Here is a 72,089-nt window from a genome sequence, read left to right as displayed (position 1 = left end):
AACTAATGAATGACCAGTCACCAAGTATTCTGAGGTTTTCAGGCAGAAGGGGAATTGCACAAACTATGTGGACCAGAGCATGCAGCAAAGCTTTCTGGATTAATTAGGAAGCCTCAGACGGGCATGGAGAAGGAGGAATGCCATGCTGACAACAGGATTTGTGACAGGACAAAGAAAAAATTGCTTATTTATTAGATCTGTAGATCTTGAGGTGATGCAGTTGGATGGGAGGACCTGCTGGTAGGTCCATGAGAGAGTTAGATGTTAATGGCAAGGGGACAGCTCTGAATGCTTTTAAACATGAGTGGACATCAATAGGAGAAGGGAGGCTATTGGGAGATATGTTTATGTGTGCTGGTCATCACTCTGCCTCTTCAGATAAAATTTCCCTATTGAAGCACAAAGCACTTAATTCTCCTGGCTGTACACACAGCTGTTATTAATCATGACCACCACCACCCCATCAACAGATTGCTTCCAATATGTCAGGCATATAGGAAATACAGATGCTTTTTTCACATTGCTTCCATTCCTCAACACCATCTTTCAAGGTGGGTATCATTGCCCCATTTCACCAGTGAGGACGTTGAAGATCAGAAAGGCTGAGAATTTTTTCCAATATTACACACATTTATGGAGAATATGAATTCTGAAGTCATGATTCTCTCCTCATTAGATGGTGTTTCAGATCAGAATAAACGGGCTGGGATATCATCAAAAGAAAGATGTATATGATCACAGGAACCAGAGGTGACAAGGCAGTGCGTTTTGGTAGGAGTGACTATTAAATATCCATCCACAGAAAGAGCACACAGATTATTTCACAGTCCACCTCTATCAATAAGTGTCAATTGTATCGGGACAGCTCCTACAAGACTTGAAAGCATTTTCTTGTTCTTCAAAAAGAAAGTTGTTGACATCTGTCTGGCATGCTTAGCGATTCATCCATGGCAGAAATTGAAATAGTATTAAGGAAAAGAAATTAGGATCCCAGGCACAGGAGTTAGCTATCAAGGGCAAATTACAATTTATCAAGATATGCATACCAGATATAAAAATTGTATTGAAGAAGAAGAAGGGCAACTGTACTCCTTGGTTTTTACCAAAATGAGTTGAAAACTTATATCCACAAAAAACCCTACACACAAATATTTACTGCAGCCTTATTCATAATTTCCAAATTTTGGAAGATGTCCTTCAATAGGTGAATGGATAAACAAAATGTGGTACATCCATACAATGGAATATCATTCAGGAATAAAACAAAATGAACCATCAAGCCACTAAAGACATGAGGGAATCATAAACACATATCGCTAAGTGAAAGAAGTCAATTTGAAAGGCTACATACTGTAGGAATTCAACTATATGACATTCCGGAAAAGGCAAAACTATGGAGACAGTAAAACTATCAGTGATTGCCAGGGTTTGGGATGGAGGAGAGATGAATAGGGGGAGCACAAAGGATTTTTAGGGCAGTGAAACTATTCTGTATGATCTGATAATGGTGGATACAGGCCATTATACATTTATCACAACCCACAGAATGTACAACAACAGGAGTGAACCCTAATGTAAACTATGGACTTTAGTTGATAATAATGCATCACTATTGGCTCATCAATTATAGCAAATGGACCACATTAATGCAAGGTATTAATAGTAAGGGAAACTGGAGGGAGGGGGAGGGAGGGCAAGATATGGGAATTCTCTGTACTCTGCACAATTTTTTTTGTAAACCTAAATCTGTTTTTAAGAAAAATAGTTTATTATTTTTTTTAAAAAAGTAATACTATGCTTAATGCACAGATTAAGTAATACCATGCTTCTAATGAAAGAAATCAGATTTTGAAAAGTACTTGGTATAAAAGAAGGAAAAGAGAAGTCCTACCCATGCTCCGTCTTTCAGCTAAGTCCACCCCAATCACCTAGAAGGGTTCCTCTGACCAAGAGGAAGAAACAAGCCTTCAGAAACTGGGTATTTATTTTTAAAAGAGCATAATAATCCATAATATATAATTCCTAATTCTGTGAAGCAGCAACAAAATTTAAATTAAAAAAAAAAAAAAAAAGCTCGTTTTAGACTGCAATCCCAGCATGCCTATTGGTTTGCAACCTCAGGAGTTCCCTGGGTGAAAATCGAAACTGCCCTCTGAACACAGAGGGCAGAAGAGAACAAAGAAAGAGGCGGACCACTCCTGATTGGTACGTGGCAGGTTTAATAAGTAAGGGAACTCATTTACAAGACTTGACTTCGGCACCCACAAAATGAGTAAATCTTCACGCTAACCCCCTAAAATCTTAAAATTTTCTGTAGGGGCCTTAACTGAGTTCAGTCATGTATTCCATCCAGATAATCTCAACAACACATTGTTCTCTCAAGGCCGAGTCCTTGAAACGGCTCAGGCTATGAGAACGGTGGGTAGACCATACATTCCAAGGGCAGGGGAGGGGAGGGGGTGAAGAGCCTCAGGTCAACTGGTGGTCACGTCCTCTTGATGACCTCCTCCTACAATCCCTCCTTCATTGTTCCGTCAGGTATTTTAACTTCTAAATATATCCAAAGTTAATGGAAAGAACTCTGAGTTTTCTATCATCTGTTGTCCCTTGGTATCTGCAAGGGACTGGTTCCAGGACCCCCTCAGATACCAAAATCCAAGGATGTTCCAGCCCCTTATATAAAATGGCTTCATATTTGCATATGACGTACACACATCCTCTCCTATACTTTAAACCATATCTAGATTACTTATAATACTTAATGCAATGTAAATGCTATGTAAATAGCTGCCATCACATGGCAAGTTCAAGTTTGGCTTTTTGGAACTTTCTGGAATTTTTTTCCAAAAATTTTCCATGAACGGTTGGTTGAATATGCAGATGTGGAAGCCAGAGATATGGAGGGTCGACTGTACAATCTTTCCCCTGACCTTCAATTCTGCTAAATCTATAGAAAGCATAGTTCCATTAAGTATAGAACATTTGAAGGCTTGACAAGAGTACTACAGATGCTATAAGTTATATATAATTTCATATAATTAAAACTACTTGCTGGAAACTAATGAAAATGCAAACCATATTTTCAGCTCTTCCTTTGCTTTTATTGTATTTATTAAACTGTGAAGTAGTATCTTCTCTCCATTCCTCTACGTTCAGACAGAAATTGTGTGAAAATAATCACGGTTTACAACTTAAAATTGGAAATATGTATAAAATAGATGCTGGAGAGAAAATATTTGAGTAAATTATATATTTTTAAAGTTTCAAATACCAGACAAACATAATAAATTAAGTTGCTTTCATTTGGTTTCCCAGCCTGACTTCCAGTTGAGATGCATTCACGTTTTATTTTATTAAAGTAAAATTTATACAAAGTGAACAGATTTTAAGTATAAAATCTGATGAATTTTGGTAAATGTAGATATACATTAAGCCAACACCTCAACCAAGACAAAATGTTTCCATTACTGCTGAAATTTCCCTGTGCTCCCTCCAGTCAACCCCACCCACATCCACAGGCAACCATTGTTCTGATTTCTATCATCATAGGTTAGTTTTGTCTGTTCTTGAACTTTATAGAAATGCAGTCATACAGTAGGTTTGCTTTTGTGACTGACTTCTTTTGTTCACCATAATGCTTCTGCTATTTATCCATGTTGTTGTGTGTATCGGTACTTCATTCTTTTTTATCTCTGGGAAGTATTCTTTTGTATGAATAGATCAAAATTTGTTTATCCATTTGCCTGTTGATGGACATTTGGATTGTTTCCAGGTTTGGCTCAATGAATGTTTTCATTTCTTTTCATTTAATACCTAATTACTGGTTCATAGGGTAGGTATATGTTTAACTTCATAAGAAGCGGCCAAATATTTTTCCAAAGTGGCTGCTCCAGTTTCTATTCTCACAAGCAATGCGTGTGAGTTCCAGTTGTTCCACGTCCTCACCTACATTTGGTATTGGCAGTCTTTTTTTTTTTTTTAATTTATTCTCACTGCTGTGGCCTCTCCCGTTGCGGAGCACAGACTCCGGACGCGCAGGCTCCACGGCATGTGGGATCTTCCCGGACCGGGGCACGAACCCGTGTCCCCTGCATTAGCAGGCAGATTCTCAACCACTGCGCCACCAGGGAAGCCCGGCAGTCTTTTTAATTTTAAACATTTTAGTAGGTGTAACATAATACCACATTGCAATTTTAATTTGCCTTTCCCTGATACTGGTGTTGACCATCTTTTCAGATGTTAATTGATCATTCATGTACCTTCTTTTGTGAGATGTCTATTCACATCTTTTGCCCATTTCTTTATTGCGTTTTAAATATTTTTATTGATTTGTAGAAGTTCTTTGCATATATTCTGGATACAAATCTGCTCTCTGTAAATATGTACATCAGATCTATGTATTACAAATATTTTCTCCCAGTCTATGTCTTATCTATTCATTTTCTTAACAATATCTTTTGATGAGCAAAAAATTTTAGCTTTGATGAAGTCCGATTTATCATTTTTTTCCTTTACAGTTATATTGTTGTCTGTGTTATCTCTAATAAATTATTGCCCACTCCAAGCTTTCAATATATTCTCTTATTTTTTTCTAGGCACTTTTAGAGTTTAAGCTTTTATGTTGGGGTGTGTGATTCATCTTTATTAATATTTGTATATTATACGAGGTTGGAGTTGAAGTTTATTTTTCTCCACATATATATTCACTGAATATATAGCTAAATTGGGGAAGAACTGACATTTTTACAATATTAAGCCTCTGAATCTCAAATATTCTATATTTCTCCATTTATTTAGGTCTTCTTTAATTTCTCTCATCAATGTTTTTGACTTCTCAGTGTAGAGCTTTACACATCTTTTGTTAAATTTATTTGTATTTTACGTTTTTTGAATGCTTTTACAAGTGAATAGTCCTCTGATTTTATTTTCTAGCTGTTCATCGCTCTTTTATAGAGATAAAATTGAGTTTTATATATGGAATTTGTATCCTGCAACCTTGCTAAACATTTCCTATATGAGTGTTTTTTTCATTGAGCCTAAAGCCTAATGTTTTGCTTACAATACCAGATGTAAACTTAAAAATATGATACGAAGTCATGTGTTTTTTTTTTCTCAAACATCAGCTATCTTTACTTGCCATCAGTCAGGAGCCATCATCAGGAATAAGATGAAGAAGAAAAGCTTCCATTTAGTCCTTATGCAAAGTAGACATTAACTCCATTTTATGGAAGGTAACTATGAGGTTAGAGAAGTTAAGGATCTTGTCCAATGTGTCAGAGCTATTAAGTGATGGAGATGGACACAAACACCATGTCTGTCTGACTCTAGAGTATGTGCCTAAACCACTACTCTCTAGGGCCTCTTTCTTTTCACTAATAATGTGAAGATGTGTGCCCATCCCCCATGCCAGCTCCTGATACCAGGGCATCAACAGGAAAATATGGGTTACCAGAGCCACCTTCTGTTCTCTTTTTGTCAACTTCCTTGGTGTCTCCTCATGTTTAAAATTCTACCCAATGAAGTCACTCTGGCTGCTGCCATAATTTGTGTTGTTTGGAAAATGAAGTAGCCTTTTTCAGTGATCCATAAAGTTGTTCCTGGAGATAAGAAATAAGAAAAAGAGGCAGCCATTAAATTAAATAAATAGATGTCCGGATTTTCACCGAAGTTTGAAGCAGTGTTCAAGACAGGGAAGTGAAATGTGATTATAAGAAAACAACCCCAAGAATGAATGCAAGTGAGTATCTCGTTTGTGGAATAACCAATAAGGTGGTGTTATTCCAGTTTCTACACAAAGACTTTAAGTACATTGGAGAAAGAAGAGAGGAAGGAATTTAGCCAATTAAATTAGCTGGGGCAATTAAAACACTGAATCTTGGATCCTGTGACAGCTCACCTGAATTAAATCTATGTCAAGGAAAGGATCCATTCTCTCATAGGTCACCTGTGGTTCCAGTTTCCCTGGGTGCATTCATGTGTTCATTTTAACCCTTTCATGAAATGTATCTGCTAAACCAAGAATAACAAAATTATGCAACTCTGACATTGTGGAGATGAAACCTCTTATGTGCAGTATTTTAAAACTATACATCAGAATCTCACTGTCTTTTTTATTCAAAGGAAATTTATGTTGTTTCCACAGAGTTTGAGAACCAGCTATAATCTTCATTCTTCATTCCCTCAAACGAAGGCGATTACCATGTGTATATACAAGTAAACGTTACAGCCTCAGTTCTCCCATGTGTACTAAGGCAAAAAGAAGAATTGAGATCATCACATCTGGGTCTTAGGGCACAGCTTGTCCAAAATGTAACTTCCAGCAGGGGATCTACTCTACAGTTATGACCAAAATGAACAGAACTGAAGTTTTTAATAACCTAGCCCATTCACAGTATGACAGACTTTGGCATGATTCCTAGATTATACTCTTGGTTATGTTGAGAAATGATATGCTTAGTTTCCCCCCAGTTGGTAAATGGTCAGTTTAATATTACACATATGTTGATCTGGTAGTAAAATAAGTCTGACCTTTAGGAGCCGCCTCGCATTTGGTGCAACCTTGCTGGCAAGCCATCTGGCAACACATTTCAGAGCTGTAAAAATATTCATAGGCGTTGACCATGTAATCTCACTCCTGGCAATTTCTCTCTGAAGGAATAATCTCTCCACTAAAAAAAAAAAGAAGTTATAATCATACAAATAGGTATTGTTAGTCATGATAGCAAAAATTAGAAACAGTTTTCATTTACAACAGAAATAGTTAAGAAATTATTACGAGAATGTGATATAGTCATTAAAAGGGAAGTGTTTACCACAAAATTAATAGAAAAAAGACAAACTCTGATCTATCGTACAATTACAGTATTTATTATTTTGTATAACAGGTAAGAAACACAGAAAAATTGAAGAGTTTATTTGAATAGGCAGTGACATTACGCGGGTGGAACCCCCCATAATCTTAAAGTTAAGACTGTGTTGTTTAAAGCTGTAATTTTAAAGGCGACTTAAGTAAAACATCCACTGATTTCAGATGAAGAGCATTATGTTCAGTTCTTTTATAACCTAAAAATCCTGCCCTCAGGTCTGCAGCCTCTGACAGTGCTCTCCTTCTGACCGCCTTGTTTATTAAAAGGAAAACCACACTTAGAATGCAATTCCCTTAGAATGTTTCCCTCCCTCCAGCGGCGCCACACTTAAACTACTCCAAATTCCATCTGGAATTCAACACTTCTTAGGTAAGGATCATATATCTAGTCTTGATAGTTCATGTCAAGAATGTTTGGGAGTCCAAAACATACGCTCTGTTTAAAAATTGAGATTAAATTAAGATATAGTAATTCTCCAAAGGATGCTTAGTGTAAAATTTCAAATCTCCATATTGCCCATTGTTAGAAAATTAATTTCAATCCATCATATTATATATTTCCAGCTTTGGAAGAGAAACACAAATCCTCAATGCTACAGTTTTTCTCTGACAATTTTTAATAAACTAGATGTTTACTTGACAAAATTATCGAAACAGGCATATGTGGGTAGAAACGTGAGCTTCATCAGTACTGTTTTATATGATGTTTATATTTCTACCTTACTAACCTAGTTTTCCTTCAGTCTTTTTTTTTTTTTTTTTGCGGTACGCGGGCCTCTCACTGTTGCGGCCTCTCCCGTTGCGTAGCACAGGCCCCGGACGCGCAGGCTCAACGGCCATGGCGCACGGGCCCAGCCGCTTTGCGGCATGTGGGATCCTCCCGGACCGGGGCACAAACCCGCGTCCCCTACATCGGCAGGCGGACTCTCAACCACTGCGCCACCAGGGAAGCCCCTTCAGTCTATTTTTTGATGTAGATGTACAGATTTACTAAAGCATTTCCTTCAAGATTCCTTCTAAGGATATTTGGAGCTGGCCCTCCACTGTGTTTCTTCAAGATGAGACATTTCATTACTTTCTATCAAGCTTGTCTGTTTAATAGTGTTAAATGATTCTCTTTTCTTCAAATAAATGTTAAAGTAATAATGTAATGTGGTTATGAATTTTTAAAACAAGTTTCCATGTGGCATGTTTCATGTGCAGCAAGTATTACATATACAGTAATCTTTACCCACATCTGAGTCTTCAGTGAGGACCGTTGGCCTCATGATTCACCCTTCTTTGAGAAAAACATAAATACTTAGAATAAGAAGCATAGCCCACAGGAGGGCAGTCAAATATGGATTATTTGGGCCTAGGGATTAAAGGACAAAGGCAGGGCTGTGGGCTGTAAATTGAAGATTTTTTTCATTTGTGGGGAAGAGCATAGTTTTTTATTTCCCACATTTACTGAGAGGAGTACCAAAAGCATAGAGTCAAATCAAAATTTAGGAATCATTCTTAATGGATCAATGATAATTCATGTATAAAAAAGTGTATAGGGTCTTCTGGATTTTCAATATATTTATAATGGGCTTGGCATTTATCTGAAGGGATTAGTGTAGTTTGAGTTGTTCTTGCAGTAATACAGGAATCAGGTTCTACTTCCTAAGACAATGGACTCCTTTACTCTGAAGAAAACATCAGTGACATTAATTAAGTCATGATCACATAACTAAGAAAGCTTGAACTAGGAATAGTATCTGGATATTATAAATTTCCCATTTCCTTTTATGATTCTAAAATTATTACTGCTTGGTGACTGACTTATTTTTATTTAAAGTTATCTCAGAGGGAGCTACTCCAAGTCTCCTACCAGTCATATGACTGGTAGCTCCTCAGAGGGAGCTAATCCAAGTCTCCTACCAGTCATATGACCAGCCATACATCTTGTCAATACAGAGATAGTGCCCGGCACAGAGCAGGCACTCAGTATATCTTTGTCAAGTGAAGAAATAGATGACTAGCAGGTTAAAAGTAAAAAGAATAGGAAAACATCTTGCTCTGTGTGTCTTTTTTTGAGAGCCTCAAAAATCTACTCATAGGCAAATAGGTTCCAAAAACCCAATAATAGCAAAATCTTCCATGGGCCTGATAGTTTTGGCTTTCCCTCATGGAAGTCATTCCCAAAATATAGCATCAATCTAAGGTAAAAACCTGCCTGATCACTTGGAAAATTCTGAGGAACAATTAAGGGGAGTGGAGATGTATCACTTCTACCCTAGAAGGAAATGAGGCCAATGGGAAGGGGGAGCAATGCACCCATGTGAGAAGCCCTGTGACCCCGCGCAACCTCCCAGCTGCCCAGGGAGAAAAGCCAGCGTGTGGATCTCAACCTTAAATGCCACGATGAGAGAGAGAATCTAGCGTGTGGCATCTGAGTCCGATAGCCAGAGACACACCCTGTTTTCTATCACAGCTGTCCATGCTGTTCTTGGATGGTGACAAGGAGGAGGCTGACAGAGAGCAAAGTCGGAGGGCATAGGGGTGACTTTAGTGCCTGGATTCACTTATTATTTGAACAAGTTGATCTTTGGTAGAATTAATCCATTTAAAAGCGGAACTTCATTTGATGGCTCTGTTCCTATTTTTCCAGCATGCTACACAGCTTGGAGCAATTCACACTTATTGACTCTGTACCTAACATTCACCTGGAAGTTACTGATAAAAACAATAAACAAATCAAGAGTCAGAGCACGGAGCTCACCAAAAGTCAATAATAGGCCTTTTACTTAGTTTCCTGTAAACATGCTATTTATTCTAAAATGAATAAAGGAAAACGTTCAGCACCTAGCAATCTATTTCATGCTTTTTTAATGTTACTGAACACCCAGTTAATCGCATTCCAGAGGAGGGTGATATTTCTGGGGCACAGAAAGAATGGTATTCACAGCTATTTCCCCAATCACATTTACTACCTTGAGTCAAGAACATCCAGTTGATTGCTTAAGGGAATGTATCTCACCTGAAATCCCCTTGGGTTGCATGCATTTGTTTTATGCTGATTATGCTGAGTCAAATTCTATCGGACATTTAGTCCAGCAAGTCTTAACCAAATTCTGTTCTCCTAGTTTAATATCTGGCTTCGGGTAATTCACCTGCATGAAAGTGAGGAAACCTGGGTACCAATAGTGGCTCTGACCTTGGATAAAATGCTTATCCTTCTGGGTACTAGCTTCCTTCTCTGTAAATTAAGAGAGTTGTACCAGATGACTTCTAAGGTGTCTTTTGGCTCAAAGATAGTATGTGCTGTGATTGGCAGAGTAAGGGACTACCAGTTACTACCATTGTTCATCCCCTGAAAGGAAGAAATCACAGCATTTCATAAGGATCGTGGAGAGCCAACTCCAACATCCTCTGTTACCAAAATAAGGAAAATGAGGCCAATAGAAAAAAAAGGTGTCCCAGCTAGATAGTGGTAGAACAGGCTGAGACCCAAATCTCTTCAGACGTTGTTGGGTACTTCTTCTATAAGACGCTGCCAAGCACAGTTCTTAAATCTCATACTGAAAGTGGAAGTCTGACATCAGCTAAGGAATGGAATCAAATTCCTCTTCTCTGTTCTCATTGCTCTTTGCTAATAGCTCTTCCAGCATTTACCACATTGCACTGTAATTAGTTGGGCGTGGGTGTGAACAACAGACACATACATACGCTCACCCCCAAAGGCACTTATGCAAACTTTAGACTGTGAGCTCTTTGAGGACTTTGTCAACTCTAAAGTGTTTTACACATAGTGGGCACCCCATAAGTGTTTGCTGGATATCACTGCATGAAATGCTTCTAGAAGAATGTATGAGAGGCTGGGAATACCAATATTTACCCCTCCTCTGTTCCATCTTCTACGCTCCGTCCAGATTTTGCTCCAGTAGCTCATAAACACAAACCCCTGACACCTACGTGGAGATCACAGTGACAGCCTTATTATTGGAGGCTCAGTAAATCTCAGCATACATGATGTCCTGGTGAAGGTAGATTAGCAAACACCAGTTGCACTCAAGCCAAAAAGAGGCGTTATGCTTCCTCCCTTCTAGCCTTGGGAGCCACCCAGACAAAGAACTGGATCCACAAAGAAACTGAGCTTGCAGAAGACCACAACCTGCCTCAGCAGCCAGCCAGGCACCCACAGAGCAGACAAGGAGACCTGTCTTCTGTCCCAGCCTGGGTCTGAGCATCACATGAGACCAGACACCATGTAAGACATCTGGTCCCGACCAATCCACGAGGTGTGCTGGGCTGGGGGTTGGAGGTGCTCAGGTTTATAAGGCTGCTGTCTGGGTCCAGGACCAACTGATGCCTGACTTTCACCAGTCATGTTAGCAGCTCCTCTTCCTTTGAAGAAAAGGCTTGAAGAAGGGGGGAGAGAAAAAAATACAAAGAAAACAACAACAACAACAAAAGAGCTCACCAAAATACCTCCTTGCACAAAAATATCAAGATGGAAAAGTACATTCTCCCCCCTTGAGAAACCATTATTAAGAAGAAAAAGAATTTAAATCGAATAAAATGTTTAAAATAAAATCCTTTTTCAAAGAATGCTACTTAAATGGCTGTATTGCTTTTACAAAATGAAAGTTATTAAGAATATTTGGCTGATTTATATGAGCCTATTATGAATTTTTAATTAGTTTAAATATATATTATTTTTCCTTTATAGAAGTAATACATGATTATTGTAGAAAACTTGGAAAATAGAAAAAAACAGCAAGAGGGAAGAAATTAATTGCCCAAAGTCCCAACCATCATATAACCATACAACCATCTTATATAAGACAACAACTTATATAACAAATGCATTCTTTCTGAATATTTTTTTACAGTCATAATCATATGATATAAATGTAAATTTTATTTAAAAAATAACGTATGTTTTCTGATGATAAAAGTAGTATGTATTCATTGTAAAAACATTACTTACAAATACAGAAAATAAAAATCACTCTAAAATCCACAATTAGCATATTACTTTATAAAAAGGAAAATGAAAAATGACCACATCTGCGACTTCCCTGGTGGCACAGTGGATAAGACTCCAAGCTCCCAATGCAGGGGGCCGGGGTTCGATCCCTGGTCAGGGAACTAGATCCTACATGAATGCCACAACTAAAGGCCCACCTGCCACAACTAAGGAGCCCACCTGCCATAACTAATGCCCAACCAACACCCAGCGCAACCAAATAAATAAATATTTTTTAATGAACACATTTGTGCCAAAGTTTTGCTTTACAAAGCTCTCACAAATATCTCTGATTTTGAATCTGCAACGAAATCGTAGTAAAAAGTTATACTTCTAAGGTAAGCTTCTATAGTTACACTTCTAAGGTAAATTGATAATTTCTGAAGTAAATTCCCTCTCTTGTGGGAAATTATTCTGAAAACTTTTTAGCACATCACTTTTTCAGATTTCTAAAATCCATTGTCTACGTGATGCACCTAGAAGGAAATGAAGATTGTATCCAACCCAATGCCAAGTCCTAGTGATTCCTCTGGGCTGTAATCTAAACTGATTGTATAATCTGAACTGATTATAGCCCAGATACGTGAAGCCTTTAGAACTAAACTTTAGAGACATAACTTTACTTGAATCATGGCTAACCTTTTAGCAAATAATATCAGTTAGGCATCATTAAGAAGCTCTAACCGGGCTTCCGTGGTGGCGCAGTGGTTGAGAGTCCGCCTGCCGATTTAGGGAACGCCGGTTCGTGCCCCGGTCCGGGAAGATCCCACATCCCGCGGAGTGGCTGGGCCCGTGAGCCATGGCTGCTGAGACTGCGCGTCCGGAGCCTGTGCAACGCGAGAGGCCACAACAGCGAGAGGCCCACGTACCGCAAAAAAAAAAAAAAAAAAGCTCTAACCTCAGCTGTGCATTGTGTAATCACCTGGGGAGCTTTTAAAATCCCAAATATGTAGGCCCAGACCAGGGAAATCAAAATCTCTGGGGTCTGGTATCAGTGCATTTAAAAGCAGGTGATTCCAAAGTGCATTCAAGGTTGGGAACTCTGCTCTAGGGAAAAAGCATCACACGCCCCCCGCCCCCCACCTCCAATAGTGCTTAGAATGTATAGAATGTCTTTCACCTCAATGGCAAAACATCTCTGGTACACTTGTCCCCCAGTGTAGATTAGAGATAGCTAGAAACAAAGTGTATTTTTTGTTTTCCAATTATATTCTTTTTTCCTAATTTTTATTATAAATATATTTCAAATATATATATAATCTGATCTCTTATTGTAAAGTTTCAAGAAATATTCTTAAAATTTTCAAAACTAAGTTAATTTTAACTCATTGATAGTTTGTATCATATCTGCTCTCCACTTCACATCATACATACATTAAAATTGCATATAAGTTAAAAACCTCAAAGTAAAATACAATTGTAATAAGTGCATGAGAACATTTGGAGAATATATATGCAATTTGGGGATGGGAGGGCCTTTTTAAGCAATATGTAAGTGTGAACATGACTGATTTAACTATACAACAAAACTCTCTATGAAAACCACCATAAATAAAGCTAAAATACATATAAAAAGCAAGGGAAGAATATTTGTGATATATGTAGCAGAGATACAATTAATATCCTTAATATTTAAATATTCTTACAAATTAAAAAGGCAAAGACCACCAGTCCACATTAGAAAAATGTGAAAAGTCCAAAAATAGCTATTCACAAAAGAAACATAAACAACCAAAATATAAAAGCAGGTGTTCAATCTCAGCAAGGAAAAAATTAATTCAAATTGAAATAATAAAGAAAATATTTGACCACTTACAGGACTGTAAGGAGACCTTGATTCTCTTGGTGGGAAAATAACTCCAAAATATCCTTTATCCAGATTCACCAGTTGTTAACATTTTGTTATATGAGCATCATTAATTTCTTGCTCCCCTGAAACACATATTGAAGAATAGGTTGCATACATCACGCCCCTCCTCTCCTCAGCATTATTACATGTGCATATTTTATTATCCTTTCTAAGGATTTTGTTTACTGCCATTGAGTAAAGAGATAATAATCTAGCTCACACTTATTAAATATATTAGTGGATATCAAAATCATAAAACTATTCTCCAGAAGAATTTCCTTGATCATCATAACACATATTAAACACCTGGAAAATGGACTGACATAGTTGTTTCCTTCTCAGAGTCTGGCTCCTAAAACATGACCACAGTGAAGAAACTTGTAGCCATACATCAAGAACTTTATTTGAATTCCAAGACAGTACCAGAAGGCCAGTTTAGCCAGGAGTAGATTGTCATGCGCGCACATAAGCACAAACACACAGATGCACCCGCGTGTTTAAAGAAGCCAAGAAGCTGGGATACACCCCTTGAGCAATGCTTTGAAAACTAAAACCCTAGGTGTCCAATTTTACAAATGTGCAAATTGCTAAAGTGAAATAAGATTCTGCTAAGGGTAAAATGATATCAGGATTGGCAGGGGTGTGTGGGGAGGGAGGTGAAGGACTACTAAGGAAAGAGAATTCGATGAATGTTGAGTTTGTATTTCCCTGGGATAAGGAAACTACTCCATTTGTCCAGAAGAAAGAGAATCAGCTGCTGTGTTTGGACCCTGGCTTTAGATATGGTGTGTTTGGACATATGGCAAAGATCATGTTTAAACAAATACCAAAAATGCCTGCCCAAAGCAGTCATATTCTAATAATACACATGAACCGTTCGATTCTGTCTAGAGATGCATCTTAATTGCATTAATATCAGAGACAATTTTCTTTTTAAAAAATATTTATTTATTTTGGCTGCACTGGGTCTTAGTTGTGGCACACAGGATCTTCATTGCGGTATGCAGGATCTTTTAGTTGCGGCATGAGGGCTTCTTAGTTGCGGCATACTTGAGGGCTCTAGTTCCCCATCCAGGGATCGAACCCGGGCCCCCTGCATTGGGAGCACGGAGGAGTCTCACCCACTGGACCACCATGGAAGTCCCATCAGAGTCAATTTTCAATTTTCACTACTTCTCCTTAAATTAAAATTTAGTCTTTCCCTAACAAGCTGAGGAACCTGATCTAATCACTTATGTTCATTGAAGTTCTGGTGTTTTTTCCAATGCAGGTTGGACATATGAAAAAGGATGATAATCATAAACTCTGTCAAGCTGAAAAAAATAGTTTCATAACAGATTTCTATCTGTAATTCAGAGGTGGGTCTTTAGTTGGGTTTCTATTTCCTACCTTCATTCTAATCTTTGATCTACTGGCCTGTATTTTTTTTCTTTTTTTTACTTTGAAACAATGTCAAACTCACAAAAAGGTTGCAAATGAACTCCAAAATGTGCTTTATCCACATTCACCAGTTGCTGACATTTTGCCACATTTGCATTACCAATCTCTTGTTCTCTCCAAGTACATATTGAAGTTTGGGCTGCATGTATCATAATACATCACACCTCTTTACTCTTCAGTAGTATATATGCATCTTCTAAGAACACAAATATTGACTTTATTCTCTTATATAATCTCAGTACAGCTATTAAACTCAAAGAATTTAATATTATACTTTTACCTTATCAATCATCCTTATCCCAATTTCATCAATTATCTCAATAATGTCCTTTATACTTTTTTTCTCTTCAGAGTCCAGGATCCAGTCCAGGATAACATATTGCATTTAGTTGTTATTTAGTCTTTGTTCTCATTTAATCTGGAACAATTCTTACTCTATCTTTAATGACATACTTTTAAAGAATACAGGCCAGTTAGTTTTGAGAATGTTCCTCAGTTTGGGTTTATCTGCTGTTTCTCATGATTAGATTCATTCTATTGTATCCCCAGCCAGAACACTAAGTAAGGGATATTGTGTCCTTCTCAGGAAATGACATATTGAGGCAGGTTATGTCTCTTGTCTCCCATCAGTGATGTTCATTTTGCTATCCAGTCAAAGGATTGTTCTGCTCATCCACGGTACAGTAACCATTGTTTCCCATTGCAGCAGTGAGCAATCTGTGGGGAGACATTTAGAGATCATGCAAATATCCTGATCCTTCTCAAGTTTTTTACCTGGATTTATCATTTATTGATAATTCTCACCCAAACCAATCTTTAATGATTACAAAATGGTGACTCTTGATTTATCAATCAGCTTTCTGCTATAAGGAAGGGCTTTCATTTCATATCTGTCTGTCTACCTGTCTGTCTACCTATCTATCTATATATCTATCTACCTACTTACCTACCTACCTACCATCTACTATATATTATCAGTAATGACTCATGGATTTCTATTTTATTCAGTGAGTTATAAACTATTACTGTCTTTATTTTTGTTTAAATTTTCCCAGATTGAGCCAGAAGGAGAACCTTCAAGCTGGATTCATTGCCCTATCATTTTTTTTTTGAGCACTTCCTTATATTCTGGCACAAGAAAATGTTACCTTCCCTATCACAGTCTTAAAATCAGCTATTTCTCCAAGGAAACTTGGGTTCTTCTTAGTGTGGCATGGTATTTAGAAGGTAAGATTTGGGTGCTAGGTGTGCTCATTACTATTGGAGTGTAATTGCTTCTAGCTGTTCAAAAGGTAGAGCTAAGAGAGGAAGAACATATGTACATAGATAGATGATAAAGATAGATAGACAGATGGACAGACAGACAGACAGATATGAAATAGTTCATATCTTCAATTCCAAATTCCAATCTACCCCACAAAGTTTTTTCCTTGCCTTTCCCTATCCCATATTTGTATCTTCCTGCACAGTAAAAATCCTGGTTTCCAAGAATATCAATCCATTCACTCATTTATTTATTCCTACAATGCATAAGAAATAATTTTAGAATTGCTACACCTATAATACTACAAAAAACAAATCTAGAAAAAAAAAAAAGAGTTCAAGCTTCATTTGTGGGTTAATTTCTCCCCCTAGACTGAGAGTATATAGTAAAGGACTGTATTCAAAAGATATTTGAGGAAAACTTCCACTTCTAGTAAGATAGGATAAACATACTTTTCTTTATTTCTTCTGTTCAGTACAACTAAAAACCCTGGACTTTATATATAAAACAAATATAAGAAGACTGAAAGGTGGAGAGAAGGCAGACCAGCCAGGGACCTCAACATCTGAGGAACGATGTGATGGTGAATTCCCTGGGTTTTCTTTTTGCTTCCTGTATCCCAACTGAAGGAGCTAGCAATCCAGAAATTTCAATAGGCATAGATAAACACAAAACAACAAAGCCTGTTCTCTCTAGCCAAATCGTAGCCTAGCAAGACAGAAATCTTTTGGACGATAACTAACTGCTCTAGTCTAACCAAATATCACAGAAAAACCTGGGTCCCACCCCCACCCCATGCCAGCAAAAGCCAACTGAGGATCCTAGACTTTCACCCTTGCTGGGCTGTAATGAGATATCCCCACCCTTCCCCAATTACAACTGCATGTAAATCTACAATGATCTCAAAATAAAAATTTTAATTAAAAACAAGAACAAATTATTTGGATTACTTCTTCCTTCTCCCCTTCAATGTGGATAGGTTATATATTAGAAATGGTTGGGATTTGTTTTTGCTTACATTTAGTTTTATTTTCCCATACTTGAGGTTTTCATTTTAATTTTTGAATATGCAGAATATTAATATGCTTCCAAAAGGAAAAAAAAAAAACTATACAAAAAGGCATAGTCGGGCATCACTGGTGGCTCAGTGGTTGAGAATCCGCCGAGCAATGCAGGGGACACCGGTTCATGCCCTTGTCCGGGAAGATCCCACGTGCCGCAAAGCAACTAAGCCCGTGAGCCACAACTACTGAGCCTGTGCTCTAGAGCCCACGAGCCACCACTACTGAGCCCGCGAGCCACAACTACTGAAGCCCATGCATCTACAGCCCATGCTCTGCAACAGAAGCCACCGCAGTGAGAAGCCCGTGCGCTGCAACAGAGTAGCCCCCGCTCACAGCAACTAAAAAGAAAGCCCACGCGCAGCAACGAAGATCCAATGCAGCCATAAATAAATAATAAATAAATTTATTTTTTTAAAAAAAAGGCTTACTCAGAGAAGTGTCCTCTTTCCCCTATTTTCTCCACATTAATCTCTTCTTCCCTCTTGCCTTCCACCTCCACACCCCTTTAGGCAATCTATTTCACTGCTTTCTGGTTAAACCTTCCTATGTTTCCTTTTGCAAGAGTAAGCAGATATATGTATGTATGTTTTATTATTTCTCTTTCTTTCTAACTAGGTGTCTAGCTCCAGAAAAAATAAAAAAGAGTTTACTGGCATTTTTATTGGGATTTTTTTTTTAAATTGAAGTATAGTTGATTTACAACATTGTGTTAGTTTCAGGTAGATAGCAAAGTGATTCAATTATACTTATTTATATTCTTTTCCATTATGGTTTACTATAGGATATTGAATATAATTCCCAGTGCTATACAGTAGGACCTTGTTGTTTATCTATTTTTTATATAGTAGTTTGTATCTGCTAATCTTTATTGGGATATTAAATTTATAAATTAACTTTGAGAGAAATTATATTTTGATGATGTTGGAACCACCTAATCAAGATTAAAGACTTTCTCTCTGTTTGAATTTAGTTTTATATTTTTCAGGAGTGATTTTTCCCTTATATAGATTTTAAATATTTCACATTTCATTTATTTCTAAGTATTTTCGATTTCTTGCTATTGTAAACAGGGTTTTCTTTTCCAAAATATCTTCTAGTAGTTATTATTTGCTTATATGAAAGTTATTAAGTTTGGTGTGTTAATTTTATTAACCTTGCCACCTTGCAGATTTCTTTTATTGAGTTGTTTTTATCACTAATTCTCCAGGTTTTCTATCATTACTATTATGTCACCCTCAAACAGAGTTAATTTTAATTATTTTTCTGTTCCAGTTTTTATATCTTTGTTTTCTCTCGTCTAATTGAGTTGGTTAATACCTCCCTTTTTTGGGTTTTTTTGCACAGGTCTCTCACTGTTGTGACCTCTTCCGTTGCGGAGTGCAGGCTCCAGACGCGCAGGCTCAGCAGCCATGGCTCACGGGCCCAGCCGCTCCGCGGCATGTGGGTTCTTCCCGGACCGGGGCACGAACCCGTGTTCCCTGCATCAGCAGGCGGACTCTCAACCACTGTGCCACCAGGGAAGCCCGGTCATGATGTTTTCTTAATGTGGTATTGAAGTCTGTTAACTAAAATTTTATTTTGGATTTTTTGCATCAATATTCATAAATGATATTTATCTGGAATTTTCTCCGTTTTAAACTATATCATATTTAGAAATTAGTGTTATACTCCCTTTGTAAGAAGAATTTGGAAGTTTTCCTTCATTTTCTCTGGAGCAATTTAAGTAGCACTAAGACTATCTGGTCTCTTTTGCAGGATTCCGCTATATCATCTGAGCCTAATGACTTTCGCAGGATAGTTTCTTAATAACTTCCTTTAATTCTGTTATAACTGCACTGCTTATGTTTCTAGCAATACTTGGGCCCATTGTGGTAAATTGTATTTTCCTATGCATTTCATCTAGGTTTTCTAATTTCTTCACACACATACAGTTATGCAAAGTAGTCCTTCATGGCTTTTTAAAATTTTCTGTGAGCAATAGTTATTTCTCTCTTGTCGTTTCATGCTGTATATTTGTGCCTTTTCCCTTTTTAAAATTAGTTAGTGGTTCATCTCTTTTGTTGATTAAAAAAACAGGATTTTGGGCTTCCCTGGTGACACAGTGGTTGAGAGTCAACCTGCCGATGCAGGGGACACGGGTTTGTGCCCCGGTCTGGGAAGATCCCACATGCCACGGAGCAGCTGGGCCCGTGAGCCATGGCTGCTGAGCCTGCACGTCCGGAGCCTGTGCTCCACAGCGGGAGAGGTCACAACAGTGAGAGGCCCACATACCGCAAAATAAATAAATAAAAATAAAAGTATCTCATTAATTTTTATCTATAGCTTTTAAAAGTATCACTATTTTTCAGAAATTCTGAAATTTATGCTTAGATTTTACACAAGCGTTAACTAATGAAAGATATTTTTAAAATTTCTTAGTGGGAGGTTCTACTTGGTGGATTGATGATGGCCATACATTTTTTACATACTTCCACTGAGATGTGTGGTCTATTTACCTTCCTCCTTGATTCTGGACTGGACTATTACTACTTAGATCAACAGAATATGTTGCTCTGGATGTATCTTATGAGGACTGTCAGTTACTGCTTTGGTCTCTTGAATCCCTGTACCACCACATAGGAGTCTGACGATTCAACTAGAGAGACCATGTGCAGAGCCTTGAAACTACAGAGAAGGGAAGGGAATGCAGTTAAACCCAGCCTTCCATGTCCCAGTTCCTGCCAAGGCACTGGATATGTGGGTAGAGAAGTCATCCTGGAAGTGTATCCTCCAACCAAGTCATCCCAGCTGACACCATAGAATCAGAAATAAACTACCCAGTAGAGCTCTTTCCAAATTCCTCACCCACAAAATCATGTGCAAAATATAATGTTTTAAACCGCTACATTTCAAGCCACTAAGTTTACACCTCTTAGGAAAAAGAGAAAATAGCTTTTTATCTCTTATAGCCTCAAAAGGCAGCATAAATGTATAGAAAACTTTTGGCTTGCATTTTCTTTCCCTCAATTTTCTGAAAATGCACCTCTGCTGTACCTTGTTTTTTATGTGGCTTTTTAGAAGTCTGATGGCAGCCTGATTTCCTTAACCTTATAACTAATTTGATCTTTTTGCCTGGAGGCCCTGAGGATGTTTTTCTTTGTCTTTAAAGAGTAATAGTTTTAATCTTTCTGTATTTGGTGGCTTGCTTCCTTTTTTTTTTTTTTTTTTTAATTTCCCTTGGTTTTTAAGGAAGGCATGCATTTTGTTTTTGTTTTAAAGGGTCTTTCAAAATGCCTTTAAATCTTTTTCTTCCTACTTGACATTTTACTATCTGGTCTATAATTCTTAAATGGTATCCTTTCACTCCCACATATTACTTATACAGCAGGCAATTATCTTTTCTACTCTATTTTTCTCTTCCTTCTCCTCTCATTTTTTAGTTGCATTCTTTCTACTGTCAGTACGTACAATGCTCACATACTATCCTTCCACCCATATATCCACTCTTGTCTCAGTCTTTGTTCTACAATTAAATGTATTAAATGATGAACGTTAGTGCATTTGCCTTAATTTCCCGCTTCTTTCCTTTCTCTTATTGCCATATCTTTGAAGGGTACCACACTTTTCTGACTCCTTCTCCCTTAGAAGCAATGCTTTTCCAAAGCTTCCAATTCTGGTCCCACTCACTTTCAAGGCCCTTCCCTGTAGCTATGAACTACCAAGTCCCAAACCTCAGGTCAGTATATTGGCACTAGTTTGTCTTTTATTTTCTGGGTGTGATTTTTGTCTCGGCTTCACATGTATTCTCAGCTCTCCTCTTTCTTTCTTAAGCCTTCCTTCTCTTACTCTCCATACCCCCAGGCTTGCAGCAATGGCAAGACATCTGTTGGAATTTGATGTTTATTTCTCTTACAAGCAATGTGAGGTTCATGGTATTCTCTATCTCCTATGAATGCTAAAAATGTGGTCATGTGTGGTTTTTAAAATTTTTTTGTTAAACTAATAGGTTCTTTGGGAAGGGACGAATGCATGAAGATAATAGGATACAGGTGGCCACCATTATCCTCCAGACTTGCTATCTTGCTTTTTTGAGATGTTTTCTCTCAAAATTCTTCTGTACTCTTACCCTTATTTCTTTGCTCCTAGGAACCACAGAGAATATGATAAGGAATTCAGCATCAATGGAAACCTATGTAACTACAATACTTCAAGAATTTAACTCCTTACTACTGTCACGATGTTAAACACTGGGGAAATTCCTTAAAAACAACTAGCACACTTAATAAATGGTATTTTAAAATAATGGCAATGATAGGAAAATTGCTACTTTTCTGTAAGGACTTAACTGTGTATATAAATTATATCAAAATAATACATAAAAAACATTGGGGTTTTTTTTCCCCTGAATAGTTAAGGAATGAGTCATCAGTGTTATACCCTATAGCAAGGAGAAGAAAAATTATAATGACTCCCTCATTCAACCACTTAGTTGAAATTAATTGTATAAAAAGAGGACAACACAAACTTATCCAATAGTTTATAGCCTAATTTTTCCACTATTTAAACAAATCAAGACTCATATGTTTACATACAAAACCAATTTTATTATAATTAAACAAAAAGAGGCTACTTAATACAAATGTTAGCATTCTCTTTCCACTGAAACCAAAAGATACAATTTTATTAATTTTCATTTCTTTCTGCTATAGTCCAAATGATTGAACTTTTAGTCCACAATGTCCTTCACTGTGTCTTTGCATCATTTCTGACTTCTGGAATATCCATGAACATCCTGAGTAATATTATAATAACATGTCTTACTCCACTGTTTTCTAACTCTGGTTGTTGGCAAAAAAAGAAGTTGTTTGTTTTTAATGTGGAGCCATTCTGCTTCTTTGTAATTGCAGTATTGCTTCTGTATCCATTGCATAGAACAGTGTTTCTCAAAGTCATCACATCACCTGCATCATTCCCCTGGGTTGAGTGTCAAATTGCGGTTTCCAAGGCCCCAGGCTGCTGAATTTGAATTTCTACCTGTAGAACCCAGTAGCCTCCATTTTAACAACCTAAGCAGCCACTCCTAAGCATAGTGCTCCAGGGAAAGAGTTAGTGCCTTGTGCTGCACTAAGCTAGTCTGGTCTCCCCACAGCCTGCTCCAGTCCTTAACGCTCTCTCGCATGATAAAATTTCCAGATGCTTGGTGATCTTAGGTACCTTCCTATGGATATCCATATCCATAGTTGTTATCAAGGTCCATAATTATTTAAATTTGGCATCCGAAATTAAACCTGATCCTGTAGAAATGGTCTGTTAATGTAGAATACAGCAGAACTCTTACCTTCCTTGATCTATTACTTATATTGAAGTAACTTAACACTGGCATTTTTAGCAATTACTGTACATAACTCTATTGGTTCATAGAATGATTGTAATCAACTAAAGTCACAGATTTTTTTTTTACTTGAACGCCCATATTTATTCTAATCCAAACACAAAATCTTCATTTATCCCTGTTAGCTTTAATATGCCATCTTATTAAGATAATTTTCAAGATTTGGTTCCTTCACCTATCATATAAATATGTTCACTGATGGTTTCATACTGCATGAAATAGTCTCTAATAGAAAGCCACAAGTCTCTGTCCTTTACCCTATTTTTTTAAATATAATTCAGTTCTTATATGCAAATTCAAATATCCTCAAATATGTCCTTTACCCTATTCTATCTGGTTTTTATAATTGACTTGGGTGAAGATAAGGAGAGTATCTCTGGGGTACTCTGTACCAAGATGTTCAAAGGCACAGAAATGTCAATTTTCCCTAAAGAAATGAGAGAGGGAGAGTTATTTTATATTTTAAAAAATTATGCCATAGAATGCAAATTCACATGGTTTTTAATTAAGACAGAATAATTCACAGAAATATCCCTCTTCTGCCAGACACTTAGGACAATTGCTCTGGTCTCTCCAGCCATACAGTTTTACTTTCCCCTTCAATTAGGAATAGTCCAAGGAAAAGTTTGAGAAGCACCAAAATAAGATACCCTGTTTATTTTCATGTCCGCTGCAGAGTCGAGAAGCCTATGTTCATCCAGTCACTTATAAAAATACTGAATTGAATAGGGTAAGGGCATTCTACTAGAGAATTTTTCATAATATATAAAGCCATTTCTAGACATTATTGAGAGGAGGCAACCTATATTACTCCAACAAGTCAAAACAAACACCAGTAACTAGCTGCTATTTGATTTTCAAGCAGTCCTTATCTATCAGCTTAGTAACCTAAAAATAAACCATTTTAGTTTATCAAACCTTTTCCTAGGTTGACATTTATTGGCTCCCAATGACCATAACATTCATTTCTGCATGCTCAAAAACAAGCCTTTTAACAACCTATTGTCAAATCTGTAAACATGAATCAAGTTGTCTATAATTTCCAGAATCCACCCTAGTCCCCTCTTTAAAAATAGAGATGAAACTTACCCATCTGTGGTCTTGCAGTATTTCTCCTATTCCTCATGACTTTTCAAATACTTTTCAAAAACAGTAGCTCTGAGATTACGGCTGAAAATTCTGTTACCACCCTGGTACCTAATATATCTGGTCTCATTTTAAATACCTTGGAGTTAGTTTACTAATCCCTTATCTATCTTGGGCTGAAATTCCCACTTCTCATAATTTGTTCTCCATATTCAGCTTAAAAACCCATCTAGAAAAGGGAAGGAAAGAGGGAAAGAAAGGGATGGGAAAGAGAGAAGGAAAAACAGGAGTTAAATGATTCTGCTACTTCTCTGATATACCTTCTGTTATCATCTCTAAGCAGTAGACTTATTATTTCCTTGTTATTTTTGACTAAAAAAAAAAACAAGGCTTATAGTTCCTTCTGGTCAAATTTACCATTTTTTTGGCCTTGATTTATTTGGGGACTTAATTGATGACACTTTTATAATAAATTTGCTAATTTCTATGCTCATCCTTGGCCACTCTTCCTTCTTTATACCTTTTATATATATCATTTGAAATTTGAGATTACTAAATAGCCATTCAGCTTTCCTAAGCTTTCTTCCATTTTATTAGAATTATTTCATAATTATTCAGCAGTTTGTGTGTGTGTGTGTGTGTGTGTGTGTGTGTGTGTTTAAATCTCTCTTTGTTAGCCATAATCCCTTTCTGAGACTCAAGTCCCTGGGTCAAAGTTTTTTTTCTTTGAACTTTTTGCAAAAGTTTCCCAAGGCACCTGTCTGACTCTATTTAGGGTTTGCTTTTCTGGCCATTATAAACTATTTGCTTGGAGTTCTCAACATCTTTTATGTCATAGCACATCACTGATGATAGCCTCACATGTGACACACCCTCACCATGTATCCTGAGTTTTACAACCTCAAATATATTTTGTCTGAAAGTAAAATTTTGTAATCATATTTAATTACCACATATATTGCTATCTATCATTTATGAGTGCTCTTCACAATGCCTGATAAACAGGCTGTTGCTTATGTGGAATTCCATGCCACTTGCTAAAACGTCAACCTTTCTCTCCCACTCAAGGAAGCATACTGTAAGAACATAAGAGCAATGATATCATCAGGATAACCTTGACTACGTTCAAACGTATGTATTTTTAGAAAGTAAATGATCTATAATTTAATTTATCTTACTATGAGTAACAAATTACTTGCAACTCACCTCGTGTGCCAAGTCCATGTTGAGGACGACAAAGGTGCTTTCTCCTGCTGTTCCTATCCCCTTCACACCACCAATTACCTTTTCCTCACTCGGCAAAATTAAGTCCAGGCTTCACTTGACTTTAATTATGAGAGCAGTCAGTAATTTATCTCATTAGGATGGTCCAAGTCTCCTTTCTTGACAAATAACCTGCCTTTGTACAATCTGGATGTCTTTTGGCTCAGTAGTCCGTAACATTCTCCCACACTATTTCTAATGTGGTAGTATTTTGGCAGTCTGTTTATATGAGCCTTTTAAATATGGCAATGAAATTCCATGATGTCTTTAGAGTAAAGAAATGCACATTTTTGTAATCATTAAATTTAAAATAAATTATCTAACATAAGTTGAAGTTAAACACAAAACTGTCTTTAAAAGGTATTTTTCGGGCTTCCCTGGTGGCGCAGTGGTTGAGCGTCCGCCTGCCGATGCAGGGGACACGGGTCCGTGCCCCCGTCCGGGAGGGTCCCACGTGCCGCGGAGCGGCTAGGCCCATGAGCCATGGCCGCTGAGCCTGCGCGTCTGGAGCCTGTGCTCCGCAACGGGAGAGGCCACAACAGTGAGAGGCCCGCGTACCACAAAAAAATTTTTTTTTAATTTTTAGAAAAAGGTATTTTTCAAACAAAAAATCCTAACAATGAATACTGAATTAAAAACTGTTAGATCATTAGACAATGCACATAGTGATAAAAGCACCAAGGACAAAGAGGCTGGAAAGGAAAGGAAAGGAGACAAGAAGGGGAAGTTTGGGAGTTCTGAGCAGGCCATCCCTCCATGCTTGTCTTCTTCTAATACGCAGATTATGGCTAAACTAGAATTCTCTTTTTCTTTTAATTAAATGCCATTTGGAATGAGCAGTTTTTCATTCTCCAGCTGCTTGTGTTATAATTTCCACAATGTGGTACAAACAAATTAAAGCCAATTTGTTTCTTATATAAAATATAGAACTTGCTTCTCAGCATATTTCAGGACTCCTGACACACCTGTATAAATCTGTTCTACACTCCAAAATCTTCAGTGTAAAGGGAATATAATCTTTAGTAAATATGGTGAAAAAAAACTTCTTTTAAAAAACTAAATTTTATTTATGAAGCCCCTTTCCTATCTAATCACGTGACCCACTTCAATTCAATTTCCCTGATGTTTTTAACGTAGAGTTTGACTAAATAAATCCACTGAATTTGCTCTTTCAAAATCCTAAAACATCCTTTTGGGATCTAAAAGACTTTCAAAGTTCTTCCCTCTATCCAGGTAATCAAAATATAACATGGCAAAAGACAAACACTTTAGCTGTGGTCCTTTGGCTACCTGAATATCTTCTGACAAAGCAGAAGGAAAAAAAAGAAGTGAAGGAAGTAAGGGGAGGGAGGGAGAGAAGAAAAGAGGGAAGGGGAAAATGTTTGTTTTGTACATAACAAAATATTGAAGACATTGTTTTAAAATGAGCACATTTTTTAAAAAGACCCCATACAGTCTGTTAGCAGATGTATTAGAATGCAACAGTTACTATCTTCAGAATGGCCTTACTATTCCATGATCCTCTTTTTAAACTTATTTTTGCTAGTACCTATATTTCTAAGGAAAAATGTTTTCTTCCTTGCAATATAAATACCACTATACCGTGTTGCAATGCATAATGGTACCAAGAGCTAGAGCTCTCCCTGTCCTTGGGGTTGCATTTAACATTAGTGAATGCAAAATTCTGTACTATTCCACTCTCACCTACAAGGCAATGGCAGCAAATGTGCACAGCAAATGCCATAAAGCACTATGAACAAGAGTGAACATCAAGGCTTAGCTCATTATACTAAACTTTCTTTACTGCCCAAAAAACTATCTTTTTAAAATTCAGAGTTTACTTTTTATGACTATTTTCACATGAATTTATTTTTAAGAACTAAAACATTATCCTAAAATATATTATTAACTTACTTAGCACTACCTTGACACAACAAAAATCAAACTTATTTGTCTTTTCAGTTCAGAAGTCTCATGATTTTCTTAAAGCACACTTAAAACACTCCATTTGTGATTTTCATGAAGGATATGAAAGTGTCCAAAAGTCTTCCAAACAGAGGGTCAACTATATACCCTTAGATCCTTAATTTTGTGAAAGAAATTTTGTGGAGCTCACATTTGCCTGAGCTGTAAAACCTTAGCAATAATACTCTGCTCTAGAACCCTCACTTTTAAAAGTCATGAGATTCCACACTTGACTTAGAGCAAAGCAGCAATTTTTCTGAATCGTCTCTGGGCCTTCGCGTCCAAAGTTCCCCTACACTTTGAGACCTGGGGGACAGCGTTTCAAATTGGATATAAGTCTCTTTCGCCAAATCATCTTCCCAGAGGGAGTCTGACTTACACTGAAGTTTGCAAACTTTGTACAACAGGAAAAAAATCAATGGCAAGACAACAACACAGGCAGCACCACTCACCACCATAAGGAAAGACCCTTGAGAATCACCTTCTTCTTCAACTCTGTCAGTAGAAAAGGTGATACATTGGTCTTTCTGGGGAGGCATTCCTTTTGGACAGACACATGCTATATATTGCCAACCAGGCAACAAGCCACTTATGGTGACTTGGTTCTTGCTGGAGTCTGCATTAAGCAGTAGCAGGTCCTTCTCACCATACTTGGAATACAACACAGTCACTTCCAAATTCTGCGTGGTGTTAATGGTGTTCCACATCAAGATCACGCTTTCTTCGGTTTCGCTGACTACCTGGAGATTTTCTATTGTGGCATTCGTTTCCATCGGCAGGGCTTGATCCAACAATGGCAACTCTTCTCTTTTACTTGCACTAGCTGGGGGAAGCTTACCGCTACCCATCTCCACCTTGACATTTCTTTTCCCATCTGGGTGGAGTGACTGACGGCTGGCCATGGTAGTGCTTGTAGATATTCTAGTGCTTGGAGTTGTGGCTGAAGAAACAATGGAGGAGAAGAAAGGAGATGAGGAGAAGGAAGCAGTGGAGGGAGGCGATGAAGTAGAAGTAGGAAGAAAAGTGGAAGAAGCTGGGAAGGAAGAAGAGGAGGAATAAGGCCAGGGAGATGATGATGAACCAGGTAGAGTTGCAGATGTTCTAGATCCCAGCTGGACCTCTTGCTCAGGGTGATCCCCAGTTCTTCTTTCAGAAGTTTCTGATGATACGGTGGTCATGACACCACCAACCACTGTCACAGTAACCACAGCTTCTGACATCCCAGCCAAATTTTTGGCCTTACATTTGTAATCCCCAGCATCCATGTAAGAAATGCCTGTCAAGCTTATTATGGACCATCTGACTCCCTCCTCTGGAGATTCCTGAATTACTGGAAGAAAGAAAAATGCATAATCTGTGAGATAAAAGAAAGAAAAGATTCACGCAACATGCCGACTCAAGAGGCAACAATTTCTGGTTCTACACGCGTACCTCTCACATAAACCAAGAGGGAAATGGCACGCTGCAAGTCTCTGATTGCAGATGATGGTTCTGTAAATGGTTTATATAGAAGTGTAGGACATTCTGGGTGCCATGAAGTTTCTATGGGAAATAGTATTTTTTTGCGGGGGGAAATAGTATTTTAAAAAGACATGGGGCTGAGAATTAAGAATCTTTGGCCTTAGTAAACTTTTGTTTACTAAGTAGTATGTGATTCTAGACAAGCCAATTAGTGTCTTTAGGCCTCTGTTTACACATTTTTAAAATAAGGGGATAAGACAAAGTGATTTCAAATATCCCTTCCAATTTTAACCCACTGTGATTCTGTAAGATGTTTATCACAAGACCTTACTTAAATATTTCTCAAAATACTTTTTCATTGTAATAAAGGGTTAACTATCCACATAGTCAGAAGGCATAGTGGATCATTTTCTGGCATGGAGGAGTCATAATTTCTATTCTTATCTTTCACAGTATATTTAATTTAGATAAACAAGTAAACAATGAGGTTTTTATTTATGGAATAATACATAGTGTTTGCAAACTTGGAATTTTAATTTCCTAAACACTAAAATCTGAACATATTTCCTTTCTGTCTTGATTTCTGAAGCTTTCTGAAGAATAATAATATGCACAGAGTGGTATTTCAGTAGCTCCAAATTTAACTCACTGCCTTAAACTGTGGGCTTAGGCCTTGACTGTTGTATTTAATTCTATCAGGTTTCATTATTTCAGCCTCAATTTAAATTTAATTTGGAAGAATTTTAAAAGTATATCCCTTTACTCATCAGAATATCACTATTGAAACTAAGGCCAAAGCATTGATTTGGTCATAGTAGGATCTAAAAACCTGTGTAATCGATATTTTTAAAAATTACACTTTTTGCCTCATAATAAAGTTCCTATGTAATTTATTATTTGAATAATCATTCAAAAATAAGAAACTTGTTTGAAATTCCCTTAAGGAAATTGTAATTGTTATACATTTTAAAGTGAGCAGTATCCAAGATGATGGAGGAAAGATAAAGACAAAGGCTTTATCTGCAACCATCCATCCACTGCGTCATGTTGTTTTCCATCTAAGAAAGAAATCAGATTGTCTAATTTCATCTACATAGTTAATCAGACAAACTGAGGAAAATATTAATCAATAAAGTATACTTTTCAAATTTCTTCCATTCAACAATCTTAGCATATTTTATTAGAAATAACCAGCCAATCTCAAATCATACAAAAACATAAGATTAAGTTCAGTCATTTGTAAACTCCTTGTTTCAAAGGCCTGAATTAAGAAGATACCTGTATAATTAACTGGCGAGCTATCTGGTCTGGTCCAGGTGAGCTGCGGGGTAGGGTAGCCAGTGGTATCACACCGCAGCAGAACATTACTGCCCAGAGCAGAGGTGATCTGGGTGGCCGAGGTCATCACTGATGGCTTCAGACACTGCTGCAGCTCAGCCCGCTGAAACGAAATCCCTGTGAGGCGTTCCGGTTCACTACAAACCATCAGTGGATCAAGAAGCACTACCACAGGGTCAGCAACTTTTGACAATGCCATTATTTTGGAAATGTGACAGTCACAGAACCATGGGTTGTCCTGCAGGCCTAGACCAGAAGGGAGGAAAAGGTTGATAAAGGTTTTCCTGATGACTTCTGTTTACATCACAGCCTCGTAGGATGGCATTTCTACACTGTGGCCCTAAAAACATAAGTGCTTTGAAAGATCAGAGTCACCTCTCTGTCAGTTTTGCTCTGCACTCCAGCCACCTAAATCAATATATCTTGTCAGTTCAGATCATTAATGATTATAGCTAACAGTTATGGAACATTTACTCTGTACTAGGCTCTGTTCTAAGCACTTAACCTGTATTAACTGATTTAATCCCAACAATTCTATGAAAAGAATATTATGTCCCCATTGTAAAGATGAAGAAGCCGAGACACAGAGAAACCAAATAACTTGACCGAAGTCATTTAGCTAAGCAATGTCAGAGTCGAGATTTGAATCCAAGTACCAAAGAATGACATAAATACAGTGATAGATTTCTCCTGCATCAGCAGGCGGACTCTCAACCATTGCACCACCAGGGAAGCCCGAAAGTATTTATATTATTATAAGTATTATTATAGGGTGCTGTGAGGCACCTAACTCAGCCTGCAATATGTCATGATTTTGTGTGATTTTAAGGCATACTGAGTAGTACAAGTTGTTGTAGCAAAAGTAGAGAGTGAGATTGGAAAAACTGGTAGAACATGGCTTGGCATGAGTGTTACATGTGGTGGTCACGGAGGTGCACTGCTCAAATCCCCTTTCAAGAGAGGATCAGCAGCAGGGAATACAGTTAGCTGACAGCCTCCAGTTGCAAATGCCTTCAGGATCTGCCTCAGCTTTCAGAACTGTTAGCCGAAGTGTTGTGTCCTTCAAAGAGGCTATCAGTGAAAGCTTAAAGAAAAGTGAGAAAAGTGTTATTGGAAACTAGAGGAAAAGGCACCATTGTTACGGAGTAGCAGAAGGTTCAGCAACACTATCACCTGTGGTTAACGTGGGAAGTAGAAAACGTACTCAATGAAATGAATGTTCTGACTAAGGATATTTCTACACAGTGTTGAAACTGCTGCTTGGTGTCTTCTTGCTGCTCATAGTAAAATGTAAAGGAGAGACAACAGCTAAAGGAAGAACTGTTAAATGTAAAGGAACTAAAACTTGCTAAGTTCAATTATAAAACTGTTTCTTACACCCAGCCTCTCCAAAATTCTCAGATTAAGAAAGGGCTTCAGAATAAAAGTCAAATGCATGTGGGTGGTTCTATACAATTAGTTGCTAAGATCTCAGAAGAATCTAACATGGTGCTGCTTCAGAGCATTCAGTCAGACAAAAATCTCCCTAAGGATCTTCAGGGTGATGCCCCATACCAGCCTTACATAAAAAGCCCAAGGTTGGAAAAGACGCATCTCAAAAAGATTTGTCGTTGTGCAGTGAATTATACATTGATTTGTAAGGAGAAAAGACAGAACAGCAAGTTTAAAAAAATCTAACCCTGGTGGAAGATTTAACTGTCCATTCATAAATTCTAGATTTCTGTTTATGCCTATTTTTATTATAACAGCACTTTGTGAGTGGTTCATATTTCTCTGCCAGTATTGGTAAAGTTTGCTGTTTTTATTATCTTCCATATTAGAAACTTTTTTTCTTTCATGGGTGAATTACCTTGACCTTCCTCCTCTTACACTTCGTTCTGTGAATCTATGAGCAGTTCTCTAATACTGACTTAAATTCTACTCAACCTGCCAACAAACATCAAATTCACTCTGTCATATAATAATTAATATGTGTAGGGACTTTCCTGGTGGTGCAGTGGTTAAGACTCTGCCTGCCAATGCAGGGGATATGGATTTGAGCCCTGGTCTGGGAAGATCCCACATGCCGCAGAGCAACTAAGCCCGTGTGCCACAACTACTGAGCCCATGTGCCACAACTACTGAAGCCCGCGTACTCTAGGGTCCATGCTCTGCAAAAAGAGAAGCCACCGCAATAAGAAGCCCACGCACCACAACAAAGAGTAGCCCCCGCTCACCCCAACTAGAGAAAGCCCGCACACAACAATGAAGACCCAACATAGCCAAAAAATAAATTAATTTAAAAAAATTTTTTAATTGCTTAAAACAAAAATAAATAACATGTGTAGAACGCTTCATACTTTCAAAACACTTTGAGTTGGTATGTCAGATTTTTTTCTTTATAAAATAATAACAAAAACAGACTTACAGATATAGAGAACAGACTTGTGGTTGCCAAGGGGTAGGGGAGGTACGGGGGCACGACTGGGAGTTTGGGATTAGCAGATGTAAACAATTACATATAGGATGGATAAATAAGAAGGTCCTATTGTATAGCACAGGGAACTATATTTAATATCCTGTGATAAACCATATGAAAAAGAATTTATATACGTATAACTGAATCACTTTGCTGTACAGCAGAAATTAGACACAGCATTGTAAATCAACTATACTTCAATAAAATTTAAAAAAGTAAAATAAAATAATAACAACACAAGATGACAGTTATTGGTTGTTTCCTATGTGGCAAATACTGCACTTATCAAGAATTGTAAAGGGTCGACACTTTACCCTACTTTAGGGTGACCAACTCATCCCAGTTTGCCACTGTTTTATGGATATTGGTAGAAGATACAAGACTCCTAGTCAAAGATGAAGAATAATTTATTAATCACAGATCTGGAAGGAGACATTATCTTTATTATATTGGGTAGTAAGCATATCTACCCTTTGCTCTGGAGGGAGACATATCTCTGCTTTCCAAAGTGGTATCTCTTGAAAAGACAGTTCAGAACAAAAGGCAGTCGCAGTGTCTACCTCTGTTCACAAGAGAAACGTGAGAGACCATGGAAAAGAGAGAGACCATGCTAAAGCGTTTGTCTATCTCAATCCTCACAATAGCATGAGGTGGATAATATTAGTATCATCCTCATTTTAAAGATGAGAAAATGCTCAGGGAAGTAAAGGAATCTGCCCAAGGTCACACAACTGGATGCAGTCAGGATATGAACCTTGATATCCTGATCTTAAAGCTCTCATTCTCAACAACTGTGTATATGTTTTATACTGACCTTGGGAAGCTAGTATGATTCTTCCAATTTCATACCAGACATTAAGGCACAAAGAAAGTACTGCCTTGACTTTGTAAGTAGCTGAGAGTCCTAAGTCCCATGTGTTTGAGCCTCCTAGTCTAATACTTCTTCCACCATAACTCATCTCTTTGTCACCTAAAAACATCTAGAGCATGGGTGGCAGCTGTAAGTGCTGTCATCTACAAATAACAAGTGTTAAAGTAGTGATGTCTGGAGCATAAATGTCTATAAAGGGAAAGATCAAGAGCTATAAAGTTAACATTTTCATTTATGCTTTGAAACTATTATAAAAATGTGTTAATGGTGAAACAAAATTCTTTAAAAAACAAATCCAATTGGTTATATCTAAAAGTTATGTAAACCAGGAGTAAATATTTTTAAATCCCTCAAAAATAAAATATTTATTCAAGCTATGAAATATCTAAGGTCAAGGGTACAACTTTTAAAGCCTGAATAATAGTAATATGAGGGTTGAACACATTCAAGTGTTTTTTCTTCTGGGGACAAAGTACAAGAACTCTCTGAAGTTAAACTATTACTTGTACTGCATTCCTTCAAGGCAAAGCACCAACCACAATCAGCAATTTGCATTAAGTAATTTATTTTATATAACTATTCTTGGATGGAGCAAAAGAACTTTGCCTTGTCCCTTTTCTAAAAGGGTAATGTTTTTCATGCATCACAGTAGTTGGATGTGCTATTCTTTATGAAAAGTCAGCAATAAATTCTAGTACAAAAGTTATTCTGCAGACTATAAGCTCCTGAAGGCAAAATCCATGCCTCAGTCAGTTTTGTGGAGGCAGTTATACTTAACAATTCAAAAGGGAAAGTAAAGTCTTTTCAACAAATGGTGCTAGAACTACTGGACATCTGCTTGGGAACAAATAAACCTCAACTTCTACCTCACACTATACTCGAAAACTATTTTGAGCTTACAGTCATAAGTATAAAAGCTAAGAATATAAAGCTAAAAACTGAATATAAAAGTTAAAACTATAAAGAAAGAATATCTCTGTGACCTGTAGGTAAGTAAATATTTCTTAGATGGGACACAGAAATCACTAACTATAAAAGGAAAAACTGATAAATCGGATGTCATCAAAATTTTAAACTTTCTGAAGGACAGAGTCAAGATGGCGGTGTGGGAAGACACTGAGTTAGTATCTCCCCACAACTAGGGCACCTGCCAGCCGCTGGTGGGGGACCCTGATGTCCAAGGAGATGGGAGGAACCCTTAAGTGCACCGCTGGGGGTTGGGCCAAATCTCCTGTGGTGGGAGGAGTCTGAACCACTGGACCAACAGAGAACCTCAGATCTGAGGGAATATTCACTGAAGTGAGGTCTTCATCTCAGCACCAAGACCCAGCTCTACCCAACAGCCTACAAACTCCAGTGTTGGAAGCCTCAGGCCAAACAACTAGTAAGACAGGAACACAAACGCACTCATAAAACAAAACAAAAAAATGAGATGGCAAAAATATATGACACAGGTGAAGGAGCAAGGTAAAAACCTACAACACCAAATAAACGAAGAGGAAATAGACAATCTACCTGAAAAAGAATTCAGAGTAATGATAGTAAAGATGATCCAGAATCTCAGAAACAGAATGGAGGCATGGATTGAGAAAATACAAGAAATGTTTAACAAAGTTCTAGAAGAACTAAAGAATAAACAAACAGAGATGAACAACACAATAACTGAAATGAAAAATACACTAGGTGGAATCAATAACAGAATAGTTAAATGTTTATGCACCCAACACAGGAGCACCTCAATACATAAGGCAAATGTTTACAACCATGAAAGGAGAATCAACAGTAACACAATAATAGTAGGGGACTTTAACACCCCACTTACACCAATGGACAGATAATCCAAACAGAAAATAAATAAGGAAACACAAGCTTTAAATGACACAATAGACCAGATAGACTTACTTGATATTTATAGAACATTCCACCCAAAAGTGGCACAATACACTTTCTTCTCAAGTGCACACGGAACATTCTCCAGAATAGATCACATCTCGGGTCACAAATCAAGCCTTGGAAAATTTAAGAAAATTGAAATCAAACCAAGCACCTTTTCTGACCACATGGCTACGAGATTGGAAATCAATTACAGGGAAAAAAAACTGTAAAAAACACAAATACATGGAGGATAACAGTGTACTACTAAATAGCCAAGAGATCACTGAAGAAATCAAAGAGGAAATTTAAAAATCCATAGAAACAAATGACAACGAAAACACGACAACCCAAAACGCAGCAAAAGCATTTGTAAGAGGGAAGTTTATAACAATTCAATCTCACCTCAGGAAACAAGAAAAGGGCTTCCCTGGTGGTGCAGTGGTTAAGAATCTGCCTGCCAATGCAGGGGACACAGGTTTGACCCCTGGTCCAGGAAGATCCCACATGCCGCAAAGCAACTAAGCCTGTGTGCCACAACTACTGAGCCTGCTCTCTAGAGTCCATGAACCACAACTACTGAACCCCGTGTGCCACAACTACTGAAGCCCGTGCACCTAGAGCCCATGCTCCACAACAAGAGAAGCTACCGCAATGAGAAGCCCATGCACCACAAGAACGAGTAGCCGCCGCTCGCCACAACTAGAGAAAGCCCGTGCACAGCAACGAAGACCCAATGCAGCCACATATAAATAAATTAAATAAATTAGTTGAAAAAAAAAAAGAAACAAGAAAAATCTCAAATAAACAATCTAACCCTACACTTAAAACAACTAGAGAAAGAAGAACAAAGAAAACCCAAAGTTAGAAGGACAGAAATCATAAAGATCAGAGCAGAAATAAATGAAATAGAAACAAAGAAAACAATAGCAAAGATCAATAAAACTAAAAGCTGGTTCTTTGAGAAGATAGACAAAATTGATAAACCCTAAGCCAAACTCAACAAGAAAAGAAGGGAGAGGACACAAATCAATACAATTAGAAACGAAAAAGGAGAAATCACAACTGACACTGCAGAAATACAAAGAATTGTAAGAGACTACTACAAACAACTCTATGCCAATAAAATGGACAACCACAAAGAAATGGACAAATTCTTGGAAAGGTACAATTTTCCAAGACTGAGCCAGGAAAAATTAGAAAATATAAACAGACTTATCACAAGTAATGAAATTGAAACCGTAATTAAAAATCTTCCAACAAAAAGGAGTCCAGGACCAGATGGCTTCACAAGTGAATTCTATCAAACATTTAGAGAAGAGCTAACACTGATCCTTCTCAAACTTCCAAAAAATTGCAGAGGGAGAAACACTCCCAAATTCATTCTATGAAGCCACCATCACCCTGATACCAAAACGAGAAAAAGATATCACAAAAAAAGAAAATTATAGACCAATATCACCGATGAACATAGGTGCAAAAATCCTGAACAAAATACCAGCAAACGGAATCCAACAGCACATTACAAGGATCATACAGCATGATCAAGAGGGATTTATCCCAGGGTTGCAAAAATTCTTCAATATATGCAAATCAATCAATGTGATACAGCACATTAACAAATTAAGGAATAAAAACCATATGATCATCTCAATAGATGCAGAAAAGGCTTTTGCCAAATTTAACACCAATTTATGATAAAAACTCTCCAGAAAATGGGCATAGAGGGAACCTACCGCAACAGAATAAAGACCATATATGACAAACCCACAGCAAACATCATTCTCAATGGTGAAAAACTGAAAGCATTTCCACTAAGATCAGGAATAAGACAAGGATGTCCACTTTTGCCACTCTTATTCAACCTAGTTTTTGAAGTCCTAGTCAAGGCAATCAGAGAAGAAAAAGAAATAAAAGGAATACAAATTGGAAAAGAAGTAAAACTATCACTGTTTGCAGATGACATGATGCTATACATAGAAAATCCTAAAGATGCCACCAGAAAACTACTAGAACTAATCAGTGAATTTGGTAAGGTTGCAGGATACAAAATTAATGCACAGAAATCTCTTGCATTCCTATACATCAACAATGAAAAATCAGAAAGAGAAATTAAGGAAACACTCACATTTACCATTGCAACGAAAAGAATAAGATACCTAGGAATAAACCTGCCTAAGGAGGTGAAAGACTTGTACTCAGAAAACTATAAAAAACTGATGAAAGAAATCAAAGATGACAGAAACAGATGGAGAGATATACCATGTTCTTGGATTGGAAGAATCAATAATGTGAAAATGACTATACTACCCAAAGCAATCTACAGATTCAATGCAATTCCTATCAAACAACCAATGGCATTCTTCACAGAATTAGAGCAAAAAATTTTTACAATTCATATGGAAACACAAAAGACCCCGAATAGCCAAAGCAATCTTGAGAAAGAAAAATGGAGTTGGAGGAATAAGGCTCCCTGACTTCAAACAATGCCACAAAGCTACAGTAATCAAGACAGTATGATACTGGCACAAAAACAGAAACATAGATCAATGGTACAGGATAGAAAGCCCAGAGATAAACCCACACACAAATGGGCACCTAATTTATGACAAAGGAGGCAAGAACATACAATGGAGTAAAGACAGTCTCTTTAATAACTGATGCTGAGAAAACTGGACAGCCATATGTAAAAGAATGAAATTAGAACACTCCCTAACACCATACACAAAAATAAATTCCAAATAGATTAAAGACTTAAATGTAAGACAAGACACTATCAAACTCTTAGAGAAAAACATAGGAAAAACACTCTTTGACGTAAACCACAGCAAGATCTTTTTTGACCCACCTCCTAGAGTAACGGAAATAAAAATAAACAAATGGGACTTAACAGCAAAGGAAACCATAAACAAGACAAAAAAGACAAACCTCAGAATGGGAGAAAATATTTGCAAATGAAACAAGAGACAAAGGATTAATCTCCAAAATATACAAACAACTCATGGAGCTCAATATCAAAAAAACAAACAATCCAGTTAAAAAATGGGCAGAAAATCTACAAACAATAAATGCTGGAGAGGGTATGGAGAAAAGGGAACCCTCTTGAACTGTTGGTGGGAATGTAAATTGATACAGCCACTATGGAGAACAGTATGGAGGGTCCTTAAAAAACTAAAAATAGAACTACCATTCAATCCAGCAATCCCACTACTGGGCATATACCCTGAGAAGACCATAATTCAAAAAGAAACAAAATTGAGTTATTTGTAGTGAGGTGGATGGACCTAGAGTCTGTCATACAGAGTGAAGTAAGTCAGAAAGAGGAAAAAAAAATACTGTATACTAACACATATATATGGAATCTAAAAAAAAAATGGCACTGATGAACCTACTTGCAGGGCAGGAATAAAGATGTAGACATAGAGAATGGACTTGAGGACACAGGGTGGGAGGGGGAAGCTGGGGCGAAGTGAGAGTAGCATTGACATATATACACTACCAAATGTAAAATAGATAGCTAGTGGGAAGCAGCAGCATAGCACAGGGAGATCAGCTCGGTGTTTTGCGATGACCTAGAAGGGTGGGATAGGGAGGATGGGAGGCAGGCTCAGGAGGGAGGGGATACGAGGACGTATGTATGCATATGGCTGATTCACTATGGTGTACAACAGAAACGAATACAGTATTGTGAAGCAATTATACTCCAAAAAAGATCTATTAAAAAAAAAAGAAATTTAAACTTTCTTACCAAAGACACCATGAAGAAAATGAATAGACAAGTCCCAGACTTGAGAAAATATTCATAATGCATACAACTGATAAAAGACTCATATTCAATAATAAAAAGACAAACAACATTAAAAAATTATAAAGAAATATACCAATGGACAATAAGCAAATATAAACTGTCAATACCATTACTTATCAGGGAAATGCAAATTAAAATGATAATGTGATTCCACTCCCTGACGTATCTACTCCCAAGAATGACTGAATGAGAAAGACTGACATCAAGCGTTGGTAAGGATATGGGGCAAGCAGACTGTGTTAGTGGGAGTGTAAAACAGTATAACCTCTTCGGAATACTGGTAGTTTCTTTTTTTTTTTAAATAAATGTCTGTTGTTTATTTTATTTATTTATTTATTTTTGGCTTCGGTGGGTCTTCGTTGCTGAGCGTGGGCTTTCTCTAGTTGCGGCGAGCTGGGGCTACTCTTCGTTTTGGTGCGCGGGCTTCTCATTGCAGTGGCTTCTCTTGTTGCGGAGCATGGGCTCTAGGTGCACAGGCTTCAGTAGCTGTGGCACGCAGGCTCAGTACTTGTGGCTCATGGGCCCTAGAGCACAGGCTCAGTAGTTGTGGCACACAGGCATAGCTGCTCCGCAGCATGTGAGATCTTCCCAGACCAGGAATGAAACCCATGTCCCCTGCATTGGCAGGTGGATTCTTAACGACCGCGCCACCAGGGAAGTCCCTGGCAGTTTCTTAAAACGTTACATATATAGCCATCCTATGACCTAACAACTTCAATCCTAGGAATTTATCCAAGAGAAATGAGAACATATGCTACAAAAAGCTATGCACAAAAATGTTAATAGCTTAATTCGTAATAGCTAAAAACTGGAAACAGCTCATGTGCTCAACAACAGGAGAAAAGATGAACAATTGGTACAATCATACAATTGAATATGACTCAGCAATAAGTAACTACTGATACATGCAACAACATGGATGAATCTCAAAAACATAATGCTGAGTGAAAGAAGCCAGGCACAAGAGTGCCTCTTAAAGGATTCCATTTACATGAAATTCTAGGGCAGGCAAAATTAACCTATGGTAATAGAAGTAAAAATAGTAGTTTCCTGGGGTGGGGGGAAATTGACTGAGAAGGGGCACAGAGGAACTTTCCGGGGTGATGAAAATATTCTGTATATCAAGAGTCCCCGGGCTTCCCTGGTGGCGCAGTGGTTGAAAATCTGCCTGCTAATGCAGGAGACACGGGCTCGAGCCCTGGTCTGGGAGGATCCCACATGCCACAGAGCAACTAGGCCCGTGAGCCACAACTACTGAGCCTGCGCGTCTGGAGCCTGTGCTCCGCAGCAAGAGAGGCTGCGAGAGTGAGAGGCCCGGGCACCGTGATGACGAGTGGTCCCCGCTTGCCACAACTAGAGAAAGCCGTCGCACAGAAACGAAGACCCAATACAGCAAAAATAAATAAATTAATTAATGAACTCCTACCCCCAACATCTTCTTTAAAAAAAAAAAAAAGAGTCCCCAACCTCCAGGCCACGGACTGATACCAGTCCGCGGCCTGTTACCAACTGGGCTGCACAGCAGGAGGCGAGCAGTGGGCAAGCGAGCAAAGCTTCATCTGCCGCTCCCCATCGCTCTCCATCGCTCTCATTACCTCCTGAACCATCCCCCACCCCCACCCTACATTCATGGGAAAATTGTCTTCCATGAAACTGGTCCCTGCTGCCAAAAAGATTGGGGACCGCTGCTGTATCTTGATGAGGGTGTGCATTTTGTGCAGGTATATGTTTATCATCATTTACCAAATTGTACACTTAAAATCCACTGTATGCAAATGATACTTCAATTCCTCAATTTAAAAGAAATTTAAGGAATTCCCTGGTGGCCTACTGGTTAGGATTCTAGGCTTTCACTGCTGTGGCCCGGGTTCAACCCCTGGTCAGGGAACTGAGATCCCATAAGCTGCGTGGCATGGCAAAAAAATAAAATTAAATTAAATGTTTAAAAATATTTTTTTAAATAAAAGAGTGATGTCTCTGGAGATGGACTGTGAAGTTGAAGCTGACTCTGCCTCTTTACCAGCTGGAAAAAGAAGGTTATGACAATTACAGACCCATTTCATGGGGTTGTCCTAAAGGCTGAGATAATGCCAGGCAGTCCTCAGAAGAGTGTCTGGCAAGAAGTAAGCCTTAACTGTGTGAATTTGTTTCCCCCATGCCTAGGAAACAGCAGGCACACCAACAGAGACTGAGAAGTATTCGTCGAACTAAAACAATGCCATTTTACAGAATTCTGTGGGAATACTCAGAGCCACCACTGCCGTTTTGGCAAACCCCTTTCTGAACAGAAGAGCTCTTTTACAATGGAGCAAATTTGTACCAATAAAAAGGACCAAAAAAACATTTTATACTCTCTGCTACTGCAGGTTTTTTCCTCCAAGATAAACAGTGATAGGCCTTGCAGTTTGCCTGCGTAAATATGTCCTTATTCTTGAAAAAGAGGCCATGGAAATTTACCTGTATTGCAAATCAATACTCTAGTTTCATAGTTAATTTAAATGTTCATTTACAGGACACTAGTTTACATTTTTACAGATACATTAAAGGACAATTTTATTAGGTTGATATTTTTATTCACACAGAAGAGAGAGGAAGTAATTGAAAAGCCTCTCCCTAAATTATTTTTTATTAAATAATGATTTAAAGAGATCAGTAAAATAAGATATATGAGGAACATAACTCTAGTATTATTACATACCTTGCATTACAAAGGAGTGGGGAAGAGCATGGGTTCTAGAACCACATGGCTTGTATTCAAACCCCAGCTCCATCACTATGTGATAAGTGACTTTGGGCAAGTGTTTTAACTTGTGCCTCATTTCTTCATCTATAAAATGGGGATGAAATGGTATTTACCATGGAGTGAGACTAGAAGAAGTTATATCCATAAACTTTTTGGCCATGAGTAAGCATTCCATCAATATTAGCTATTACTATTTATTATTACAAATAGAATATGTTAACAGCAATAAACATAGGGCAATAAAAATGAAATGGAAACAGAATGTATCCCATTATAATAGTACAAAGGTAAATTCTACAGGGTACCTGGAAATATATAATTGCTACAGTTAAACACTGAGTTCTAGAAAATCTAGAGCTGGTTCTTATTACCATATTTTAATGATGAAATTGGAAGACTCAAATATAGTTAAAAATAACAAAAAAGCCAAACTAGAAAAATCTTTCTTTATAAGACACTCACATCTCAGTCACAGCTGCTATGGATTGTTGTTGATCTAAAATCATAGCCTCAGAGACTGTCCACTTTATATTCTAAAGAACTATCACATAAACTCAACATTTTATTACATTCCTATTAGCAAGACGGAATAAATCCTGTCATCTCCATTTTCCAGATGTGAAAACTGAGTTTTCTGTGTGTGATTCACACACATGAACTAGTCTTCTTTCGAGAGGATAGCACTTCTTTTCCCCTTTTGTTACCTAGTAATCATGACTTTGCTAAGGTCAGCTGCCACACATGGCTGGACATGTTTCAAAATATCTTTTGTTATTTATTATCATGATTAAAAAAGTAATGCATGATCATTGCACAACACTTTGAAAATACAGAAAAGCAAAAAGATATCAAAGAGAATAGTTAACCAATTACTGTAACTTTTCAGACTTTTTCTTTGCAAATTTTAAAATAGTGATCATGCTTTATATACAATTACATCAATTTAATGTTACACTAAAAGTATTTTCCCATTAGTTTTTAAAGAAACTGAACCCTTCCTCAACAAAATATTAGCAAACCAAATCCAACAATACATTAAAAGGATCGTACACCATAATCAAGTGGGATTTATTCCAGGGATGCAAGGATGGTTCAACATCAAATTAATCAATGATTACATAACACTGTATCCAACAAAATGAAGGATAAAAGTCACATGATCCTCTCAAAAGATGCAGAAAAAACTTTTGACAAAATTCAACATCCATTTATGATAAAAACTCTCAACAAAATGGGTATAGAGGGAAGGTACCTCAACATAATTAAATCTATATATGACAAACCGGCAGTCAACATCATACTCAAGGATGGAAAGCTGAAATCTTTTCCTCTAAGATTAGGAACAATTCAAGGATGCTCACTCTCACCACTTTTGTTCAACACCATATTGGAAGTCCTAGCCACAGCAATTAGGGGGAAAAAAGGAAATAAATAAATAAATAAAAGGCATTCAAATCTAAAAAGAAGCAAAACTATCACTATTTGCAGATTACATGATACTATATATAGAAAACTCTAAAGAACCACCAAAAAAAGAACAAATAATTCAGTAAAGTCACATGACACTAAGTAAATATACAGAAATCTGTGCATTTCTATACACTAATAACAAAGTATCAGAAAGAAAAATTAAGAAAACAATCCCATTTACAATTGCATCAAAAAGAATAAAATACCTAGAAATAAACTTAACTGAGAAGGTGAAAGACCTGTACACTGAAAACTGTAAGAGACTAAAGAAATAAATTGAGGATGATACAAATAAACAGAAAGATATCCTGTGCTCATGCATTGGAAGAATTAGTATTATTAAAATGTCTATACTACCCAAAGCAATCTACAGATTCAATGCAGTCTAATCAAAATTCCAATGGCATAGCTCACAGAACTACAACAAATAATTCTAAAATTTGTATGGAAACACAGAAGATCCCAAATAGCCAGAACAATTTGAGAAAGAACAAAGCTGGAGGTATTATGATCCCTGATTTCAAACAATACTACAAAGCTATAGTAATCAAAAGAGTATAGTACTAGCACAAAAACAGGCATGAAGATCAATGGAACAGAATTGAGAGCCCAGAAATAAACCCACATACATGTGGACAATTAATTTACAACAAAGGAGTAAAGAGCATACAAAGGAGAAAGGACAGTCTTCAATAAATGGAGTTGGGAAGACTGGACAGCCGCATGCAAAAGAATGAAACTAGACTACTATCTTACACTGTACACAAAAATTAACTCAAAATGGATTAAAGACTTGAACGTAAGACTTGAAACCATAAAATTCCTAGAAGAAAACATAGGTTGTAACCTCACTGACATTGGTCTAAGTGATGTTTTTGTAGATCTGACTCCAAAGGCAAGGGAAACAAAAAGAAAAATAAACCAATGGAACTAAACTAAAAAGCTTCTGCACAGCAAAAGAAACCATCATCAAAACAAAAAGGCAACCTACTGAATGGGAGAAGATATTTGTAAATCATATATCCGATAAGGGGTTAATCTCCAAAATACATAAAGAAGTCATAAAACTCAACAACAAAAACAAATAAACAACCTGATTAAAAAATGAGCAGAGGATCTGAATAGACATTTTTTCCAAAGAAGACACAGAGATAGCTAACAGGCACATGAAAAGATGTTCAGTATCACTAATTATTAGGGAAATGCAAACCAAAACCACAATGAGATACCACCTCACACCTATAAGAATGGCTATTATTGAAAAGACAAGAAGTAACAAATGTTGGAGAGGATGTGGAGAAAAGGGAACCCTCATACCCTGTTGGTGGGACTGTAAATTGGTATAGCCAACATGGAAAACAGTATGAAGATTCCTCAAAAAATTAAGAACAGAACTAGCATATGACCCAGCTATTCCACTTCCGGGTATTTATCCAAAGAATGCAAAAACACTAATTCAAAAAGATATATGCACTCTATGTTCATTGCAGCATTATTTACAATGGCCAAGATATGGAAACAACCCAATGTCCAACAATGGATGAATGGATAAAGAAGATGTGGTATATATACATACAATGGAACACTATTTAGCCATAAGAAAGAATGAAATCCTGCCATTTTTGACAACATGGATGGACTTTGATGGTATTACGCTAAGTGAAATAAGCCAGACAGAGAGAAATACTGTATCATTTCATATGTGGAATTAAAAAACAAACAAACAAAAGAAAAGAAAAATAAACTCATAGATACTGAGATCATATTAGTGGTTCCAACAGGTGAGGGGAATGGGGGGGTGGGTTGGCAAAATGGATGAAGGGGGTCAATTGTACAGTAATGGATGGTAACTAGACTTGTGGTGGTAATCACTTCATAGAGTATACAGATGTTGAATTATAATGCTGTACACCTGAAACATATAATTTTTAAAAAAGAATCTAAACCCTAAAACATAAAGCTGTTTATCTCCATGGACAATGAAATTTCATAACCCTTTCCCATTTGATCCCTAAGTTCTCATTCAGATTTAACTCACAAGTGAAAAATATTAATGTTCTATAAATTATTTATTTATATTAATATTAGGAACTAATCATTAGAGAGCTATTAATAGCAATTTAGTAATTTGATTTTATTTTCTATATGTCTCCATTGGATAATTTTATTAGAACCAAGAATTGCATCCAAAGAAACTTTTAAAAATATGTAGGGAAATAAAATCTCAATGTTTAAGTTAAGAAAATTTCTAGCCATTAGTCTTACTCATAAGGATTAAATTAGTGACTAGAATAAAGTAAGTATATACCTTAGTATGGGTTTGCATAGTTCCTATTAGAGTATATATTTTAAGGACTCCACAACTATTGTTAAATTAAATTAATTTTTTTCTCTAACCCATCCTACAATACCTCTTTTATTTTCTAATCAAAAATGTTTGAAGGACTAGAGAGATAGTGGGAAAATGATGAAATAGCTGTGTAAGAAAATTTTCTTTGACCTTTTCTCTATCTGGTTCTTATTATTCATATTTTTAGTTTCATAAGTACTAAAATGCATATACATTTCAACAAAAGTAATGCTAAAGCAATTTAAGTGTTGTCACAGTACTTTCTCTTTTTTTCAGTTAGAAAATTTTTTATGGAAGGTACAGTATTATATAAGTTACAGGTGTACAATATAGTGATTCAAAATTTTTAAAGGTTATACTCCACTTATGGTTATTATAAAATACGTAGTACTTTTTTTTTTATCAAAAACATCTCAAATTTATCTTGTATTTTATTTATTCTTTATTTCAGCAAATATTTGGCAATTGATATTGGTAGGAATTTCTGGGACAATTTCTTAACATCTAGTTGCTTCTCATTCCAAAGTCTTATAAGTCATGTCACTGGCCAAACACTCAGAACTTCTTTCATCCTTCTGAGAACTATAACCTCTTCTGCAGCCATGATGGACATAACTTGTGAAATAACAACACAGCCTTATTGGGTGAACAAAACTTGAGCAAATCAAACTGCTTGGTCAAAGCCTCAGGCTTGTGTCTCATACAAAAGTGGAAAAGGCCTCTCTGCCCACAGATACCGCTGAGAAGGGTCTCAGTTCATTGATTTCAATCGGGCAACCACATTTACTGGGCATTCACCATGTGCAGAGCACCGTACAAAGTACTGTGGGAAGACACACAAAAAAGAGAGAAGGATTTGCTAGAAGGACCTTACATGTTAAAATTCAAGGCAAATACCCATAGAACCTAAAAGAAGTTAGGATCAAAATACACAAAACTAATCACAGCTAAACTAAGAGACCAGACCCATTAGGATACCCATTTAGGGCAGTAAAATAACTGGTGTCTAGACTAGTTCTTTTTAAATTAAGAATATTTGGAAGATATACTTCCTAACTAATTAAACCACTGCTACCTCATAAAGATGCAGATGCCCTTCTCCCACTCCTGAAGAGCCTGATGAAGGGTTGAAAAGAGACCAGAGCAAAAGGTTGGTTGTGGCCGAGTATGGAGCACTGGTGTGCTCATGAGAATCGTGCAGGTTGGTAGATTTTGTCACTCTTCTCCAGGTTCTCTAAGAGCAGCATTAGTCCCTCAGTTTATGAGGCCAATTCCCCTCCCTCCCCTAACACACACAAACATACACTGCTGCCCTCACTCCACACACATGGATGCATACATGCACACACAAATACATGTGCGCTCGTGCACAGACACAAACAGCCATTACACCTTACACAGGGCAGATGGGTAAACTGACCTAGATCAAATGATAAAGTACTATTCCATCAAAAGTGCAAGTATAGAGTAAAACAACAAATTCAATAGACATGAAAATCCTGCACAACTGAAGGTATACAGAGCAAATTATCTGGATCTGAGAAGCCCAGAGGCTGTGAGCTTACCAAGAATAATTCTTCTTGCTGAAAGGTCCAGGCTTCTGGATGATGTTGTAACTAAGTGGGACCAGCTCTCCAGGAAATCTGGCGGCAGTGTGGTTAATCTGTTGCTTGATAAATCCAAGTAGGCAAGGTTCTTCAGATACGTGACCGCCTCGTTTGGCACACTGGTTATTCTGTTATTGTGCAAATCCAGGGTCCTCAGACGAGGCATGTCCCTCAGAGATGTCCAAGGGAAAGCAGCCAGAGAATTTCCATCCAAGCGCAACTCGTGCAGCTGCTTTAGGTTGTAAAAGCTGCTGGTGTCAAGGCTGGCCACAGAATTATAGGTCAACCAGAGGTACTGGAGCTCCACCAGGTAGTAGAAGGCCTCGGCGGGGATCCTATGGACAACGGTCTTCTCTATGCGAAGCTTCACAGTGTCCACGGGGAAGTTTGTAGGTACCTCGTTCATATCCAGGTCACTACATAGCACAGACCTAGTGTCACAGAGCAATGGAAGAAAACGTGTGTTCTGAGACTCATTTGAAAAAAATAACACTTACTTGAAACAAGCATCGAATTTTTCATTCCCTACTGGTTTGCACAAAGTATCTATTCAGCCTGGGTAAACTGTTCATTAATAATTTGTCAATATCATCACCTTCTTCTAGGTTGAACTATATGAAATGGTCATTTTTGTAGGTTAAAAACAATCAAATATCAGCAATTTCATGCCTGAGCTCTTTAGGTGTCAGGCCTGTACCATACACATCACATCTATCCCTGTATTTAATCATCACAACAGCCCAACGAGTTGAATATTGGGTAATAGGTAAAGGCACCAGCTCTAGAGTCAGGCTCTATCCCCTCCTTTGTGGCCATGGAAAGCCACTTCACCAATCTCTCATTCTCATTCTCTCACTTCACCAATCTCTCATTCTCATTCTCTCACTTCACCAATCTCTCATTTTCCCACATGGCGCTGTTATGATGATTAATTGAAATGGATGGAAAATTTTACACCTTCCTGGCACATAATAAGCACTTGATGGGTATTTGCTATTATTATCTTCAGTCTCATTTTTACAGATACAATAAATGAGGCCCATCAACATTAGGTAACTTCCCAGGATCACAGAGCTAGTGGTTACACAACAACCTTTCAGACCCACAACCGTCCAGCTCCACAGTGCACACTTTTAACCTCTTCAGGAAATGGCCCATTTTAAAAGAGTCCCTACTGAAGTTATACATTGACCCCTTTAAAGAGGAGCACGAGAGAAAGGAAGAAAAAATGGAAGGAAGGTAGGAAGCGAAAGGAAACAGCAAGTGTTCATACTAGATGATTAAAATGGAGCCCTATTTTAACAATGTGACCCGTGCATTGCTTTCAGCCTAAGGAATAAACCAGGAACTGCAAGTTTATTTTTTTTTACCACTCACTAATTTAAGTGACCTTGAGCAAGTCACATTGTGGTCTTGTTTAGTGGCACGTGTAAAACAGGCAGAGAAAAACCAGCCTGTCCCATGTGTGGGTATAAAGTATGAAAAATCAGAAAATTTAGATTCATTTAAACCTGAAAAAAAAGACCTATTTATCTCCCATTACATATTCAGTCCCACTGGATTGCTGAAAATGAACAATAAAAAGTTTTGCAAAGCATCATCTAAATTATAATACATTACACATATAGTAAATAATAATAAAAGACGGCCATTCAGTAAAACACACCACATTAAATCAGTGAATTTTTAAAGCCAGGCTATAATGTAAAGAGAGGGAAGAGGCATAAGCAACGTACTGGTCACATCATCTCTCTTTAACTTTAGGAGAAGAGCCTATAGCATCATTGGAATTCTCTAGGTACACTTCTCACTCTTCATCTCTATTTTGAATCACAAATTTCAGTGCTACTTTATACCAGAATGATCCAGCTTCTCCTCATTAAGTCAGCGTTCCAGTGTGTTGTAATGGAGGAAAGCCTGGACTGGAAGCTAAAAGACCTAGCGTCTTTGTCAGGCAGTCACTGCAGCAACTCAACGCTGCGACCTCGGACAAGCCATTTAGTCTCTATATGATTTAGTTTATTCATTTAAAAATGACAGTGGTCAAACTAGATTATTTCTGGAGTTCTTGTCAGGCATAACATGCTATGATTTTTATAAAATCCATCAATAATGGGGCCACCATGAAGAAGGAAACATTTCTGTGATTGTTTTCTCAAAGGTAGCCTGATCTGAGTCATTAACTGCAGCATACTTTTGCCAAGTAGGTCTTTAAGTTGTTACATTCTTCTCACTGTCTTTAACCACCTAGTGACTATCTCAAAGAGATACCAAGAGTTAGTAAATTTTATACAATAACAAGACAAACTACACAAAAATACGCGTTATTATTTATTTGTATAAAGTTGTAAGACATAAATTGAGCGATTCTTTTAACAAATTACTTTAAGAGGCTTACTGTTCACTTCAACCGAGTCACACAAAAAAATCTGATTTTGTTATCAATATCCTCTCCAAAAAAAGTCAAGGTTTACTATGTTTAGTCAACAAGAATTCTGTTTTGCATTTAACGTCTATCTAAAAGGATTCATGCATATTGTAAATAAATACTTATTCTCACTCCACAAGTAAATATTAAAGCAACACAGAGGTTAAGAAACTTCTGTAAGGTCCCACAGTGTCTGCAACACAAAGTGTTGACCCATTTCTTTCAAACTCCAATACCTTAAAAGGAGAAATTCTGATTATGAACCTCTCTAATTTCACTCATGTGATCGTCCTTCCTACTTCCTAAGGTCTATCCAGTTGCCATGAATAATCCTCAAAATGAAATGGAAAACACTGGAAGCAAATGATCTGGGCATGTCACACACCTTCTGATCGGCCCTGCCCTCTTGTGCTTTCTATAATCAGGCTGAACTGGCCATACGCATTTCAGTGGTTTGACCTCCTGCAAGGTTCATTTTGTGAATATAAGTGCAAAGAATATTTTATTAACAGGGAATGTGTCTGAGAGTCTCAAATAATTTGAGGGGCTTTGAAGGAGTTAAACTGCTCAAAATGAAAACATAAAGGAGCAGGCAACCAGGATTAACACAATTACGTTAAAGCTTATCTAGATTAAATCTTCTCTTCTCTGATTTCTGATCAACAATTTGCTTTCAAAAACAAGGCCACCTGGTTTGAGTCCTTTTCCTCAGAATCATTAGAACACTTAGTAGCAAGGAGAGAAGCATACCTTGATTTCATGCCGTCATTTCTGCCATGATAATCACAGGTGCACTGTGAAGGACACGAACAGCTCACTCTTTCCAAAAAGCCAAGCGCAATGCACAGACTTGCAAAGAGACGCATGGTTCCTTTTAGACGTTATTTGGACAAAAGGTAAAAACCAAATCCTAAGCATTCAGAAACTGGTGTGCCAAGAATACAAACAGCCATTTAGTAACAGCAGATTACACGGGATTAGATGAGATCTGTAGTTACTTAACCTTCAAGTGTATCTTGCAGGGGATCAATCAACCTAGGCTTTGAATCTGGTTTCAGCAAAGTAACACATTCTAAGGGAAATGAACATCAAACACGTCAGAAAATTTTCAATAGTTGTCCATATCTAGATTTACAAGAAAATGCCTATTAAATCCCTTTCCTATAGAAGTAATTGTTACTACACCTTGAAGATACACATAATGCTCAAAATAACTCAATATCTTAGCAGATGTTAGAAAACACTGTAGATTACTTGAATGTTATAACATTACAAATTTTACTTTTTGCTTTTTAACAGTATGAATAATATTTAGTTTTATAAAATTTAGCTTTAGAGATAGAAGCACATGACATAAAATTGATTTAGAGTAATCAATATTGCCACATACTGGCTAGCCCCCAAAACAAACTAAACAAATTCCAGTACCTAGAGTTTTTTAGGCAAAATGCTTCAATCCGTCACTGTCGTGGCAGCACTAAGACTGTGGTGACAGTGCATCGTGCAGTTCTCCCAGGTCATTTCTGTGTAGTGCAGGCTCATCCCAACACATTTAGTTTTTTAGTGAAGCCATTATCTTTTTTCAAGAATATATTTTATTCCAAGTTAGTTTCCCAAGTTATGGGCAATCAAACCTTATCTGAAGCTTAACTGTCCTGCTTTTAGCATAGATTAGGCTCTATCAGAAAATAAAAATTAAATATTTTAAAAACTACTTCCATACACATAACATAGAGAATCCACAGGGTCAATCAAGGATTTAGGCAATAAATATATAGGGCATTTACCCTTCTTTTGGGGTGGTTCTTTTCATCCCCTTTAAACCAAAATACTTTTTCAATAGGAAATTAATTCTATAAATATAAGAAGATTATGGAAAATACTATTTAAAACTAATAGGATACATATAGAAACAATAGTGTCAAAAGAATTTTCTCAAAATAAAATACTGTGGATTTTCAGGATATGCACAATTCATTTATTCATCTGGTATTTACTGAGCATTTACTCTGTACCAAGCACTGAACTAAGTCCTAGGGGTCCAAAGATGAATAAGACATGATCACTACGTAAAAGGAACTCACAGGATAAAGAGAGGCACAGAGTACACTTGTGAGGAAGCAGAAGAGAACACCAGACCAACAGTATTGGTGGGGAAAGCCTTCCTAGAGAGGGTGTACCTGAGCTGCCCCTATAGGATGCATACTAATGTATTAAGTGGAAAATCAGGAAAGAGGCATTGCAAGCAGAATAACAAAAGGAACAAAGGGATGGAAGCAATAAACAGCATGTGGTCCTTAGAGAAATACAAGCATTTCAGGTTGTTCCAGCATATGATTTGAGGCAGGAGGTTTAAAAAGCGGGGAGGAGATAAAGCTGGAGAGGTGGGCAAAGATAAAGTCATGAAAGAAGGTCTCAGATGCCCTGTCAAGGAGCCTGCACTCAGCCGGTAGGCAACAGGCAGCGGTAAAAGTTAAGCCAGGGAGTGGCACAGCACACTACCATTTTAGATAGATTTCTCTGGTGTCTGTGTGGAGGAAAGGCTTAAATAGAGCAAAGCAAGGAGGGAGGGAGGCTGTGGTTATAGTCTAGGTGAGCAGCCACAAGCTGGCAACCTGGACTGCCCTGCTGGTCACAGCTAAGATAATGCAACCTCCGGAAATGCCTAGGAGGAGAAAATGCCTGACTAGATAAAGGGATGAAGGAGAAGAAGGGATTTAAAAGCAACCCCAAGGTTTCCCAGCATGGAGACACAGTTGATTGGTAGTGTCCCTAAGTGCATTTGCAAGCAGGGGAGGAAAAAGGAATGGCAGAGAGGTAGATAGAGCTCTGATCACCAAATGACCAAAATGGTTTCTGAATTATTAATTTCATGAATGTTATGATCTACATAGAAGCAAAATATGTTAAACAGAATATAGAAAAACTGCTTAAAGATAAAACATCAGAAATTAATAACTAAGAGGTTAGAGGGAGATACGTAACCAAAGCTGGGTCTTCCCAGTCTTTTCATATAAGCAAATTAATTGACTAAGGTGGTAATAAAATATAATTACAATGTTGAAGTGTTTTATGCTTGAAGCAAAGTTGTCCCTTGATCATTGCTGGAAATGAGTCCAAGCCATCGCAAGTTGGAACTCTGAAACAATTTCTAAACAATATTACATATATTGCCCCTGCCATATACTGGTTCTGTGGCTTTGGGCTCAGACCCTCATTGTGCTTTCTCTGTAAATGGCTCAGCTACAGAGGATAGGACGAGCAAAGAGCTAGTGGCACAAAGACACTCAGAGCTCTCTGGGAACACCAAACATTTAATTTGGCCAAGGGGAAAGATAAAAGCCTGAAAAGTCCCTGTGGGACCATGTTGAAGAGGGTCATGAAGGTCCAACTGACAGATTTATACTTACTTGGCAGGTGATTGAAGATTTTTTGAGCTGAAGATTTGGGAGATTGGAACTTTATTTTTAAAAAGTTATTCTAGTTATAAACTTGATGCATTGATTGCAGTGGAGAAAGGCAGAGGATGGGGAAATAAATTAAGAGATTATTAGGGCAGTTTACGATTCCAAATATATAGAGACAGTTGTATATATATAGGACTAATGCCCTTAATTTCCTTTATATGCAGCCAAACGTGCTAAAGAGACAAATTTAAAAAATAAAGATAAGAAAATACAATATGCAAAGATACACAGCCTCACTAGCCGTTAAGGAAATATGAAATAAAATGAATTTGTTATAATATATAGCTTATAGTTTAAAAAAATTGATACAGCACTATTAGCAGGAATATGATGGGGAAAGTGAACTCATTCACTGACAGTGGCAGTGCAAATTAGTTCAGTCCTTCCGGAGAGCAAGCTAGCGACAATAATACTGTTTCTATATTTTTATCTAGTAATTCTAGCCTGAGGAAACACTCAAACAGAATAATCCCACCCTCCAAAAAAATAGTATTTGTACTAAAATATTCCCAGTGGTTCATCCATAAACCTAAGAATTGGAAGCAACTTAAATGTGATTGGTCCACGCTTAGTACAGAACAGACTGGGTCGGGTGACCTGGGGATACACTGGGTGGCACCTAGTAGAAGTTCTTAGCTTAAATACTTACTTATGACCTTATTAATGTTACTAGCTATATTACTTATATTCAGCCTCTGTATGACAGACCCTAGGTCCATCCACCTCACTACAAATAACTCAATTTCGTTTTTTATGGCTGAGTAATATTCCATCGTATATATGTGCCACATCTTCTTTATCCATTCATCTGTCGATGGACACTTAGGTTGCTTCCATGTCCTAGCTATCGTAAATAGTGCTGCAATGAACATTGTGGTACATGACTCTTTTTGAACTATGGTTTTCTCAGTGTATATGCCCAGTAGTGGGATGGCAGGGTCGTACTGTAGTTCTATTTTTAGTTTTTGTTTTTGTTTTGAATTTTATTTTATTTTTTATACAGCAGGTTCTTATTAGTTATCCATTTTATACATATTAGTGTATATATGTCAATCCCAATCTCCCAATTCATCACACTATTTTTAGTTTTTTAAGGAACCTCCATACTGTTCTCCACAGTGGCTGTATCAATTAACATTCCCACCAACAGTGCATGAGGGTTCCCTTTTCTCCACACCCTCTCCAGCACTTATTGTTTGTAGATATTTTGATGATGGCCATTCTGACTGGTGCGAGGTGATACCTCATTGTAGTTTTGATTTGCATTTCTCTAATGATTAAGCACCCTTTCATTATTCAGCTTATTTTATAAGATTATTGTTTCTTGCATTACTAAATGTGTGACTGAACCTCTGATAAAAATAATTATGACTAGACAACTTAAAACAATTGACCAAATATATAGTTCTACAATAAGATCAATGGCTGTAACAGTGTAACTCTAGATATGGGAAGAGGCAACAAGAAGGAATCAGTTCCTGAACCATAGCAGACTAGTAAGACAGGCGGTCCAGAGGCTTTGGCTACTGCTAACAGGGCCTAGTCCAGTAATAGCACACTGAGTGGCCTATCAACAAAATCCTCGCTTGAACTGGGAATGAGCATTCCTAGCACGGTGGGACAAATTGGTCACGAAATGCCTCTCAAACCTTGGTCAAAATCATGACCAAAAAGGAGGGGATTATAAAATAAAGATATTGCCCACTATCCAGTTCTCCAAGAATCAAGTCATTAGCCACTGCAGTCACGGACCTACAAGACACCCTGAAAGGAATTCAGGGTGAAGATCAGGATGAGGCACTTTGTTCTCTGGGAAAACTAGCTGAACCAGCCCTCATAGTTAGATATTTTCAGGAGAAAATTTTATGAACCCAGGTTTTTGCATCTTCCCAAACTTAGAAAAGCACTAAAAACATTAACTAAGATACCTATTCCTTGCATATAGCAGTGACCTTCTACCGAGATGTGTACTTGATCGCACTATATACTGGCCTCCCACCTTACCTCTTTGGAACAGTCCTCAGAGCTTTCTGAAAGACTGTCTCTTGGGATATAATCTTGAGGTTGGCTCAAGTAAAATTTTCCATTTCTTTCTTATACTATTGATTCATTTTTCATCAATAAAACAAAAGATAGGAAAAACAAACAAACATACAAAAACCCTCACTCTGGGCTTCCCTATACAGTCCTCAGAGCTTTCTGAAAGACTGTCTCTTGGGATATAATCTTGAGGTTCGCTCAAGTAAAATTTTCCATTTCTTTCTTATACTATTGATTCATTTTTCATCAATAAAACAAAAGATAGGAAAAACAAACAAACATAAAAAAACCCTCACTCTGACTAAACTTAATTCTAGTGCCAAATATATGGAAATACATACACATGAAAACAGTAATTAAAAATGCAGAACACATAATAGTATGCACAGATTATAAACTGCTATATAAAATATATATGTGCATTGACTGATGTGATTTAAAGGCAATAGTGCTTAATATTCATTTGATCATTTTTATTAAGTAGACTGTTAATAAATAATTGCATTAAATTTTTTAAATTGTGAAGTGCTAAAAATGTTTTCCATTCTAGCTGGGAACATCCAACAGCTCATTTCAGTAATTATTTATTAAAGACTATACTTATTATTACTATTAATTTATTCTAACATTAAAATAGCAGTTGCTTCTGATCTAATGGAGAGACCAGGCAAGATACCAGGTACAGCGTAATACATGCCATGATAGGGAGAAAGAGAAGAGGCCTTAATCTCATGTGCCTCTATTCACCAAAGGAGATAAGCAATAAGTTTACATATAAGGAAACAATGGAACATTCCCTACAGTGGCCAGTGCACCAGCAGAAGAACTTATAAACTACACGTGAGAAATCTACAGTCTATTAGGACAATCTTCTATGTCTGCATTTGATTGAAATGGGCTCAGATTTTAAGTGAAATTAAATCATTGAAAAAAAAAGTAAAGCAAATGTTTTGATAATGTGTGCTTTCCTCTTATTTCAGACTTTTCCAGAAGTCAGTGGGTTTTGGGGTACATCCATTGGTAAGATACTCTCCACGGGCATTGCTTGGTGAGTCTGACATTTGAACATGGCAAGCATTGCCCTCCGGAACCTACAATAAAAAAGGGAAAATCTGGCATTACCCATGAGGACCTGGCACTTTTAGAGTACTCTCAAACATGGCTAAGATGCCACTACTACCAACTGGCATCTCCAGATAAATTTCTGCTTCCAGCTTTAACATCTGCTGTTGAGCCCCTTGGTCAATGTATCAAGCGTATGACACAGTTAAAGACCACTTGTGCACCACTGACTATTAACATTGAAGACACTTAATAAAAACCACCAATTATGTCTAAGAGGGTGCATCTAACGTCATTTGCAAGGAATTATTTACTTGAACTAAGGATGTGTATTTCATGCATTTGTTCTTCTGAGCAAAGGCCAGTCTAAATTAAGAGGAGCCTGAGAATGCCTGACCTTTCCTAAAGAACTACCAAGAGACTCTGAATTTAAAATGTGTTCTTTATGCTTCTTATGCAGTCTGCTTCTTAAAAGTTTTTATGTTTCTTCATATATCTGTGGCTAAAGTTGCTTTCCTAACATATGCATAAATACATAAGTGTAATAGAAGCAGCACTGGCATTCCAGGATCAAATTACTTCACCTCTACTGAGATTTTTCTGGTCAAATATTTAAGCACAGTAGATTGGTTCATCTACTGTTACATCTTTAAGCAGTAACAGGAAATGAAGTAGTGTAAGCTTCACTGACGAGGCAGGAAAGAAATCCTTGCTCAGAGGCTCAACAGAGGGGGAAGGGGAAGATTCTCAACTATTCTGAGTGACTACACACTCCTGAAGGAATTTTTCCTTGCGTTTGAATGATATGTCTTCCTCCTAGTAAATATACAACTATGCTACCCACTTAGGGAGTCCAACTGGCCTTGCTTTGTCCATTTTCCAGTAATAGAACTACTCTCTTCTTTGCAAAACCAATTCCACGTATTTTAAACGGGGTAACCATGTGATCCAAGCTGAGCTCACCATTGACCATCCAGGGCCACTTCTGCCAGAAAGCCATGTGAGACAAAATTCACATTTGGGGATGCTTAGCTTGTGGAACTTGGGTCTTGAGTTATCCGTGATTATCTCGCCTCTGTGTGGGAAGAGCCTGTCACAGAACTGGAGCCCTAGACATTTAAGGTCCTAAATGCTTCTCAAGTTGCATGAACCAAATAACTTTTACATTCATCTGAAGTGAGTTTCTGTCACTTACCTCCCCAAAAGTTTTAGAACATTATCCATTGCCTTTTTAACATTCTTTCTGTATACTTTTTTTAGTTGGGAAGCATTTTAGACATAACTTACTTTTTATTAGCAATCACATAAATACAGGGATTGTAGAATGTAGAAGATTTTGCAAACAGTGGAGCTAGGATGGCCATTGAGGGAGGAATCTTCTTTGGGTCACCAAAAGAAGCCCATAAGCACACGATGGAATAAGGGGACCACGCCACCAGAAACATGAGTATCATTATCACAGACATCTGTAAAAGAAATCAATATTCGCCAAACCCAATATCTAAAATATCAAAATAACTAATATACCTTAAACTGCATGAAAAATTATCTGGATTGGAACTTGAATACATTTATGTTGTTGAAGACACAGAGGAAAAACTGAATTTTTCCCCTCATACTTTGCTACTGTGCCTGAGGTCATCTATGATAACAAGAGCTTGTGAAATGGACAGACTGGTGCACGAATGTAAAGAATGCCCGCTTTCTTTTGGTGAGCTGGGGAGAATACAAAAGCTGGCCTGGATGACAGGCAGAAGGACCCACTCCTGGCCCACTTGGAGTAACTGTGCTAGGGGCTGCTGGTGTTGCGCTTTCTTTTCCTCACTCTCATCTGCTAATCTAAAAAACAACTTTCCAACTTTCTAAACTCAATGTGGAAAAAAAAAAAAAAGTCCTCTATTGAGTTCAGTGAATTCTCACACAGGCCATTCGAGCTTGGTATATAATAAATCACATATAATACGCACAGTGCAGATAACTTTGTAAAGGAGCTACCCTTATATTCTGTTTGAATGAAAAATTATAATTACATTGCTCCTTCCTGATTGCCCACTAAAACGATAGAAAAGGGTTAAAAAGACATAAACGCATAAGGTCTGAGAACCACAGATTAGACCGCTTTGTAAAAGTTAAAACTGAATAACCATTAGACAAGTGGCATATTACTTATCAGACCTGAGAATGATTTAAAAAAATCTTTTTTTAATTTTAAAGAGCCAGGAATGAGGGAAAATCAGGTACAGATGAATCCACTCCACAGAACTACAGAAAGCCTCAGGAATTGGAGATGACAGTTCTGAATGTGGGGCTGCACTTGGAACCTAAAACACAAAAACTCATTAAAATCTGCAAAAAGAAGCAGTTAGACTTCTGAATCCCCTCTCTGTTCAGCTAGGAAACAGCCCCCTCTCCCCAGAAGAACCCCAAGGGTCAGTGTAAGAGAGGGTAAAGCAGGGAAACTTGAGACTGGGGGACACTGGGCTCAGCTGAGAGCTGGCGTACTGTCCTGAAAAGAGGGGGGCTGCACGCCGTCCCTTCCCTGCACTGAGCCATGAGAATGTGGGTACACAGACTTGTACCTCCTACCCAGAAAGGCGAAAGAATCTTCTCGCCTTGGAAACTGACCAGCCCAGAAGAAAATACCCAGAGGTACAGATCATTAGAAACCCCCCTCTCCAAAGACATATCCCAGTGAAAGAGCACAGCGAGAGCTCACAATCAACTTTTTAGCGCATCACTCTTAAATATGCAGGGACAGTCACTGATCACCAGACATTGACGAAACACGCAAACTGACAGGCAGAGACCAAAACAGTGCAGGAACTCGGGGGAAAAAAAATATGTGATGAACAGAAGGAAAATGTAAATATATACACAATATCATCACAGAAATGAGAGAAGATACACATGCATTAAACAAGAAGAGGACACCATCAAAAAGAAGTACAGAGTATAAAATAATGCTTCCATCTCATCTATAAAAGTGGAAGCAGAATTTTAAAAATGCAACAGGACGGCTGAAATGTATGGTCAGCCAGGGTAGGGGTGAGGTAAATAAGGTGAACTGTGCAAGTGCAGGGTCAGATCCTGTCTTTATTTAATATTTTACATTTTGTTCAATGTGGATTTTCTACATAAATTTTGATTTTTTAAATACTGCACTAACTACTTGATTTTCTGATTACTGAGCTTTTTGGCGCCTGCTTAAATTTTGCGCCCCAGGCTTGAGCCGCACTCTCCTCACCCAATCCCAGTCCTGGACATAGTTGAGGAAATCTCTCAGAAAGTAGAAACAGGGACTTCCCTGGCGGTCCAGTGGTTAAGACTTCGCCTTCTAATGCAGGGGGTGTGGGTTTGATCGCTATTTGGTGAGCTAAGATCCCACAGGCCTCCCGGCCAAAAAACCAAAACATAAAACAGAAGGAATATTGTAACAAATTCAATAAAGACTTCAAAAATGGTCCACATCAAAAAAAAATTTTTAAAAAGAAGAAAGTAGAAACAAAAACAAACAAACAGGGGACCTCCCTGGTGGTGCAGTGGTTAAGAATCCGCCTGCCAATGCACAGGACATGGGTTCGAGCCCTGCTCCGGGAAGATCCCACATACCGCAGAGCAACTAAGCCCGTGCGCCACAACTACTGAAGCCCGCACACCTAGAGCCCGTGCTCCGCAACAAGAGAAGCCACTGCAATGAGAAGCCCGCACACCACAACAAAGAGTAACCCCTGCTCACCGCAACTAGAGAAAGCCCACGCTCTGCAATGAAGACCCAACACAGCCAAAAATAAATAAATAAAAACAAAACAAAAAACAGAAATAATGCAGGAGAGAATATTTAAGAAAATTAAAAGACAAATCCAGGAGATTAAATACTCAAATAAAAAGAGTTCCAGAAAAAGAGAACAGAGAAAACAAAATGGGAGGTGAAACTCACCAGAGAAATAACACAAGGAAACTCCCAGAAGGGAAGACCTGAGTCTTGACATAGAAAGCATTCACCCAGTACCCAGCACATGGGTGAACAAAGAGTCACACCAAGGCATATCGGCGTGACATTTCAGAAAACTGGAGACACAGAGAAAATCACAAGTTTCCAGAGAGAACGCAGATCACTGGAATGCTGTCAGCCTTCTCAATAGTGACACCTGAAGCCGAGAGACTACATAGAGTAATGTCTTCAAAATTCTTTGAAAGTTATTTTTCTACTTAGAATTCCGTACCAAGCAAACAATCGGTCAAACATAATCGTAGAATTAAGACATTTTCAGGCATGCAAAATCTTAAACATTTGACTTACTTGTGACCTTCTCAAGACTCTATTAGAGAATGTGTTACACCAAATGTGAAGGAGTTAACCAAAAAAAAAAGGGAAGACATACAATTCAGAAAACGGGTGATCTGACCTATGAGATAGGCCAAAGGCATTCCCAGCTGGTGACAAAGGAGATGTGGGGATGCTGGCTTCCTAGGTAGTCATCCTAAAGAACAGCCAGTGTAGACTAGGGCAAGAGATCTGGCGGGTGTCAGGAGGGTAGCGCCAAGAAAAGGATAAAGTCGACCTAGTCTCTGATGTATCTGAAAATACTAAGAGGAGACTGAAGCTTCTGGTGGAGAGTTTAGAGATGAATTAATGACAGGTACACAGAAGAGTCAGCAAACAAAGCTACAGAGAGAGAGAGAGAGAGGGAGAGAAGAGAAGGGGAGAGAGATGAACGGAGGAAGAGAAAGAGAAAAGGAATGAATTGTTAACTCCAAAGGGGAAAAAGTTGTATAAAAAAAGAAATATAAATCAGAGTCTTACAGAGATTTTCAATAAATAAAATTTAGATAATCACAATAATGTAAAATTGGCTCTTCATCTAACCAAATTAACATTTTACTGATAAGATGAGAGATAAACGCTGGTGGGGAGGAGTAGGAAAGATTGGTGGTATAAGAAAACTTTTCCTATAGTAGGAAATCAAGAAGTAACAGCAAAGAAAAATACCTACAACAGGGCTCCCCGGTGGCGCAGTGGTTAAGAATCCGTCTGCCAATGCAGAGGACACGGGTTCGAGCCCTGGTCTGGGAAGATCCCACATGCCGTGGAGCAACTAAGCCCGTGCGCCGCAACTACTGAGCCCGCACGCCTAGAGCTCATGCCTCGCAACAAGAGAAGCCACTGCAATAAGGAGCCTGTGCAATGCAATGAAGAGTAGCCCCTGCTCGCTGCAACTAGAGAAAGCCCACGTGCAGCAACAAAGACCCAATGCAGCCAAAAATAAATAAATAAATAAATTTATTTAAAAAATAAAAAAATTACCCAAAACAGCAGATAAGCACATCATTTAGAAATACGGAGGCCAACACCAGAAAAAAGAGCCAGAGAGTAAGAATCGGGAGTTGGGGAGAGGTGACTGCAGGGGCCAAGGAACCATGTCCATGTAAAAGCTTGATTACAAAACCTTTTTAAGGATTTTAATGTCTTACCTTTGTTACATCTACCTGATCTGACCAATCTCTGTTGAGATACTCAGTGCAGTTACTAGTAGCATGATGTTTAATGGATCGAGTGACATGGTAATAGCAGTAAAACATCATTATCAAGGGCACAATAAAATTTATCGCAACAACCATCATGGTGTAAGAAACAAAAGATCTGAAAGTAAGAAAAGGAAATAATTAAATCATGACATTAAATCACTGCTCATTTAATATACTAAATAGAGTAAGGGAAACAGGATAATTATCAGAAATAATACTGGCACTGTCCAGCAGTCATTATATTATTAAGTAGCTTAGGAAGTGCATTTGACTTTGAGTTCATTTGGACTAGGGGTTGGCCAACTATGACCTGTGGGCCAAATCCGGCCTGTCGCCTGTCGTTGTAAATAAAATTTTATTGGAACCACATTCATCACATACAGTCTAGGGCTGCTATCACAGGCAGAGCTGAATAGTTGCAATGGAGACAGTCTTGCCTGTAAAGCCTAAAATATTTATTTTTTGACCTTGCACTAAATCTAAAAAGTTTTAGATTTAGTTTGAGAGGTAGAAATTTTCTATTTGCTTTTCTTCATAATCTTTCATTTCCTTTAATAAACTAAATTACCCCCTTTTCCCTGGAAAATATAGGAAAGCATCACTGATGAGCAAGCAAATCCTTGCAGTGACTGTGCTTTTGCTGCATAATTCTCAGGAGATGCTTTATCACCAGATCATCTAGAAAAGCAAGCCTGGACTTTTGCCAGATCTGCACACTGTCTAGCTCCACTAACACTCCTTTTCCCCGTCAGGTCCTACCTCTAAGGTGCGGATATTGGAAGGATTCTCTGTTTTGCCTTTGCTGCCAGAAGATAGAGGAAGGAACAGAGCAGGGGACAAGGGGAGCTGGATGGCCTTTCCTTGAAAATAAGCATAATTCACTTTTCTCAATTCATCTCTGCTGTAATCATATCATCTATACCAAGGAAGATCTTTGTCATCTCTGCATGAGAAACATTTGATCTGACCTTCAATTTGAAATGGTGAGAAAATGTCTACACTAGAAGCATTTGATTATAAAGTGTAAACATGTCTCTTACACATCATTTTTCCGCCAGTTTATGGTACAGGTGGCCCCAGTAGGATCTGGGGCATAACTAGCCCACCCAACAATAGGCATCAAAGCCCAGAAGAGGCCATTGAGCCAGGCCCCCAGAATCATGCTGATGTAAGTGTTGGTGGTCATTCTTCTTCCTATTAACAAACATATGGAACATCAAAGTCATTTCCCAATGATGTGATTCATATCTTCATTTTGTTTTAACTGATTATTCAAAGTTGTCATCAAATAGATTCTTCACAGAGCACTTTAGTTCACACAAAGCCTATCTACATGAATTCACATTCTGAAAAAAAAAAAGGACATTTAAGCTGAAACCTGAATGATAAAATGATCAGTCAGAGGATAGAAATGGAGAAACACTAGGGAAATAGCATTTACAAAGACCCCAAAGTGGGAAAGGGTTTGGCTAGTACCCCAAAGTGAGAGGACCCCAGACCACACTGGAAAGGTAGCCAGGGGCCAGAATGCATGGAACCTTGGAGGCTGTGTTATGAAATTTGGGTTTTATTCTAGGTATAATAGAAAATCACTGAAACTTTCAGTCAAGGATTATCAGAGAAATATGACTGACCATGCTGCAAGCCATACACTTACATTTTGAAGTGAATGTGTATCGAGCAGTACTTAGGCAAAAATGGGTTCATTGAGAAAGCTGAGAAAAGTGCTGTACCTGCATCAGGACAGCAGATGGTCAGGTATCGATCCACAGCCACAACTGTGAGCAATCCAATACTTGCCATTCCAAAAAAGATATTCAATCCAGCATAAATCTGAAGATTAAAATTGGAAAGATTCCATCATTCTACACATCCTCCCAAGAGACATTTATACTTTTATCCCATTGCTAAAATATATTTTAAATACACTGAGAGTTTTTTATTTTACTAATTTTAAAATATATCATCTATTGTCAAATTATAAGTGGTTTAATAAAGGCATTTATAGAAAATGTTTTGAGACTTCATAAATTAAAATAAACTTTTTAAAAAATGTTAAGGCTTAAAGTAGAACTTCTATACATACTCTGTGGAGTGCAAAAACAAACCATAAATTAAGTGCAATGCATATAACCAACAAAAGACTGCTATTCAGAAGATAGACAATTCAACAGGGGGAAAAGACAAACAGAAAAATGGGCTATTAACACAAGAGGAAACCTGCATGTTTACGACATAAGATGTACAATTACATTAAATCTTGAAAGAAATGTTAATTATAAGATACTATTTTATATCCATCAAAATGCTACAAATTCCAAAGTCTGACAACCCCAAGTGCTGGAGAAAATGTGGAGTAACAGAAGTTCTAGCAACTGGCACAACCATTTTGGAGAGAAATTTGTCCACATCTGATAAAACTGAAGATAAACATCTACAACCAAACCATTCCTTTCCTAGTAATGTATCTAAACTCTCACACATTGCAGAAAAAGACATGTATGAGAACAATTTATTGAAGCCTTGTTTGTGGTTTAAAAAAATTGGAAACAGGGAATTCTCTGGCAGTCCAGTGGTTAGGACTCGGTGCTTTCACTGATGGGGCCTGGGTTCCATCCCTGGTCAGGGAACTAAGATCCCACAAGCCAAGCCACACGGGGCAGCCAAAGAAAAAAAGAAAAAAATTAAAAAAACCCCAAACAACCTGAAGCACATATTGCAAAACATTAAGGTTTGACAAAACTGGTTGGTGCACACATGGGTATTCCCTACTCTCTACTCTTTTCATTTTATTCTCTATAGTTTTAGAGCTTAAAATAGCTAACTGTTTTAAAAAATTAGGCCAAAAGTCATTAATGCAAATTAATATTAATTTATTTTCTTGTCAGTAAAAATCATCGTAGATATATTCACCAGCAATTCTCTTGGAGAACTTTCCATAGAAAAAAATCAGCAACATGTAGTTTAACTACATTACTTAGATATTATGACATAGTCATTATTTTATTGTTTCAAATGAAAGCAGAGTATTTCTTTTTGAATTTGCAATATGCAAGTTTTAATTTGAATATGCAAATGTTCACTTTTCTTCTCTAGTTGACTGCTAATTTTTTGTTAGTTTAGTTTTTTCCTTTGAGTTGGGGAAATTTTGAAAATATAATGATGGCGACTGATTTCATTTCTCTTATTAAAGAATATATCTCCCAGTCACTCCTGAAGCCATTTTTATTAAGAGCACCATATCTATTATCCTACATAATCTTATTTGATTGAAACTCTTGGGATTTTTTAAAGACATTTAAATGTACATTTTCTTAATCTACTTTATTTTGCTTTGATTCTAAAGATCTCCAATACCTGACATCCTGCATATCCAAACTTCCAACTTCCATGCAGATCTGAAGCAGCAGACATGGGGTAGCCAATGCTACTGACCCCTATATCAGTAACAGCCAAGTTAATGATAATTGCATTTGTGGGTGTCCGAAGCTCCTTGTACTTAATGAAGATGCCGAGAACTATTATGTTGCTGAGAACACTTATCATACCTGTGAACATAAACCAAAAAAATCACACATTTTGTTTAATTTGAATGTGTAAAAGTAGAATCAAATTAAATATTTAAGCTCCTTCAAAAATATAGCAAATCCATTTTGGTTCGTTTATTTGAAGAGCTTCAGCTATTCTTCAAGCTAGTTGTAATATCTTCACAGCCCTTTTGTAAAACAGAAATATAAAAATTAAAGCACAAAGAATCTACCAATTGCATAAACCAGCACTAAAGACTGGTGTTAATGTCATCACTATTGATCACTCTGTCCTTGATGTTATTCCCTTGCATGTCATGATACCACCACCACTGATTTTTAGAATATACATATGATCATACAATCTCCTTTGGCAGCTTAATTTTCTCATCCTCCTTCCTGAAGCCTGAGGCTCTCCATTCTCTATAGTTTCTCAAGCCTCAGCTATCATTCTATCCTAACAGTGCTTCTGTCACTTTCCATCCCTGAAATATGCTCCAGTCCCGCATCCCTTTTCATACAATTCATTGCCATTAAACATTTATTAAGCATCTACAGTATGTAAGATCATATGACTGTTTCAATATCACTTGAAACTCAACATGTTCAAATCTAAATTCTTCATTACACACACACACACACACACACACACACACACACACACACACACACACACACACACACACACACACACACACACACCTATAGAAGAATGTACACTGCAAGGTTTGGCTATCCAGAGAGGAAGTCGGACTGGCTTTCAGGTCCACTGAGAAGCCTCACAGGCCGTATCACCCTAGTCAAGTCTCCACAGCCTGGGATCTGACTCCTAGACCTGCAGGTCCAGAAACTCAATGTTGTCAGTGCCCCAGAATTGGGGATTCAGGTAGACTGATTGACTGAACTTCTTAATCTGAATGCCAGTGTTTTCATTTACAACATGAAATATTGTTGAGTGGACTGGATGTGCATGTCAGCCTGTTTAACACTCCCTACATGCAACAAAGGATGCACACATTTCCCATAAGCCAGATGTGGGCCATATTAGGTCCTAACAGCTGAGAGAGGCTAGAGCTATTACCAGATTCCTAGGGGGAAAAGGAGGGGTAAGGAACAAAAAGCATAGAGTGGTGTTCACCATCATGAAGAGAACTCTAGTGATCAGCTCCAGCTATTGCCAGAGAGAGGGAAGGTTTCCAAGCAACAACACCCAAATGTATCAGTTAAGGAAGAACTTCTATTATATCTTGGCACCTTGGTCAAATTCCATTCAAAATCCTGTTATACTAATCTTCCGGATTCCTGTTCTTTCCTCCTGCATGCTGCTGGCAGAATAAACTTTCTACAACATAGAATTAACCAAGGCTCTTCTCAAAACCTCCAACACACCCCAACGTCTGCGTGATAAAGTCCACATGTCCCAGCCTGGTATTCCAGGCTCTTTGCCTCAATCTGTTTTTACCCTCTCTAAGCAAATTTTCACACTTGTCAAACAAGCCCTCCATCTAATTATTTATCAAATGCACCAGGCTTGTGGTAAATTTCGACTTTCATTTCTCCCACTTGGAACACGCTACTCCTTTCCTCTACCTTTCCAAATGCTACCCTTCAAAACTCTGTTCAAGGCCAATTCTGCCCCAAAGACTTGTCCTCTGCATAATATCCTCTCTTCTCTAAATTCTCAAAGTACTTGTTTATATTATACTTTATCTTATGTGATGCTATATTATTTAATTCATATATGCCTAGTCTTCCTGTGTAGCTTTTAGGCTTCTAATCATTTCTATGTTGTATATATGATATACAGCAGATTTATTTAATAAACGGACAACTAAAACTCATATTGCTTAAGGTCTATTATTCCTGCAAGCATAATTAAGGCACAATGGTATCAAATTTGATGATTCTTTGGCTCAATATTTTTGCATCTAGTATTGTAGCTCCAAAATTTTTAGTGAATTGAAGAGTCTTTCTGGGCTAGTTACAGATTTGATGATTTTTAAGTCAGATAAAAACACAGTGCAGTAAATTGTTGCCTACCAAATATGCAACCAGAATAAAGTAATTGTGCTTTGGGGGCGGTTTTAGATATAACAGGGAGAATGAGGTAAACAATTTAGCCCTTTTCTCTGCAGCTGTCTCAAGCACTCTGCTTTATTTCCTATCTGTAGGTGTTTTCTAATGAGTAGACAATAGATCATTTAGTAGTTAGGTCTATGTTCAGTTAATTTCCCCTTGGCTTCTGTGGCTCTCCTCCAATCTCTTTGGCAGATCCTTCTTAATCTACTTCCTGGCCTTTCTTTCTTCATCTCTACCTTATTAAATATATGCATTGTCCAAGTTTCTGTCCTGGACCTTCTTTCTTTTCACATTCAGTATACACTCAGTGATTTCACACAGATCCAAGGCTATATGCTGTTACTTTCCAGATCAATCTCATAAAATTCAAACTCATGTGCGCAGCTTTTTACGGGACTTCTCTCAGACGGAACCCAGAGATTTTCTCTCTTGACCCAAACATGTTCTTCCCCAGATGTGCTCCCATCTTGATGAATAGCTTCACCATCTATCCAGTGGCCCAAAAGAGAAACCTAGATGTCATCTTTGATGCTCCCTCACCTTCTCCCCCAGTCTCCACATCCAACCATCAATTCTAACTTCTAGCTCTTGAATGTGTCTATCTCCAATGCTACTACTTCCTCCTCAGAAGTCTTTTAAATCTTAATCACACAGGGGCCACCTACCTGGTCTCTTAGCTACCACTACAGCACATTTCTAAAATACAAATTGGATCATGACATTCAGTGATTCCCCTATCGCCTTTACGGCTTAGGTCTTTCATTAGCTGGTACACAGCCATCCTCTCAGCCTAGTGTCTCTCACGCTTCATCCTACAAGCCACCCGTAATGAATCTATTTCAGATCCTTAATTTGCCATGCCCTCTTGCTCCCCAGCATTAACTGGAGAAAGGGAGAGTGCTCAAGTTGGTAACGTTTGTAAGAGCTACAATCTGAGAGAAATATTAAACTAAAAATTAAATTTAAAATGAAAAATCTAAATAGGCTCTTGGTAAAAGTAACAAATGAAATAAATGCTTTGACTAAATTCTTTTCCTCACGGTTTTGGTTTCGATTTGGACATCTAAGTGAGTTTTGTTAAAGGGAAAGATTGGGGGGCCCAAAGAACAATAAACGTTTGAACAAAAGCATAAAGAAGTTAGATATGCTCCCTTCAGTTCATCTACTAAAAACACAAACAAACAACACGTACTCATAGTATTGATAAAACTGATCCTTGCGGTTATACCTGAGGGTTCTAGAGTCGAAATACCTGAGTTCAAATCCTGGCGTAGCTACTTAGTAGATGTGTGTGTTGGGAAAGTTATTTAAACTCTTTATCTGTAAACAGGGAAAATAAAATTTGCTTACTGAATTAGCATTAAGGATGAATTATTCTGTACATGTAAATATTTAGAACAGCGCTTGGTATATACCAAGTATTCCAATAATAACATTAGTAGTGGTAGCAGTAGTAGTGGTGGTGGTGGTGGTGGTTGGACTAGTAGTAGCAGTAGTAATAGTAATTCTAGTAGAAGTCATCATTGTCGTCATAGTAAGATTACTATTACTATTACTGTTACTGTTACAGGGGTAAGAACCAGCAATATTTTCTTAACAGGAAAATTTCTTTGCATGCTTCTTTTGTAACCAGATCAAAAAAGATAGCTTTTCTTGGTCATCTACCAAAAACTAACTAAACCAAAAGTTTGTATACAAAGTACTTCTATGTAATTGTGATAAGGAGTTTATCTGTTTAAGTAGCATACTGTTTTTTCCTTTCTGTTGCAACATCAAAAAACAAAAAATCAAAAAGAAAACTTATCCAGTGCTTATCATACAGAGGTATTCAAATGAAAAAGTTAGCTGAGGAACCACATTTTCTATCACAGAAGTAATACTCTGAATTATGGGGAAACTAAGCAATTATAAAGAATAAACTGGGTACAGTAGGATTTGTTATGTTTTTACTCTACTTTTGAATATATTTAAAAATTTTCATAAGTCAATCCAAAAAATAATAGAGTTACTTCTAAAACTCATTTTACTAAGCATAAAGTTGAAAATGAAGTGACTGCTAAGCATAAAATTAATACCACAATTCAACCTATACATATAAAAGGTAATCAGAGAACTTCTATTGCCAATTTCCTCATCCTTTTTTTTCAGCCAACGTCTTTATCTTAATCCAATATATGCATCAATGAGTGTGTGTATGTGGGGAGAAAGAAACATTTGTCCAACATATACTGTATATATCATTTAGGTATATTTGTGCATTATTTAATTTTACTCTTCAAAACAATTGTGACAGTAGCTTATTCTTATCCCCATTTTACAGATATGAAAATGGAAGAACAAAAAACTTGCTCACTGTTACAAAGATACTAAAAAATGAAAACCAAAGCTCAGTTTTCCAATACAGCATTGGAAAATGAGCTCAATTTACAAACTCTGTCCTCAGTGACAATACACTCTGCTCTCTCTTTTTACGACTTTAATTTTCTTTCCAGGATCTTTCGATCTTAACTAGATTCCGCCACCAAGGACAAAACTACAGAAAGTATGTATGAGAATAGTAAATGCTATAAAAATACATCTTTGCCATGGTGTACACTATTCCCCAATAAAAACTTAATTTGACAATGTAATAGCCAAACATATGGATAATTACTCATTTTATAAAAAACTTTTCTCAGCCCCATTTCACAGCTCTCACTGCCTATCAAAATTCAAAATAACTTGTTATATTAACCACCGTTAACAATGTTTCCATTTATTCTTTCACCTACATTCTCTTTTTGATCTTTACAGCCAGGAAGTAGAGCAAGTGTTATCATCCTTATTTATCACATGAGCACTCCAACTGAGAAAGGATAAGTGACTTCTCAAGGCTGGCCAACAATATAGAACTTGAAACATTATCTCTGAACCCATGCTTTTTCTACTACCTTATGCTGAAAACCTCTGCTTTTCTTCACTTATTCAAAAACAAAATAACTGTTAATGGAATAAACATCCATACCTGCCGTAATCAAGTAAGCTGCAACAATATTGTGTTCAGTCTGTGAAAAGGTCGAGCCGTCTTCATTCTTAGAGTCTGAACTGTTGCCTAAATTATTCCTTAGCATTTTGGAGGGAAGATATCAAGATAGCCTTCATAATGGGCCTTCAATATCTATGAAATGTTTCAAAAGCCACCTAGAGAAGAATTTTCAGAACCAATCATTTCCACTTAAAGACCTCAAAGAAGGGCCTTTTCATAGAGGCCCTCCCTTAACAAATTTAATTGGGCTAAAGAGGAAAGGATTTTTAATTCCCAGAACAAGGGAAAAGCTTATTAGCAAAATAAACAGAAATAACAAGCAACACACATTTTAACCAATTAGGGCATCAGCTTTATATCCAAGGAGATTATCTAGTGCACACATCCCATTTAAACAATAAACAGACTCAGAAAATCAGATCAGGACCTGGCCTAACTGATTTCTGCTGGAAATCAGTTTCAAAATTAAGAGCCAGACTTACTCCTCTAAAACTATTCAGATTAAGGTCCCTGTTTTCTGTTTGACCCTTTCAAGTTTTCCATTTCAATTCCTTTTGTTTTTTCCATAACAATTTAAATCATTAGAGATAAGTAAAGAAGTAATCTCCCCCATCCTTCCAAATTCTACTTCCCTAATGGTAATAATATTGTTCGGTGTGTATTCTGCTTTTCTTTGCTTATAGAAACATATATTTATACAACTGTTTGAGGTTTCTCCCACTTTTTTTTTATTCTTTTCAAAAAATGGGGAGCTATGTATATATAAAATCATTCTGTAATTTGTTTTCCCCGAAAGCCATACCATAAATTCCAGGTCAATAAAGCATGAATATAGCATGATCTACTTCACAATTCACCTCAGTTCATTTACCCTACACTTTGATATGCACAAGTAGTAATCTGGTAATAATCATAGCATGCACCAGCAAAGTATCTAGATTCAATTCATCTTGTAAAGTACTGGGCACTTCTAATATTCTGGATTATATTGGTATAACTCCAAAAGTGGGTAACATAAGTGGGTGACAATCTAATATGAACATTTATTGTTAGAATAATATATCCCTATACCTTTTTTCCTCATATACTTTATGCCATGTAATATTATAAAAATCTGATTCTTCTCAATACTGAATTTCTAAAAATCAGTAACTTTACAGAAATGCTAGATGCACCAAAGTTAACAGTGTAAGCATATAACAGAACCACTAGAGGGCTATATTTACCCACTTAATTTAATTTTATAAATCTTAGAATGGCACAGCAAGAAGGGACTGGATAATCCTTTTGCCTCAATTCTCAGTTATACACATATATAAACTGAAGAAGTTGAAATCAGGTGGGTCGATCTGTCCCAGATCCCATAGCTACTAGTACTCAAATTTTTATAAATGTAATGAAATATTTGTAAGTGTATCTATACTAGGAAAGTGAATCTCTTTAGTATTCCAATGTCAAAATATTTTCAAATGACCCTAAAGCAATGAACATAGTACCTAAGATGACCTCTCCCTGTTAAAAATCTATGGGTTGTTAGGTTTTAAGTCTTTTTTTTTTTTTTTTTGCATTCACCATTCACTCAAAATTTTTTTAGTCTACTTTGGTTCATACTCCCTTCCTTTTCTGTAATGGATTATGTTTAGTTAGTTTTAGTACCCATTTAAACTTTCCAGAAATAATTTTTTCTATTTATAAGAACTGAAGAGGAGAGATTGGTTCAAGATGGCGGAGTAGAAGGATGTGCGCTCACACCCTCTTGTGAGAGCACTGGAATCACAACTAACTGCTGAACGA

The 72,089-nt window shown here is 37.4% G+C and overlaps 2 protein-coding genes across 2 annotated transcripts; both read right to left on the bottom strand.

Annotated features, from left to right (window-relative positions):
* Positions 1-27,369: 27,369 nt before the first annotated feature.
* On the bottom strand, positions 27,370-50,435 carry LRIT3 (leucine rich repeat, Ig-like and transmembrane domains 3). The gene is made up of 4 exons (XM_024741966.1): positions 50,320-50,435; positions 47,100-47,572; positions 29,903-30,208; positions 27,370-28,493 (listed from the first exon to the last, which is right to left on the bottom strand). Exons 1-4 carry the CDS (start codon positions 50,433-50,435, stop codon positions 27,370-27,372), a joined length of 2,019 nt encoding a protein of 672 aa, XP_024597734.1.
* A 5,442-nt stretch (positions 50,436-55,877) lies between these two features.
* RRH (retinal pigment epithelium-derived rhodopsin homolog) lies at positions 55,878-70,380 on the bottom strand. Its single transcript, XM_024741960.1, has 7 exons — positions 70,275-70,380; positions 65,022-65,212; positions 63,398-63,497; positions 62,705-62,858; positions 61,611-61,779; positions 57,426-57,604; positions 55,878-56,167 (listed from the first exon to the last, which is right to left on the bottom strand). Exons 1-7 carry the CDS (start codon positions 70,378-70,380, stop codon positions 56,053-56,055), a joined length of 1,014 nt encoding a protein of 337 aa, XP_024597728.1. The 3' UTR covers positions 55,878-56,052.
* Positions 70,381-72,089: the final 1,709 nt, after the last annotated feature.

This window comes from Neophocaena asiaeorientalis, unplaced genomic scaffold (genome assembly GCF_003031525.2).
Source record: "Neophocaena asiaeorientalis asiaeorientalis breed wild unplaced genomic scaffold, Neophocaena_asiaeorientalis_V1.1 scaffold534, whole genome shotgun sequence".
Classification (NCBI taxonomy): domain Eukaryota; kingdom Metazoa; phylum Chordata; class Mammalia; order Artiodactyla; family Phocoenidae; genus Neophocaena; species Neophocaena asiaeorientalis.
The sequence above is the reverse complement of the archived record's forward strand: the minus strand, read 5'-3'. Positions and strand labels throughout refer to the sequence as shown.

Bases quoted from the DNA above. Each gene is read 5' to 3' on its own strand.
- LRIT3 (XM_024741966.1), bottom strand. From the start codon at position 50,435: ATGCGTCTCTTTGCAAGTCTGTGCATTGCGCTTGGCTTTTTGGAAAGA. The intron at 47,573-50,319 runs GTATGCTTCTCT...CTGTGACACTAG, and splicing joins AATGACGGCATGAAATCAAG to GTCTGTGCTATGTAGTGACC. The intron at 28,494-29,902 runs GTATCTTCTTAA...TCTTTCTTCCAG, and splicing joins CTCGCCAGTTAATTATACAG to TAATTCAGGAATCTCCAGAG.
- RRH (XM_024741960.1), bottom strand. From the start codon at position 70,380: ATGCTAAGGAATAATTTAGGCAACAGTTCAGACTCTAAGAATGAAGAC. The intron at 61,780-62,704 runs GTAAGAGACATG...TCTTACTTTCAG, and splicing joins AACTGGCGGAAAAATGATGT to ATCTTTTGTTTCTTACACCA. The intron at 57,605-61,610 runs GTAAGACATTAA...TTTCTTTTACAG, and splicing joins ATCAGGTAGATGTAACAAAG to ATGTCTGTGATAATGATACT.